This window comes from Calliopsis andreniformis, unplaced genomic scaffold (assembly GCF_051401765.1).
Source record: "Calliopsis andreniformis isolate RMS-2024a unplaced genomic scaffold, iyCalAndr_principal scaffold0041, whole genome shotgun sequence".
Lineage (NCBI taxonomy): Eukaryota > Metazoa > Arthropoda > Insecta > Hymenoptera > Andrenidae > Calliopsis > Calliopsis andreniformis.
Genome location: NW_027480450.1, coordinates 516,375 through 588,463, shown reverse-complemented (window position 1 = coordinate 588,463; position 72,089 = coordinate 516,375).

Genomic DNA, 72,089 nt, shown 5'->3' with positions numbered 1-72,089 from the left:
GAGGATTGAAGACTGTGTATTGAGGATTGAAGTTTGGGCATTGAGGATTGAGGATTGAGGGTTGAGGATTGAGGATTGAGGATGGAAGATTGAGTATTGAGGATTGAAGATTGAGGATTGAGGATTGAGGATTGAGGATGAGGGCTGAGGGTTGTGTGTTGAGGTTTGAGTATTGAATCCTGAGAATTCAGGATTTTCTATTGAGTTTGAGAATTGAGGATTGATGGTTGAGTATTGAGGATTGAGGATTGAGGATTGAGTATTGAGGATTGAGGATTGAGTATTGAATGTTGAATATTGATGATTGAAGACTGAGGATCGAGGATTGAGGGTTGTGGATTGAGGACGAGGACTGAGGGTTGAGTATTGATGTTTGAGGTCTGAGGACTGAGGATTGAGGATTGAGAATTGAGGATTGAGGATTGAGGATTGAAGATTGACGATTGGGTGTTGAGGATTGAAGAATGAGGATTGAGGATTGAGGATTGAGGATTGAGGATTGAAGATTGAGTATTGAGGATTGAAGATTGAGGATTGAGGTCTGAGGATTGAGGATTGAGTATTGAGAATTGAGGATTGAGGATTGAGGATTGAAGATTGAGGATTGGGTATTGAGGATTGAAGAATGAGGATTGAGGGTTGAGGATTGAGTATTGAGGATTGAAGATTGTGGATTGGGGATTGAGTATTGAGGATTGAGGATTGAGTATTGAGAATTGAGGATTGAGGTTTGAGGACTGAGGACTGAGGATTGAGGATTGAGAATTGAGGATTGAGGATTGAGGATTGAGGATTGAGGATGAGGGCTGAGGGTTGTGTGTTTAGGTTTGAGTAATGTATCCTGAGAATTCAGGATCTTCTATTGAGTTTGAGAATTGAGGATTGATGCTTGAGTATTGAACATTGAGGATTGAGGATTGAGGGTTGAGGATTGAGGATTGAGGACTGAAGATTGAATATTGATGATTGAAGATTGAGGATTGAGGATTGATTGTTGTGGATTGAGAACGAGGACTGAGGGTAGAGTATTGATGTTCGAGGTATGAGGATTGAGGATTGAGTATTGAGAATTGAGGATTCAGGATTGAGGATTGAAGATTGAGGATTGGGTATTGAGGATTGAAGAATGAGGATTGTGGATTGAGCATTGAGGATTGAGGATTGAAGACTGTGTATTGAGGATTGAAGTTTGGGCATTGAGGATTGAGGATTGAGGATTGAGGATTGAGGATTGAGGATGGAAGATTGAGTATTGAGGATTGAAGATTGAGGATTCAGGATTGAGGATTGAGGATTGAGGATTGAGGATGAGGGCTGAGGGTTGAGGATTGAGGTTTGAGGACTGAGGACTGAGGATTGAGGATTGAGAACTGAAGATTGAGGATTGAGGATTGAAGATTGAGGATTGGGTATGGAGGATTAAAGAATGAGGATTGAGGAATGAGGATTGAGGATTGAGGATTGAAGATTGAGTATTGAGGATTGAAGCCTGACGATTGAGGATTGGGGATTGAGGATTGAGGATTGAAGCCTGACGATTGAGGATTGGGGATTGAAGAATGAGGATTGTGGATTGAGCATTGAGGATTGAGGATTGAAGACTGTGTATTGAGGATTGAAGTTTGGGCATTCAGGATTGAGGATTGAGGATTGAGGATTGAGGATTGAGGATGGAAGATTGAGTATTGAGGATTGAAGATTGAGGATTCAGGATTGAGGATTGAGGATTGAGGTTTGAAGATTGAAGATTGGGGATTGAGGATTGACGATTTAGGATTGAGTATTGAGGATTGAGAATTAAAGATTGAGGATTGATTACTGAGGATTGAGGATTGAGGATTGAGGATTGAGCATTGAGGATTGAAGATTGAGGACTGGGGATTGAGGGTTCAAGGTTGAGGATTAAGCATTGAGGATTTGGGATTGAGTATCCAGGATTGGAGATTGATTATTGAGGATTGAAGATTAAGGATTGAGGATTGAGGATAGAGAATTGAGAATTGAGAATTGAGGATGAGGGCTGAGGGTTGAGGATTGAGGTTTGAGGATCGAGGATTGAGGATTGAGGATTGAGGACTGAGGATTGACGATTGAGTATTGAAGATTGAGGATTGATTACTGAGGATTGAGGATTGAGGATTGAGGATTGAGGATTGAGGATTGAGGATTGAAGATTGAGTAATGAGGATTGGTATTGAGGATCGAGGATTGAGGATTGAGGATTGAGGATTGAGGATGAGGGCTGAATATTGAGCGTTGAGGTTTGAGTATTGAATCCTGAGAATTCAGGATGTTCTATTGTGTATTGAGAATTGAGGATTGATGGTTGAGTATTGAGGATTGAGGATTGAGGACTGCGGATTGAGTTTTGAGGATTGAGGATTGAGGATTGAGGATTGAATATTGAATATTGAGGATTGAAGATTGAAGATTGAGGATTGAGGATTGATGATTGAGGATTGAGGATTGAAGATTGAGTATTGAGGATTGAAGATTGAGGATTGGGGATTGAGTATTGAGGATTGAGGATTGAAGATTGAGGATTGAGGATTGAGGATGAGGGCTGAGGGTTGAGGATTGATGTTTGAGGACTGAGGAGTGAGGATTGAGGATCGAGAATTGAGGATTGAGTATTGAGGACTGAAGATTGAGGATTGGGTATGGAGGATTGAAGAATCAGGATTGAGGAATGAGGATTGAGGATTGAGGATTGAAGATTGAGTATTGAGGATTGAAGCCAGACGATTGAGGATTGAGGATTGATGATTGAGGATTGAGGATGGAGGATTGAAGATTGAGTATTGAGGGTTGAAGGTTGATGATTGAGGATTGAGGATTGAGGATTGAGGATTGAAGATTGAGGATTGGGGACTGAGTGTTGAGGGTTGAATGATGAGGATTGATGTTTGTGGATAGACATTTGAAGATTGCTGATTGAGTATTGGGTATTGAAAACTGTGAATTGATGATATTCTATTGAGGATTGAGAATTGACAACTGATTGTTGAGGACTGAGGTCTGAAGATTGAGGATTCAGGATTGAGGATTCAGGTTTGAGGTTTGAGGACTGAGGATTGAGGATTGAGTATTGAAGATTGAGGACTGGGTATGGAGGATTGAAGAATGAGGACTGAGGAATGAGGATTGACGATTGACGATTGAAGATTGAGTATTGAGGATTGAAGCCTGACGATTGAGGATTGAGGATTGAGGATTGAGTATTGAGGTTGAAGTATTGAAGATTGAGTATTGAGGATTGAAGCCTGACGATTGAGGATTGAGGATTGAGAATTGAGGGTTGAGGATTGAGGATTGAAGATTGAGTATTGGGTATGGAGGATTGAAGAATGTGGATTGAGGAATGAGGATTGAGAATTGAGGATTGAGGATTGAGGATTGAAGATTGAGGATTGGGTATTGAGGATTGAAGAATGAGGATTGAGGGTTGAGGATTGAGTATTGAGGATTGAAGATTGAGGATTGGGGATTGAGTATTGAGGATTGAGGATTGAGTATTGAGAATTGAGGATTGAGGTTTGAGGACTGAGGACTGAGGATTGAGGATTGAGGATAGAGGGTTGAGGATTGAGGATTGAGGATTGAAGATTGAGGATTGGGGACTGAGTGTTGAGGGTTGAATGATGAGAATTGATGTTTGTGGATAGAGATTTGAAGATTGCAGATTGAGTATTGGGTATTGAAAACTGTGGATTGATGATATTCTACTGAGGATTGAGGATTTGACAACTGATTGTTGAGGACTGAGGATTGAGGATTGAGAATTGAGGATTGAGGATTGAGGATTGTAGATTGAGGATTGGGTATGGAGGATTGAAGAATGTGGATTGAGGAATGAGGATTCAGGATTGAGGATTGAAGATTGAGTATTGAGGATTGAAGCATGACGATTGAGGATTGAGGATTGAGGATTGAGGATTGAGGATGAAGTATTGAAAATTGAGTATTGAGGATTGAAACCTGACGATTGAGGATTGAGGATTGAGGATTGAGGGTGAGGGATTGAAGATTGAGGACTGAGGATTGAGGATTGAGGATTGAGGATTGAAGATCGAGGATTGGGGACTGAGTGTTGAGTGTTGAATGATGAGAATTGATGTTTGTGGATAGAGATTTGAAGATTGCAGATTGAGTATGGGGTATTGAAAACTGTGAGTTGGTGATATTCTATTGAGGATTGAGAATTGACAGCTGATTGTTGAGGACTGAGGTCTGAAGATTGAGGATTCAGGATTGAGTATTCAGGTATGAGGTTTGAGGTCTGAGTATTGAGGATTGAGGATTGAGGATTGTGGATTGAAGATTGAGTATTGAGGATTGAAGATTGAGGATTGAGGTCTGAGGATTGAGGATTGAGTATTGAGAATTGAGGATTGAGGATTGAGGATTGAAGATTGAGGATTGGGTATTGAGGATTGAAGAATGAGGATTGAGGGTTGAGGATTGAGTATTGAGGATTCAAGATTGTGGATTGGGGATTGAGTATTGAGGATTGAGGATTGAGTATTGAGAATTGAGGATTGAGGTTTGAGGACTGAGGACTGAGGATTGAGGATTTAGAATTGAGGATTGAGGATTGAGGATTGAGGATTGAGGATGAGGGCTGAGGGTTGTGTGTTTAGGTTTGAGTATTGTATCCTGAGAATTCAGGATCTTCTATTGAGTTTGGGAATTGAGGATTGATGCTTGAGTATTGAGGATTGAGGATTGAGGACTGAGTATTGAGGATTGAGGATTGAGGATTGAATATTGAATATTGATGATTGAATATTGAGGATCGAGGATTGAGGGTTGTGGATTGAGGACGAGGACTGAGGGTTGAGTATTGATGTTTGAGGTCTGAGGATTGAGGATTGAGGATTGAGAATTGAGGATTGAGGATTGAGGATTGAAGATTGACGATTGGGTGTTGAGGATTGAAGAATGAGGATTGAGGATTGAGGATTGAGGATTGAGGATTGAAGATTGAGTATTGAGTATTGAAGATTGAGGATTGAGGTCTGAGGATTGAGGATTGAGGATTGAGGATTGAGGATTGAGGATTGAAGATTGAGGATTGAGGATTGAGTGTTCAGAATTGAGGATTGAGGATTGACGATTGAAGATTGAGGACTGGGTGTTGAGTATTGAAGAATGAGGATTGAGGATTGAGGATTGACGATTGAGGATTGAAGATTGAGTATTGAGGATTGATGATTGAGGATTGAGGTCTGAGGATTGAGGATTGAGGATTGAGAATTGACGATTGAGGATTGAGGATTGAAGATCGAGGATTGGTTATTGAGGATTGAAGAATGAGGATTGAGTGTTGAGGATTGAGGATTGAGGATTGCAGATTGAGTATTGAGGATTGAAGGTTGAGGGTTGAGGATTGACGATTGAGGATTGAGCATTGAGGATTGAGGATTGAGGATTGAGGATTGAAGACTGAGTATTGAGGATTGATGATTGAGGATTGAGGATTGAGGATTGAGGATTGAGGATTGAGGATTGAAGATTGAGTATTGAGGATTGAAGATTGAGGATTGAGGATTGAGTATTGTGGATTGAGGATTGAAGATTGAGGATTGAGGATTGAGGATGAGGGCTGAGGGCTGAGGATTGAGGTTTGAGGACTGAGGACTGAGGATTGAGGATTGAGAACTGAAGATTGAGGATTGAGGATTGAAGATTGAGGATTGGGTATGGAGGATTAAAGAATGAGGATTGAGGAATGAGGATTGAGGATTGAGGATTGAAGATTGAGTATTGAGGATTGAAGCCTGACGATTGAGGATTGAGGATTGAGGATTGAGGATTGAGGATGGAGTATTGAGGATTGAAGGTTGAGGATTGTGTATTGCGGATTGAACATTGAGGATTGAGGATTGAGGGTTGAGGATTGAGGAGTGAGGACTGAAGATTGAATATTGATGATTGAAGATTGAGGATTGAGGATTGATTGTTGTGGATTGAGAACGAGGACTGAGGGTAGAGTATTGATGTTCGAGGTATGAGGATTGAGGATTGAGTATTGAGAATTGAGGATTCAGGATTGAGGATTGAAGATTGAGGATTGGGTATTGAGGATTGAAGAATGAGGATTGTGGATTGAGCATTGAGGATTGAGGATTGAAGACTGTGTATTGAGGATTGAAGTTTGGGCATTGAGGATTGAGGATTGAGGATTGAGGATTGAGGATTGAGGATGGAAGATTGAGTATTGAGGATTGAAGATTGAGGATTCAGGATTGAGGATTGAGGATTGAGGTTTGAAGATTGAGGATTGGGGATTGAGGATTGACGATTAAGGATTGAGTATTGAGGATTGAGAATTGAAGATTGAGGATTGATTACTGAGGATTGAGGATTGAGGATTGAGGATTGAGCATTGAGGATTGAAGATTGAGGACTGGGGATTGAGGGTTGAGGGTTGAGGATTAAGCATTGAGGATTTGGGATTGAGTATCCAGGATTGGAGATTGATTATTGAGGATTGAAGATTAAGGATTGAGGATTGAGGATAGAGAATTGAGAATTGAGAATTGAGGATGAGGACTGAGGGTTGAGGATTGAGGTTTGAGGATCGAGGATTGAGGATTGAGGATTGAGGACTGAGGATTGACGATTGAGAATTGAAGATTGAGGATTGATTACTGAGAATTGAGGATTGAGGATTGAGGATTGAGGATTGAGGATGAGGGCTGAATGTTGAGTGTTGAGGTTTGAGTATTGAATCCTGAGAATTCAGGATATTCTATTGTGTATTGAGAATTGAGGATTGATGGTTGAGTATTGAGGATTGAGGATTGAGGACTGCGGATTGAGTTTTGAGGATTGAGGATTGAGGATTGAGGATTGAATATTGAATATTGAGGATTGAAGATTGAAGATTGAGGATTGAGGATTGATGATTGAGGATTGAGGATTGAAGATTGAGTATTGAGGATTGAAGATTGAGGATTGGGGATTGAGTATTGAGGATTGAGGATTGAAGATTGAGGATTGAGGATTGAGGATGAGGGCTGAGCGTTGAGGATTGATGTTTGAGGACTGATGAGTGAGGATTGAGGATCGAGAATTGAGGATTGAGTATTGAGGATTGAAGATTGAGGATTGGGTATGGAGGATTGAAGAATGAGGATTGAGGAATGAGGATTGAGGATTGAGGATTGAAGATTGAGTATTGAGGATTGAAGCCAGACGATTGAGGATTGAGGATTGATGATTGAGGATTGAGGATGGAGGATTGAAGATTGAGTATTGAGGGTTGAAGGTTGAGGATTGAGGATTGAGGATTGAGGATTGAGGATTGAAGATTGAGGATTGGGGACTGAGTGTTGAGGGTTGAATGATGAGGATTGATGTTTGTGGATAGACATTTGAAGATTGCTGATTGAGTATTGGGTATTGAAAACTGTGAATTGATGATATTCTATTGAGGATTGAGAATTGACAACTGATTGTTGAGGACTGAGTTCTGAAGATTGAGGATTCAGGCTTGAGGATTCAGGTTTGAGGTTTGAGGACTGAGGATTGAGGATTGAGTATTGAAGATTGAGGACTGGGTATGGAGGATTGAAGAATGAGGACTGAGGAATGAGGATTGACGATTGACGATTGAAGATTGAGTATTGAGGATTGAAGCCTGACGATTGAGGATTGAGGATTGAGGATTGAGTATTGAGGTTGAAGTATTGAAGATTGAGTATTGAGGATTGAAGCCTGACGATTGAGGATTGAGGATTGAGAATTGAGGGTTGAGGATTGAGGATTGAAGATTGAGTATTGGGTATGGAGGATTGAAGAATGTGGATTGAGGAATGAGGATTGAGAATTGAGGATTGAGGATTGAGGATTGAAGATTGAGGATTGGGTATTGAGGATTGAAGAATGAGGATTGAGGGTTGAGGATTGAGTATTGAGGATTGAAGATTGAGGATTGGGGATTGAGTATTGAGGATTGAGGATTGAGTATTGAGAATTGAGGATTGAGGTTTGAGGACTGAGGATTGAGGATTGAAGATTGAGGATTGGGGACTGAGTGTTGAGGGTTGAATGATGAGAATTGATGTTTGTGGATAGAGATTTGAAGATTGCAGATTGAGTATTGGGTATTGAAAACTGTGAGTTGGTGATATTCTATTGAGGATTGAGAATTGACAGCTGATTGTTGAGGACTGACGTCTGAAGATTGAGGATTCAGGATTGAGTATTCAGGTATGAGGTTTGAGGTCTGACGGTTGAGGATTGAGGATTGAGGATTGAGGATTGAGGATTGAGGATTGAGGGTTGAAGGTTGAGGATAGGGTATTGCGGATTGAACATTGAGGATTGAGGATTGAGGGTTGAGGATTGAGGATTGAGGACTGAAGATTGAATATTGATGATTGAAGATTGAGGATTGAGGAATGACTCTTGTGGGTTGAGGACGAGGACTGAGGGTTGAGTATTGATTTTTGAGGTCTGAGGGTTGATTATTGAAGATTGAGTATTGATGATTGAAGATTGAGAATTGAGGATTGAGTATTGAGGACTGAGGATGAGGGCTGAGGGTTGAGGATTGAGGTTTGAGGACAGAGGACTGAGGATTGAGGTTTGAGGTTTAAGGATTGAGGATTGAGGACTGAGGATTGAGGATTGGGTATTGAGGATTGAAGAATGAGGATTGAGGATTGAGGATTGATGGTTGAGGACTGTAGATTGAGGGTTGAGGATTGAGGATTGAGGATCTAGGAATGAGGATTGAAGGTTGAAGATTGAGTATTGAGGATTGAAGATTGAGGATTGAAGATTGAGGATTGAGGAATGAGGATTGAGGATTGAGGGTTGAAGATTGAGTATTGAGGATTGAAGCCAGACGATTGAGGATTGAGGATTGAGGATTGAGGATTGAGGATGGAGGATTGAATATTGAGTATTGAGGATTGAATATTGAGGATTGAGGATTGAGTGTTGAGGATTGAGGATTGAGGATTGAGGATTGAGGATGAGGGCTGAGGTCTGTGTGTTGAGGTTTGAGTATTGAATCCTGAGAATTCAGGATTTTCTATTGAGTTTGAGAATTGAGGATTGATGGTTGAGTATTGAGGATTGAGGATTGAGGATTGGGTATTGAGTATTGAGGATTGATGATTGAGGATTGAATATTGAATATTGATGATTGAAGATTGAGGATCGAGGATTGAGTGTTGTGGATCGACGACGAGTACCGAGGGTTGAGTATTGATGTTTGATGTCTGAGGATTGAGGATTGAGGATTGAGAATTGAGGATTGAGGATTGAGGATTGAAGATTGACGATTGGGTGTTGAGGATTAAAGAATGATGATTGAGAATTGAGGATTGAGGATTCAGGATTGAAGATTGAGTATTGAGGATTGAAGATTGAGGATTGATGTCTGAGGATTGAGGATTGAGTATTGAGAATTGAGGATTGATGATTGAGGATTGAAGATTGAGGATTGGGTATTGAGGATTGATGAATGAGGTTTGAGGGTTGAGGATTGAGTTTTGAGGATTGAAGATTGAGGATTGGGGATTGAGTATTGAGGATTGAGGATTGAGTATTGAGAATTGAGGATTGAGGTTTGAGGACTGAGGACTGAGGATTGAGGATTGAGAATTGAGGATTGAGGATTGAGGATTGAGGATTGAGGATGAGGGCTGAGGGTTGTGTGTTGAGGTTTGAGTATTGAATCCTGAGAATTCAGGATTTTCTATTGAGTTTGAGAATTGAGGATTGATGGTTGAGTATTGAGGATTGAGGATTGAGGATTGAGTATTGAGGATTGAGGATTGAGGATTGAATGTTGAATATTGATGATTGAAGACTGAGGATCGACGATTGAGGGTTGTGGATTGAGGACGAGGACTGAGGGTTGAGTATTGATGTTTGAGGTCTGAGGATTGAGGATTGAGGATTGAGAATTGAGGATTGAGGATTGAGGATTGAAGATTGACGATTGGGTGTTGAGGATTGAAGAATGAGGATTGAGGATTGAGGATTGAGGATTGAGGATTGAAGATTGAGTATTGAGGATTGATGATTGAGGATTGAGGTCTGAGGATTGAGGATTGAGGATTGAGAATTGAGGATTGAGGATTGAGGATTGAAGATTGATGATTGGTTATTGAGGATTGAAGAATGAGTATTGAGTGTTGAGGATTGAGGATTGAGGATTGCAGATTGTGTATTGAGGATTGAAGGTTGAGGGTTGAGGATTGAGGATTGAGGATTGAGCATTGAGGATTGAGGATTGAGGATTGAGGATTGAAGACTGAGTATTGATTATTGATGATTGAGGATTGAGGATTGAGGATTGAGGATTGAGGATTGAGGATTGAAGATTGAGTATTGAGGATTGAAGATAGAGGATTGAGGATTGAGTATTGAGGATTGAGGATTGAGGATTGAGGATTGAGGATTGAGGATGAGGGCTGAGGGCTGAGGATTGAGGTTTGAGGACTGAGGACTGAGGATTGAGGATTGAGAACTGAAGATTGAGGATTGAGGATTGAAGATTGAGGATTGGGTATGGAGGATTAAAGAATGAGGATTGAGGAATGAGGATTGAGGATTGAGGATTGAAGATTGAGTATTGAGGATTGAAGCCTGACGATTGAGGATTGAGGATTGAGGATTGAGGATTGAGGATGGAGTATTGAGGATTGAAGGTTGAGGATTGTGTATTGCGGATTGAACATTGAGGATTGAGGATTGAGGGTTGAGGATTGAGGAGTGAGGACTGAAGATTGAATATTGATGATTGAAGATTGAGGATTGAGGATTGATTGTTGTGGATTGAGAACGAGGACTGAGGGTAGAGTATTGATGTTCGAGGTATGAGGATTGAGGATTGAGTATTGAGAATTGAGGATTCAGGATTGAGGATTGAAGATTGAGGATTGGGTATTGAGGATTGAAGAATGAGGATTGTGGATTGAGCATTGAGGATTGAGGATTGAAGACTGTGTATTGAGGATTGAAGTTTGGGCATTGAGGATTGAGGATTGAGGATTGAGGATTGAGGATTGAGGATGGAAGATTGAGTATTGAGGATTGAAGATTGAGGATTCAGGATTGAGGATTGAGGATTGAGGTTTGAAGATTGAGGATTGGGGATTGAGGATTGACGATTAAGGATTGAGTATTGAGGATTGAGAATTGAAGATTGAGGATTGATTACTGAGGATTGAGGATTGAGGATTGAGGATTGAGCATTGAGGATTGAAGATTGAGGACTGGGGATTGAGGGTTGAAGGTTGAGGATTAAGCATTGAGGATTTGGGATTGAGTATCCAGGATTGGAGATTGATTATTGAGGATTGAAGATTAAGGATTGAGGATTGAGGATAGAGAATTGAGAATTGAGAATTGAGGATGAGGACTGAGGGTTGAGGATTGAGGTTTGAGGATCGAGGATTGAGGATTGAGGATTGAGGACTGAGGATTGACGATTGAGAATTGAAGATTGAGGATTGATTACTGAGAATTGAGGATTGAGGATTGAGGATTGAGGATTGAGGATGAGGGCTGAATGTTGAGTGTTGAGGTTTGAGTATTGAATCCTGAGAATTCAGGATATTCTATTGTGTATTGAGAATTGAGGATTGATGGTTGAGTATTGAGGATTGAGGATTGAGGACTGCGGATTGAGTTTTGAGGATTGAGGATTGAGGATTGAGGATTGAGGATTGAATATTGAATATTGAGGATTGAAGATTGAAGATTGAGGATTGAGGATTGATGATTGAGGATTGAGGATTGAAGATTGAGTATTGAGGATTGAAGATTGAGGATTGGGGATTGAGTATTGAGGATTGAGGATTGAAGATTGAGGATTGAGGATTGAGGATGAGGGCTGAGCGTTGAGGATTGATGTTTGAGGACTGATGAGTGAGGATTGAGGATCGAGAATTGAGGATTGAGTATTGAGGATTGAAGATTGAGGATTGGGTATGGAGGATTGAAGAATGAGGATTGAGGAATGAGGATTGAGGATTGAGGATTGAAGATTGAGTATTGAGGATTGAAGCCAGACGATTGAGGATTGAGGATTGATGATTGAGGATTGAGGATGGAGGATTGAGTATTGAGAATTGAGGATTGAGGTTTGAGGATTGAGGATTGAGTATTGAAGATTGAGGACTGGGTATGGAGGATTGAAGAATGAGGACTGAGGAATGAGGATTGACGATTGACGATTGAAGATTGAGTATTGAGGATTGAAGCCTGACGATTGAGGATTGAGGATTGAGGATTGAGTATTGAGGTTGAAGTATTGAAGATTGAGTATTGAGGATTGAAGCCTGACGATTGAGGATTGAGGATTGAGAATTGAGGGTTGAGGATTGAGGATTGAAGATTGAGTATTGGGTATGGAGGATTGAAGAATGTGGATTGAGGAATGAGGATTGAGAATTGAGGATTGAGGATTGAGGATTGAAGATTGAGGATTGGGTATTGAGGATTGAAGAATGAGGATTGAGGGTTGAGGATTGAGTATTGAGGATTGAAGATTGAGGATTGGGGATTGAGTATTGAGGATTGAGGATTGAGTATTGAGAATTGAGGATTGAGGTTTGAGGACTGAGGATTGAGGATTGAAGATTGAGGATTGGGGACTGAGTGTTGAGGGTTGAATGATGAGAATTGATGTTTGTGGATAGAGATTTGAAGATTGCAGATTGAGTATTGGGTATTGAAAACTGTGAGTTGGTGATATTCTATTGAGGATTGAGAATTGACAGCTGATTGTTGAGGACTGACGTCTGAAGATTGAGGATTCAGGATTGAGTATTCAGGTATGAGGTTTGAGGTCTGACGATTGAGGATTGAGGATTGAGGATTGAGGATTGAGGATTGAGGATTGAGGGTTGAAGGTTGAGGATAGGGTATTGCGGATTGAACATTGAGGATTGAGGATTGAGGGTTGAGGATTGAGGATTGAGGACTGAAGATTGAATATTGATGATTGAAGATTGAGGATTGAGGAATGACTCTTGTGGGTTGAGGACGAGGACTGAGGGTTGAGTATTGATTTTTGAGGTCTGAGGGTTGATTATTGAAGATTGAGTATTGATGATTGAAGATTGAGAATTGAGGATTGAGTATTGAGGACTGAGGATGAGGGCTGAGGGTTGAGGATTGAGGTTTGAGGACAGAGGACTGAGGATTGAGGTTTGAGGTTTAAGGATTGAGGATTGAGGACTGAGGATTGAGGATTGGGTATTGAGGATTGAAGAATGAGGATTGAGGATTGAGGATTGATGGTTGAGGACTGAAGATTGAGGGTTGAGGATTGAGGATTGAGGATCTAGGAATGAGGATTGAAGGTTGAAGATTGAGTATTGAGGATTGAAGATTGAGGATTGAAGATTGAGGATTGAGGAATGAGGATTGAGGATTGAGGGTTGAAGATTGAGTATTGAGGATTGAAGCCAGACGATTGAGGATTGAGGATTGAGGATTGAGGATTGAGGATGGAGGATTGAATATTGAGTATTGAGGATTGAATATTGAGGATTGAGGATTGAGTGTTGAGGATTGAGGATTGAGGATTGAGGATTGAGGATGAGGGCTGAGGTCTGTGTGTTGAGGTTTGAGTATTGAATCCTGAGAATTCAGGATTTTCTATTGAGTTTGAGAATTGAGGATTGATGGTTGAGTATTGAGGATTGAGGATTGAGGATTGGGTATTGAGTATTGAGGATTGATGATTGAGGATTGAATATTGAATATTGATGATTGAAGATTGAGGATCGAGGATTGAGTGTTGTGGATCGACGACGAGTACCGAGGGTTGAGTATTGATGTTTGATGTCTGAGGATTGAGGATTGAGGATTGAGAATTGAGGATTGAGGATTGAGGATTGAAGATTGACGATTGGGTGTTGAGGATTAAAGAATGATGATTGAGAATTGAGGATTGAGGATTCAGGATTGAAGATTGAGTATTGAGGATTGAAGATTGAGGATTGATGTCTGAGGATTGAGGATTGAGTATTGAGAATTGAGGATTGATGATTGAGGATTGAAGATTGAGGATTGGGTATTGAGGATTGATGAATGAGGTTTGAGGGTTGAGGATTGAGTTTTGAGGATTGAAGATTGAGGATTGGGGATTGAGTATTGAGGATTGAGGATTGAGTATTGAGAATTGAGGATTGAGGTTTGAGGACTGAGGACTGAGGATTGAGGATTGAGAATTGAGGATTGAGGATTGAGGATTGACGATTGAGGATGAGGGCTGAGGGTTGTGTGTTGAGGTTTGAGTATTGAATCCTGAGAATTCAGGATTTTCTATTGAGTTTGAGAATTGAGGATTGATGGTTGAGTATTGAGGATTGAGGATTGAGGATTGAGTATTGAGGATTGAGGATTGAGGATTGAATGTTGAATATTGATGATAGAAGACTGAGGATCGACGATTGAGGGTTGTGGATTGAGGACGAGGACTGAGGGTTGAGTATTGATGTTTGAGGTCTGAGGATTGAGGATTGAGGATTGAGAATTGAGGATTGAGGATTGAGGATTGAAGATTGACGATTGGGTGTTGAGGATTGAAGAATGAGGATTGAGGATTGAGGATTGAGGATTGAGGATTGAAGATTGAGTATTGAGGATTGATGATTGAGGATTGAGGTCTGAGGATTGAGGATTGAGGATTGAGAATTGAGGATTGAGGATTGAGGATTGAAGATTGATGATTGGTTATTGAGGATTGAAGAATGAGTATTGAGTGTTGAGGATTGAGGATTGAGGATTGCAGATTGTGTATTGAGGATTGAAGGTTGAGGGTTGAGGATTGAGGATTGAGGATTGAGCATTGAGGATTGAGGATTGAGGATTGAGGATTGAAGACTGAGTATTGATTATTGATGATTGAGGATTGAGGATTGAGGATTGAGGATTGAGGATTGAGGATTGAAGATTGAGTATTGAGGATTGAAGATAGAGGATTGAGGATTGAGTATTGAGGATTGAGGATTGAGGATTGAGGATTGAGGATTGAGGATGAGGGCTGAGGGTTGAGGATTGAGGTTTGAGGACTGAGGACTGAGGATTGAGGATTGAGAACTGAAGATTGAGGATTGAGGATTGAAGATTGAGGATTGGGTATGGAGGATTAAAGAATGAGGATTGAGGAATGAGGATTGAGGATTGAGGATTGAAGATTGAGCATTGAGGATTGAAGCCTGACGATTGAGGATTGGGGATTGAGGATTGAGGATTGAGAATGGAGTATTGAGGATTGAAGGTTGAGGATTGGGTATTGAGGATTGAAGAATGAGGATTGTGGATTGAGCATTGAGGATTGAGGATTGAAGACTGTGTATTGAGGATTGAAGATTGACGATTGGGTGTTGAGGATTGAAGAATGAGGATTGAGGATTGAGGATTGAAGATTGAGGATTGAAGATTGAGTATTGAGGATTGATGATTGAGGATTGAGGATTGAAGATTGAGGATTGGGTATTGAGGATTGAAGAATGAGGATTGTGGATTGAGTATTGAGGATTGAGGATTGAGTATTGAATGTTGAATATTGATGATTGAAGACTGAGGATCGAGGATTGAGGGTTGTGGATTGAGGACGAGGACTGAGGGTTGAGTATTGATGTTTGAGGTCTGAGGATTGAGGATTGAGAATTGAGGATTGAGGATTGAGGATTGAAGATTGACGATTGGGTGTTGAGGATTGAAGAATGAGGATTGAGGATTGAGGATTGAGGGTTGAGGATTGAAGATTGAGTATTGAGGATTGAAGATTGAGGATTGAGGTCTGAGGATTGAGGATTGAGTATTGAGAATTGAGGATTGAGGATTGAGGATTGAAGATTGAGGATTGGGTATTGAGGATTGAAGAATGAGGATTGAGGGTTGATGATTGAGTATTGAGGATTGAAGATTGTGGATTGGGGATTGAGTATTGAGGATTGAGGATTGAGTATTGAGAATTGAGGATTGAGGTTTGAGGACTGAGGACTGAGGATTGAGGATTGAGAATTGAGGATTGAGGATTGCGGATTGAGGATTGAGGATGAGGGCTGAGTGTTGTGTGTTGAGGTTTGAGTATTGTATCCTGAGAATTCAGGATCTTCTATTGAGTTTGAGAATCGAGGATTGATGGTTGAGTATTGAGGATTGAGGATTGAGGACTGAGTATTGAGGATTGAGAATTGACGATTGAATATTGAATATTGATGATTGAATATTGAGGATCGAGGATTGAGGGTTGTGGATTGAGGACGAGGACTGAGGGTTGAGTATTGATGTTTGAGGTCTGAGGATTGAGGATTGAGGATTGAGAATTGAGGATTGAGGATTGAGGATTGAAGATTGACGATTGGGTGTTGAGGATTGAAGAATGAGGATTGAGGATTGAGGATAGAGGATTGAGGATTGAAGATTGAGTATTGAGTATTGAAGATTGAGGATTGAGGTCTGAGGATTGAGGATTTAGGATTGAGGATTGAGGATTGAGGATTGAAGATTGAGGATTGAGGATTGAGTGTTCAGAATTGAGGATTGAGGATTGAGGATTTAGGATTGAAGATTGAGGACTGGGTGTTGAGTATTGAATAATGAGGATTGAGGATTGAGGATTGAGGATTGAAGATTGAAGATTGAGTATTGAGGATTGATGATTGAGGATTGAGGTCTGAGGATTGAGGATTGAGGATTGAGAATTGAGGATTGAGGATTGAGGATTGAAGATTGAGGATTGGTTATTGAGGATTGAAGAATGAGGATTGAGTGTTGAGGATTGAGGATTGAGGATTGCAGATTGAGTATTGAGGATTTAAGGTTGAGGGTTGAGGATTGAGGATTGAGGATTGAGCATTGAGGATTGAGGATTGAGGATTGAGGATTGAAGACTGAGTATTGAGGATTGATGATTGAGGATTGAGGATTGAGGATTGAGGATTGAGGATTGAGGATTGAGGATTGAAGATTGAGTATTGAGGATTGAAGATTGAGGATTGAGGATTGAGTATTGTGGATTGAGGATTGAAGATTGAGGATTGAGGATTGAGGATGAGGGCTGAGGGCTGAGGGCTGAGGATTGAGGTTTGAGGACTGAGGACTGAGGATTGAGGATTGAGAACTGAAGATTGAGGATTGAGGATTGAAGATTGAGGATTGGGTATGGAGGATTAAAGAATGAGGATTGAGGAATGAGGATTGAGGATTGAGGATTGAAGATTGAGTATTGAGGATTGAAGCCTGACGATTGAGGATTGAGGATTGAGGATTGAGGATTGAGGATGGAGTATTGAGGATTGCAGGTTGAGGATTGTGTATTGCGGATTGAACATTGAGGATTGAGGATTGAGGGTTGAGGATTGAGGATTGAGGACTGAAGATTGAATATTGATGATTGAAGATTGAGGATTGAGGATTGATTGTTGTGGATTGAGAACGAGGACTGAGGGTAGAGTATTGATGTTTGAGGTATGAGGATTGAGGATTGAGTATTGAGTATTGAGAATTGAGGATTCAGGATTGAGGATTGAAGATTGAGGATTGGGTATTGAGGATTGAAGAATGAGGATTGTGGATTGAGCATTGAGGATTGAGGATTGAAGACTGTGTATTGAGGATTGAAGTTTGGGCATTGAGGATTGAGGATTGAGGATTGAGGATTGAGGATTGAGGATGGAAGATTGAGTATTGAGGATTGAAGATCGAGGATTGTGGATTGAGCATTGAGGATTGAGGATTGAAGACTGTGTATTGAGGATTGAAGTTTGGGCATTGAGGATTGAGGATTGAGGACTGAGGATTGACGATTGAGTATTGAAGATTGAGGATTGATTACTGAGGATTGAGGATTGAGGATTGAGGATTGAGGATTGAGGATTGAGGATTGAAGATTGAGTAATGAGGATTGGTATTGAGGATCGAGGATTGAGGATTGAGGATTGAGGATTGAGGATGAGGGCTGAATGTTGAGTGTTGAGGTTTGAGTATTGAATCCTGAGAATTCAGGATATTCTATTGTGTATTGAGAATTGAGGATTGATGGTTGAGTATTGAGGATTGAGGATTGAGGACTGCGGATTGAGTTTTGAGGATTGAGGATTGAGGATTGAGGATTGAATATTGAATATTGAGGATTGAAGATTGAAGATTGAGGATTGAGGATTGATGATTGAGGATTGAGGATTGAAGATTGAGTATTGAGGATTGAAGATTGAGGATTGGGGATTGAGTATTGAGGATTGAGGATTGAAGATTGAGGATTGAGGATTGAGGATGAGGGCTGAGGTTTGAGGATTGAAGATTGAGGATTGAGGAATGAGGATTGAGGATTGAGGGTTGAAGATTGAGTATTGAGGATTGAAGCCAGACGATTGAGGATTGAGGATTGAGGATTGAGGATTGAGGATGGAGGATTGAATATTGAGTATTGAGGATTGAATATTGAGGATTGAGGATTGAGTGTTGAGGATTGAGGATTGAGGATTGAGGATTGAGGATGAGGGCTGAGGTCTGTGTGTTGAGGTTTGAGTATTGAATCCTGAGAATTCAGGATTTTCTATTGAGTTTGAGAATTGAGGATTGATGGTTGAGTATTGAGGATTGAGGATTGAGGATTGGGTATTGAGTATTGAGGATTGATGATTGAGGATTGAATATTGAATATTGATGATTGAAGATTGAGGATCGAGGATTGAGTGTTGTGGATCGACGACGAGTACCGAGGGTTGAGTATTGATGTTTGATGTCTGAGGATTGAGGATTGAGGATTGAGAATTGAGGATTGAGGATTGAGGATTGAAGATTGACGATTGGGTGTTGAGGATTAAAGAATGATGATTGAGAATTGAGGATTGAGGATTCAGGATTGAAGATTGAGTATTGAGGATTGAAGATTGAGGATTGATGTCTGAGGATTGAGGATTGAGTATTGAGAATTGAGGATTGATGATTGAGGATTGAAGATTGAGGATTGGGTATTGAGGATTGATGAATGAGGTTTGAGGGTTGAGGATTGAGTTTTGAGGATTGAAGATTGAGGATTGGGGATTGAGTATTGAGGATTGAGGATTGAGTATTGAGAATTGAGGATTGAGGTTTGAGGACTGAGGACTGAGGATTGAGGATTGAGAATTGAGGATTGAGGATTGAGGATTGAGGATTGAGGATGAGGGCTGAGGGTTGTGTGTTGAGGTTTGAGTATTGAATCCTGAGAATTCAGGATTTTCTATTGAGTTTGAGAATTGAGGATTGATGGTTGAGTATTGAGGATTGAGGATTGAGGATTGAGTATTGAGGATTGAGGATTGAGGATTGAATGTTGAATATTGATGATTGAAGACTGAGGATCGACGATTGAGGGTTGTGGATTGAGGACGAGGACTGAGGGTTGAGTATTGATGTTTGAGGTCTGAGGATTGAGGATTGAGGATTGAGAATTGAGGATTGAGGATTGAGGATTGAAGATTGACGATTGGGTGTTGAGGATTGAAGAATGAGGATTGAGGATTGAGGATTGAGGATTGAGGATTGAAGATTGAGTATTGAGGATTGATGATTGAGGATTGAGGTCTGAGGATTGAGGATTGAGGATTGAGAATTGAGGATTGAGGATTGAGGATTGAAGATTGATGATTGGTTATTGAGGATTGAAGAATGAGTATTGAGTGTTGAGGATTGAGGATTGAGGATTGCAGATTGTGTATTGAGGATTGAAGGTTGAGGGTTGAGGATTGAGGATTGAGGATTGAGCATTGAGGATTGAGGATTGAGGATTGAGGATTGAAGACTGAGTATTGATTATTGATGATTGAGGATTGAGGATTGAGGATTGAGGATTGAGGATTGAGGATTGAAGATTGAGTATTGAGGATTGAAGATAGAGGATTGAGGATTGAGTATTGAGGATTGAGGATTGACGATTGAGGATTGAGGATTGAGGATGAGGGCTGAGGGTTGAGGATTGAGGTTTGAGGACTGAGGACTGAGGATTGAGGATTGAAAACTGAAGATTGAGGATTGAGGATTGAAGATTGAGGATTGGGTATGGAGGATTAAAGAATGAGGATTGAGGAATGAGGATTGAGGATTGAGGATTGAAGATTGAGTATTGAGGATTGAAGCCTGACGATTGAGGATTGGGGATTGAGGATTGAGGATTGAGAATGGAGTATTGAGGATTGAAGGTTGAGGATTGGGTATTGAGGATTGAAGAATGAGGATTGTGGATTGAGCATTGAGGATTGAGGATTGAAGACTGTGTATTGAGGATTGAAGATTGACGATTGGGTGTTGAGGATTGAAGAATGAGGATTGAGGATTGAGGATTGAAGATTGAGGATTGAAGATTGAGTATTGAGGATTGATGATTGAGGATTGAGGATTGAAGATTGAGGATTGGGTATTGAGGATTGAAGAATGAGGATTGTGGATTGAGTATTGAGGATTGAGGATTGAGTATTGAATGTTGAATATTGATGATTGAAGACTGAGGATCGAGGATTGAGGGTTGTGGATTGAGGACGAGGACTGAGGGTTGAGTATTGATGTTTGAGGTCTGAGGATTGAGGATTGAGAATTGAGGATTGAGGATTGAGGATTGAAGATTGACGATTGGGTGTTGAGGATTGAAGAATGAGGATTGAGGATTGAGGATTGAGGGTTGAGGATTGAAGATTGAGTATTGAGGATTGAAGATTGAGGATTGAGGTCTGAGGATTGAGGATTGAGTATTGAGAATTGAGGATTGAGGATTGAGGATTGAAGATTGAGGATTGGGTATTGAGGATTGAAGAATGAGGATTGAGGGTTGATGATTGAGTATTGAGGATTGAAGATTGTGGATTGGGGATTGAGTATTGAGGATTGAGGATTGAGTATTGAGAATTGAGGATTGAGGTTTGAGGACTGAGGACTGAGGATTGAGGATTGAGAATTGAGGATTGAGGATTGCGGATTGAGGATTGAGGATGAGGGCTGAGTGTTGTGTGTTGAGGTTTGAGTATTGTATCCTGAGAATTCAGGATCTTCTATTGAGTTTGAGAATCGAGGATTGATGGTTGAGTATTGAGGATTGAGGATTGAGGACTGAGTATTGAGGATTGAGAATTGACGATTGAATATTGAATATTGATGATTGAATATTGAGGATCGAGGATTGAGGGTTGTGGATTGAGGACGAGGACTGAGGGTTGAGTATTGATGTTTGAGGTCTGAGGATTGAGGATTGAGGATTGAGAATTGAGGATTGAGGATTGAGGATTGAAGATTGACGATTGGGTGTTGAGGATTGAAGAATGAGGATTGAGGATTGAGGATAGAGGATTGAGGATTGAAGATTGAGTATTGAGTATTGAAGATTGAGGATTGAGGTCTGAGGATTGAGGATTTAGGATTGAGGATTGAGGATTGAGGATTGAAGATTGAGGATTGAGGATTGAGTGTTCAGAATTGAGGATTGAGGATTGAGGATTTAGGATTGAAGATTGAGGACTGGGTGTTGAGTATTGAATAATGAGGATTGAGGATTGAGGATTGAGGATTGAAGATTGAAGATTGAGTATTGAGGATTGATGATTGAGGATTGAGGTCTGAGGATTGAGGATTGAGGATTGAGAATTGAGGATTGAGGATTGAGGATTGAAGATTGAGGATTGGTTATTGAGGATTGAAGAATGAGGATTGAGTGTTGAGGATTGAGGATTGAGGATTGCAGATTGAGTATTGAGGATTTAAGGTTGAGGGTTGAGGATTGAGGATTGAGGATTGAGCATTGAGGATTGAGGATTGAGGATTGAGGATTGAAGACTGAGTATTGAGGATTGATGATTGAGGATTGAGGATTGAGGATTGAGGATTGAGGATTGAGGATTGAGGATTGAAGATTGAGTATTGAGGATTGAAGATTGAGGATTGAGGATTGAGTATTGTGGATTGAGGATTGAAGATTGAGGATTGAGGATTGAGGATGAGGGCTGAGGGCTGAGGGCTGAGGATTGAGGTTTGAGGACTGAGGACTGAGGATTGAGGATTGAGAACTGAAGATTGAGGATTGAGGATTGAAGATTGAGGATTGGGTATGGAGGATTAAAGAATGAGGATTGAGGAATGAGGATTGAGGATTGAGGATTGAAGATTGAGTATTGAGGATTGAAGCCTGACGATTGAGGATTGAGGATTGAGGATTGAGGATTGAGGATGGAGTATTGAGGATTGCAGGTTGAGGATTGTGTATTGCGGATTGAACATTGAGGATTGAGGATTGAGGGTTGAGGATTGAGGATTGAGGACTGAAGATTGAATATTGATGATTGAAGATTGAGGATTGAGGATTGATTGTTGTGGATTGAGAACGAGGACTGAGGGTAGAGTATTGATGTTTGAGGTATGAGGATTGAGGATTGAGTATTGAGTATTGAGAATTGAGGATTCAGGATTGAGGATTGAAGATTGAGGATTGGGTATTGAGGATTGAAGAATGAGGATTGTGGATTGAGCATTGAGGATTGAGGATTGAAGACTGTGTATTGAGGATTGAAGTTTGGGCATTGAGGATTGAGGATTGAGGATTGAGGATTGAGGATTGAGGATGGAAGATTGAGTATTGAGGATTGAAGATCGAGGATTGTGGATTGAGCATTGAGGATTGAGGATTGAAGACTGTGTATTGAGGATTGAAGTTTGGGCATTGAGGATTGAGGATTGAGGACTGAGGATTGACGATTGAGTATTGAAGATTGAGGATTGATTACTGAGGATTGAGGATTGAGGATTGAGGATTGAGGATTGAGGATTGAGGATTGAAGATTGAGTAATGAGGATTGGTATTGAGGATCGAGGATTGAGGATTGAGGATTGAGGATTGAGGATGAGGGCTGAATGTTGAGTGTTGAGGTTTGAGTATTGAATCCTGAGAATTCAGGATATTCTATTGTGTATTGAGAATTGAGGATTGATGGTTGAGTATTGAGGATTGAGGATTGAGGACTGCGGATTGAGTTTTGAGGATTGAGGATTGAGGATTGAGGATTGAATATTGAATATTGAGGATTGAAGATTGAAGATTGAGGATTGAGGATTGATGATTGAGGATTGAGGATTGAAGATTGAGTATTGAGGATTGAAGATTGAGGATTGGGGATTGAGTATTGAGGATTGAGGATTGAAGATTGAGGATTGAGGATTGAGGATGAGGGCTGAGGTTTGAGGATTGATGTTTGAGGACTGAGGAGTGAGGATTGAGGATCGAGAATTGAGGATTGAGTATTGAGGATTGAAGATTGAGGATTGGGTATGGAGGATTGAATAATCAGGATTGAGGAATGAGGATTGAGGATTGAGGATTGAAGATTGAGTATTGAGGATTGAAGCCAGACGATTGAGGGTTGAGGATTGATGATTGAGGATTGAGGATGGAGGATTGAAGATTGAGTATTGAGGGTTGAAGGTTGATGATTGAGGATTGAGGATTGAGGATTGAGGATTGAAGATTGAGGATTGGGGACTGAGTGTTGAGGGTTGAATGATGAGGATTGATGTTTGTGGATAGACATTTGAAGATTGCTGATTGAGTATTGGGTATTGAAAACTGTGAATTGATGATATTCTCTTGAGGATTGAGAATTGACAACTGATTGTTGAGGACTGAGGTCTGAAGATTGAGGATTCAGGATTGAGGATTCAGGTTTGAGGTTTGAGGACTGAGGATTGAGGATTGAGTATTGAAGATTGAGGACTGGGTATGGAGGATTGAAGAATGAGGACTGAGGAATGAGGATTGACGATTGACGATTGAAGATTGAGTATTGAGGATTGAAGCCTGACGATTGAGGATTGAGGGTTGAGGATTGAGTATTGAGGTTGAAGTATTGAAGATTGAGTATTGAGGATTGAAGCCTGACGATTGAGGATTGAGGATTGAGAATTGAGGGTTGAGGAATGAGGATTGAAGATTGAGTATTGGGTATGGAGGATTGAAGAATGTGGATTGAGGAATGAGGATTGAGAATTGAGGATTGAGGATTGAGGATTGAAGATTGAGGATTGGGTATTGAGGATTGAAGAATGAGGATTGAGGGTTGAGGATTGAGTATTGAGGATTGAAGATTGAGGATTGGGGATTGAGTATTGAGGATTGATGAATGAGGTTTGAGGGTTGAGGATTGAGTTTTGAGGATTGAAGATTGAGGATTGGGGATTGAGTATTGAGGATTGAGGATTGAGTATTGAGAATTGAGGATTGAGGTTTGAGGACTGAGGACTGAGGATTGCAGATTGTGTATTGAGGATTGAAGGTTGAGGGTTGAGGATTGAGGATTGAAGATTGAGGATTGGGGATTGAGTATTGAGGATTGATGAATGAGGTTTGAGGGTTGAGGATTGAGTTTTGAGGATTGAAGATTGAGGATTGGGGATTGAGTATTGAGGATTGAGGATTGAGTATTGAGAATTGAGGATTGAGGTTTGAGGACTGAGGACTGAGGATTGCAGATTGTGTATTGAGGATTGAAGGTTGAGGGTTGAGGATTGAGGATTGAGGATTGAGCATTGAGGATTGAGGATTGAGGATTGAGGATTGAAGACTGAGTATTGAGGATTGAGGATTGAGGATTGAGGATTGAGGATTGAGGATGAGGGCTGAGGGTTGAGGATTGAGGTTTGAGGACTGAGGACTGAGGATTGAGGATTGAGAACTGAAGATTGAGGATTGAGGATTGAAGATTGAGGATTGGGTATGGAGGATTAAAGAATGAGGATTGAGGAATGAGGATTGAGGACTGAGGATTGAAGATTGAGTATTGAGGATTGAAGCCTGACGATTGAGGATTGGGGATTGAGGATTGAGGATTGAGAATGGAGTATTGAGGATTGAAGGTTGAGGATTGGGTATTGAGGATTGAAGAATGAGGATTGTGGATTGAGCATTGAGGATTGAGGATTGAAGACTGTGTATTGAGGATTGAAGATTGACGATTGAATATTGAATATTGATGATTGAATATTGAGGATCGAGGATTGAGGGTTGTGGATTGAGGACGAGGACTGAGGGTTGAGTATTGATGTTTGAGGTCTGAGGATTGAGGATTGAGGATTGAGAATTGAGGATTGAGGATTGAGGATTGAAGATTGACGATTGGGTGTTGAGGATTGAAGAATGAGGATTGAGGATTGAGGATAGAGGATTGAGGATTGAAGATTGAGTATTGAGTATTGAAGATTGAGGATTGAGGTCTGAGGATTGAGGATTTAGGATTGAGGATTGAGGATTGAGGATTGAAGATTGAGGATTGAGGATTGAGTGTTCAGAATTGAGGATTGAGGATTGAGGATTGAGGATTGAAGATTGAGGACTGGGTGTTGAGTATTGAATAATGAGGATTGAGGATTGAGGATTGAGGATTGAGGATTGCAGATTGAGTATTGAGGATTTAAGGTTGAGGGTTGAGGATTGAGGATTGAGGATTGAGCATTGAGGATTGAGGATTGAGGATTGAGGATTGAAGACTGAGTATTGAGGATTGATGATTGAGGATTGAGGATTGAGGATTGAGGATTGAGGATTGAGGATTGAGGATTGAAGATTGAGTATTGAGGATTGAAGATTGAGGATTGAGGATTGAGTATTGTGGATTGAGGATTGAAGATTGAGGATTGAGGATTGAGGATGAGGGCTGAGGGCTGAGGGCTGAGGATTGAGGTTTGAGGACTGAGGACTGAGGATTGAGGATTGAGAATTGAAGATTGAGGATTGAGGATTGAAGATTGAGGATTGGGTATGGAGGATTAAAGAATGAGGATTGAGGAATGAGGATTGAGGATTGAGGATTGAAGATTGAGTATTGAGGATTGAAGCCTGACGATTGAGGATTGAGGATTCAGGATTGAGGATTGAGGATGGAGTATTGAGGATTGTAGGTTGAGGATTGTGTATTGCGGATTGAACATTGAGGATTGAGGATTGAGGGTTGAGGATTGAGGATTGAGGACTGAAGATTGAATATTGATGATTGAAGATTGAGGATTGAGGATTGATTGTTGTGGATTGAGAACGAGGACTGAGGGTAGAGTATTGATGTTTGAGGTATGAGGATTGAGGATTGAGTATTGAGTATTGAGAATTGAGGATTCAGGATTGAGGATTGAAGACTGAGGATTGGGTATTGAGGATTGAAGAATGAGGATTGTGGGTTGAGCATTGAGGATTGAGGATTGAAGACTGTGTATTGAGGATTGAAGTTTGGGCATTGAGGATTGAGGATTGAGGATTGAGGATTGAGGATTGAGGATGGAAGATTGAGTATTGAGGATTGAAGATTGAGGATTCAGGATTGAGGATTGAGGATTGAGGTTTGAAGATTGAGGATTGGGGATTGAGGATTGACGATTAAGGATTGAGTATTGAGGATTGAGAATTGAAGATTGAGGATTGATTACTGAGGATTGAGGATTGAGGATTGAGGATTGAGCATTGAGGATTGAATATTGAGGACTGGGGATTGAGGGTTGAAGGTTGAGGATTAAGCATTGAGGATTTGGGAATGAGTATCCAGGATTGGAGATTGATTATTGAGGATTGAAGATTAAGGATTGAGGATTGAGGATAGAGAATTGAGAATTGAGAATTGAGGATGAGGACTGAGGGTTGAGGATTGAGGTTTGAGGATCGAGGATTGAGGATTGAGGATTGAGGACTGAGGATTGACGATTGAGTATTGAAGATTGAGGATTGATTACTGAGGATTGAGGATTGAGGATTGAGGATTGAGGATTGAGGATGAGGGCTGAATGTTGAGTGTTGAGGTTTGAGTATTGAATCCTGAGAATTCAGGATATTCTATTGTGTATTGAGAATTGAGGATTGATGGTTGAGTATTGAGGATTGAGGATTGAGGACTGCGGATTGAGTTTTGAGGATTGAGGATTGAGGATTGAGGATTGAATATTGAATATTGAGGATTGAAGATTGAAGATTGAGGATTGAGGATTGATGATTGAGGATTGAGGATTGAAGATTGAGTATTGAGGATTGAAGATTGAGGATTGGGGATTGAGTATTGAGGATTGAGGATTGAAGATTGAGGATTGAGGATTGAGGATGAGGGCTGAGGGTTGAGGATTGATGTTTGAGGACTGAGGAGTGAGGATTGAGGATCGAGAATTGAGGATTGAGTATTGAGGATTGAAGATTGAGGATTGGGTATGGAGGATTGAAGAATCAGGATTGAGGAATGAGGATTGAGGATTGAGGATTGAAGATTGAGTATTGAGGATTGAAGCCAGACGATTGAGGGTTGAGGATTGATGATTGAGGATTGAGGATGGAGGATTGAAGATTGAGTATTGAGGGTTGAAGGTTGATGATTGAGGATTGAGGATTGAGGATTGAGGATTGAAGATTGAGGATTGGGGACTGAGTGTTGAGGGTTGAATGATGAGGATTGATGTTTGTGGATAGACATTTGAAGATTGCTGATTGAGTATTGGGTATTGAAAACTGTGAATTGATGATATTCTATTGAGGATTGAGAATTGACAACTGATTGTTGAGGACTGAGGTCTGAAGATTGAGGATTCAGGATTGAGGATTCAGGTTTGAGGTTTGAGGACTGAGGATTGAGGATTGAGTATTGAAGATTGAGGACTGGGTATGGAGGATTGAAGAATGAGGACTGAGGAATGAGGATTGACGATTGACGATTGAAGATTGAGTATTGAGGATTGAAGCCTGACGATTGAGGATTGAGGATTGAGGATTGAGTATTGAGGTTGAAGTATTGAAGATTGAGTATTGAGGATTGAAGCCTGACGATTGAGGATTGAGGATTGAGAATTGAGGGTTGAGGAATGAGGATTGAAGATTGAGTATTGGGTATGGAGGATTGAAGAATGTGGATTGAGGAATGAGGATTGAGAATTGAGGATTGAGGATTGAGGATTGAAGATTGAGGATTGGGTATTGAGGATTGAAGAATGAGGATTGAGGGTTGAGGATTGAGTATTGAGGATTGAAGATTGAGGATTGGGGATTGAGTATTGAGGATTGAGGATTGAGTATTGAGAATTGAGGATTGAGGTTTGAGGACTGAGGACTGAGGATTGAGGATTGAGGATAGAGGGTTGAGGATTGAGGATTGAGGATTGAAGATTGAGGATTGGGGACTGAGTGTTGAGGGTTGAATGATGAGAATTGATGTTTGTGGATAGAGATTTGAAGATTGCAGATTGAGTATTGGGTATTGAAAACTGTGGATTGATGATATTCTACTGAGGATTGAGGATTTGACAACTGATTGTTGAGGACTGAGGATTGAGGATTGAGAATTGAGGATTGAGGATTGAGGATTGAAGATTGAGGATTGGGTATGGAGGATTGAAGAATGTGGATTGAGGAATGAGGATTCAGGATTGAGGATTGAAGATTGAGTATTGAGGATTGAAGCATGACGATTGAGGATTGAGGATTGAGGATTTAGGTTTGAGGACAGAGGACTGAGGATTGAGGTTTGAGGTTTGAGGGTTGAGGGTTGAGGACTGAGGATTGAGGATTGGGTATTGAGGATTGAAGAATGAGGATTGAGGATTGAGGATTGAGAGTTGAGGATTGAAGATTGAAGATTGAGGATTGGGTGTGGAGGGTTGAAGAATGAGGATTGAGGAATGAGGATTGAGGATTGAGGGTTGAAGATTGAGTATTGAGGATTGAAGCCAGACGATTGAGGATTGAGGATTGAGGATTGAGGATTGAGGATGGAGGATTGAATATTGAGTATTGAGGATTGAAGATTGAGGATTGAGGATTGAGTGTTGAGGATTGAGGATTGAGGATTGAGGATTGAGGATGAGGGCTGAGGTCTGTGTGTTGAGGTTTGAGTATTGAATCCTGAGAATTCAGGATTTTCTATTGAGTTTGAGAATTGAGGATTGATGGTTGAGTATTGAGGATTGAGGATTGAGGATTGAGTATTGAGTATTGAGGATTGAGGATTGAGGATTGAATATTGAATATTGATGATTGAAGATTGAGGATCGAGGATTGAGTGTTGTGGATCGACGACGAGGACCGAGGGTTGAGTATTGATGTTTGATGTCTGAGGATTGAGGATTGAGGATTGAGAATTGAGGATTGAGGATTGAGGATTGAAGATTGACGATTGGGTGTTGAGGATTAAAGAATGAGGATTGAGGATTGAGGATTGAGGATTCAGGATTGAAGATTGAGTATTGAGGATTGAAGATTGAGGATTGATGTCTGAGGATTGAGGATTGAGTATTGAGAATTGAGGATTGATGATTGAGGATTGAAGATTGAGGATTGGGTATTGAGGATTGATGAATGAGGTTTGAGGGTTGAGGATTGAGTTTTGAGGATTGAAGATTGAGGATTGGGGATTGGGGATTGAGTATTGAGGATTGAGGATTGAGTATTGAGAATTGAGGATTGAGGTTTGAGGACTGAGGACTGAGGATTGAGGATTGAGAATTGAGGATTGAGGATTGAGGATTGAGGATTGAGGATGAGGGCTGAGGGTTGTGTGTTGAGGTTTGAGTATTGAATCCTGAGAATTCAGGATTTTCTATTGAGTTTGAGAATTGAGGATTGATGGTTGAGTATTGAGGATTGAGGATTGAGGATTGTGTATTGAGGATTGAGGATTGAGGATTGAATGTTGAATATTGATGATTGAAGACTGAGGATCGAGGATTGAGGGTTGTGGATTGAGGACGAGGACTGAGGGTTGAGTATTGATGTTTGAGGTCTGAGGATTGAGGATTGAGGATTGAGAATTGAGGATTGAGGATTGAGGATTGAAGATTGACGATTGGGTGTTGAGGATTGAAGAATGAGGATTGAGGATTGAGGATTGAGGATTGAGGATTGAAGATTGAGTATTGAGGATTGATGATTGAGGATTGAGGTCTGAGGATTGAGGATTGAGGATTGAGAATTGAGGATTGAGGATTGAGGATTGAAGATTGAGGATTGGTTATTGAGGATTGAAGAATGAGTATTGAGTGTTGAGGATTGAGGATTGAGGATTGCAGATTGTGTATTGAGGATTGAAGGTTGAGGGTTGAGGATTGAGGATTGAGGATTGAGCATTGAGGATTGATGATTGAGGATTGAGGATTGAAGACTGAGTATTGAGGATTGATGATTGAGGATTGAGGATTGAGGATTGAGGATTGAGGATTGAAGATTGAGTATTGAGGATTGAAGATAGAGGATTGAGGATTGAGTATTGAGGATTGAGGATTGAGGATTGAGGATTGAGGATTGAGGATGAGGGCTGAGGGTTGAGGATTGAGGTTTGAGGACTGAGGACTGAGGATTGAGGATTGAGAACTGAAGATTGAGGATTGAGGATTGAAGATAGAGGATTGGGTATGGAGGATTAAAGAATGAGGATTGAGGAATGAGGATTGAGGATTCAGGATTGAAGATTGAGTATTGAGGATTGAAGCCTGACGATTGAGGATTGGGGATTGAGGATTGAGGATTGAGAATGGAGTATTGAGGATTGAAGGTTGAGGATTGGGTATTGAGGATTGAAGAATGAGGATTGTGGACTGAGCATTGAGGATTGAGGATTGAAGACTGTGTATTGAGGATTGAAGTTTGGGCATTGAGGATTGAGGATTGAGGATTGAGGATTGAGGATTGAGGATGGAAGATTGAGTATTGAGGATTGAAGATTGAGGATTGAGGATGGAGGATTGAGGATGAGGGCTGAGGGTTGTGTGTTGAGGTTTGAGTATTGAATCCTGAGAATTCAGGATTTTCTATTGAGTTTGAGAATTGAGGATTGATGGTTGAGTATTGAGGATTGAGGATTGAGGATTGAGTATTGAGGATTGAGGATTGAGTATTGAATGTTGAATATTGATGATTGAAGACTGAGGATCGAGGATTGAGGGTTGTGGATTGAGGACTAGGACTGAGGGTTGAGTATTGATGTTTGAGTTCTGAGGATTGAGGATTGAGGATTGAGAATTGAGGATTGAGGATTGAGGATTGAAGATTGACGATTGGGTGTTGAGGATTGAAGAATGAGGATTGAGGATTGAGGATTGAGGATTGAGGATTGAAGATTGAGTATTGAGGATTGAAGATTGAGGATTGAGGTCTGAGGATTGAGGATTGAGTATTGAGAATTGAGGATTGAGGATTGAGGATTGAAGATTGAGGATTGGGTATTGAGGATTGAAGAATGAGGATTGAGGGTTGAGGATTGAGTATTGAGGATTGAAGATTGTGGATTGGGGATTGAGTATTGAGGATTGAGGATAGAGTATTGAGAATTGAGGATTGAGGTTTGAGGACTGAGGACTGTGGATTGAGGATTGAGAATTGAGGATTGAGGATTGCGGATTTAGGATTGAGGATGAGGGCTGAGGGTTGTGTGTTGAGGTTTGAGTATTGTATCCTAAGAATTCAGGATCTTCTATTGAGTTTGAGAATTGAGGATTGATGGTTGAGTATTGAGGATTGAGGATTGAGGACTGAGTATTGAGGATTGACGATTGAATATTGAATATTGATGATTGAATATTGAGGATCGAGGATTGAGGGTTGTGGATTGAGGACGAGGACTGAGGGTTGAGTATTGATGTTTGAGGTCTGAGGATTGAGGATTGAGGATTGAGAATTGAGGATTGAGGATTGAGGATTGAAGATTGACGATTGGGTGTTGAGGATTGAAGAATGAGGATTGAGGATTGAGGATTGAGGATTGAGGATTGAAGATTGAGTATTGAGTATTGAAGATTGAGGATTGAGGTCTGAGGATTGATGATTGAGGATTGAGGATTGAGGATTGAGGATTGAAGATTGAGGATTGAGGATTGAGTGTTCAGAATTGAGGATTGAGGATTAAGGATTGAGGATTGAAGATTGAGGACTGGGTGTTGAGTATTGAAGAATGAGGATTGAGGATTGAGGATTGAGGATTGAAGATTGAAGATTGAGTATTGAGGATTGATGATTGAGGATTGAGGTCTGAGGATTGAGGATTGAGGATTGAGAATTGAGGATTGAGGATTGAGGATTGAAGATTGAGGATTGGTTATTGAGGATTGAAGAATGAGGATTGAGTGTTGAGGATTGAGGATTGAGGATTGCAGATTGAGTATTGAGGATTTAAGGTTGAGGGTTGAGGATTGAGGATTGAGGATTGAGCATTGAGGATTGAGGATTGAGGATTGAGGATTGAAGACTGAGTATTGAGGATTGATGATTGAGGATTGAGGATTGAGGATTGAGGATTGAGGATTGAGGATTGAAGATTGAGTATTGAGGATTGAAGATTGAGGATTGAGGATTGAGTATTGTGGATTGAGGATTGAAGATTGAGGATTGAGGATTGAGGATGAGGGCTGAGGGCTGAGGGCTGAGGATTGAGGTTTGAGGACTGAGGACTGAGGATTGAGGTTTGAGAACTGAAGATTGAGGATTGAGGATTGAAGATTGAGGATTGGGTATGGAGGATTAAAGAATGAGGATTGAGGAATGAGGATTGAGGATTGAGGATTGACGATTGAGTATTGAAGATTGAGGATTGATTACTGAGGATTGAGGATTGAGGATTGAGGATTGAGGATTGAGGATTGAGGATTGAAGATTGAGTAATGAGGATTGGTATTGAGGATCGAGGATTGAGGATTGAGGATTGAGGATTGAGGATTGAGAATTGAGGATTGAGGATTGAGGATTGAAGATTGAGGATTGGTTATTGAGGATTGAAGAATGAGGATTGAGTGTTGAGGATTGAGGATTGAGGATTGCAGATTGAGTATTGAGGATTTAAGGTTGAGGGTTGAGGATTGAGGATTGAGGATTGAGCATTGAGGATTGAGGATTGAGTTTTGAGGATTGAAGATTGAGGATTGGGGATTGAGTATTGAGGATTGAGGATTGAGTATTGAGAATTGAGGATTGAGGTTTGAGGACTGAGGACTGAGGATTGAGGATTGAGAATTGAGGATTGAGGATTGAGGATTGAGGATTGAGGATGAGGGCTGAGGGTTGTGTGTTGAGGTTTGAGTATTGAATCCTGAGAATTCAGGATTTTCTATTGAGTTTGAGAATTGAGGATTGATGGTTGAGTATTGAGGATTGAGGATTGAGGATTGAGTATTGAGGATTGAGGATTGAGGATTGAATGTTGAATATTGATGATTGAAGACTGAGGATCGACGATTGAGGGTTGTGGATTGAGGACGAGGACTGAGGGTTGAGTATTGATGTTTGAGGTCTGAGGATTGAGGATTGAGGATTGAGAATTGAGGATTGAGGATTGAGGATTGAAGATTGACGATTGGGTGTTGAGGATTGAAGAATGAGGATTGAGGATTGAGGATTGAGGATTGAGGATTGAAGATTGAGTATTGAGGATTGATGATTGAGGATTGAGGTCTGAGGATTGAGGATTGAGGATTGAGAATTGAGGATTGAGGATTGAGGATTGAAGATTGATGATTGGTTATTGAGGATTGAAGAATGAGTATTGAGTGTTGAGGATTGAGGATTGAGGATTGCAGATTGTGTATTGAGGATTGAAGGTTGAGGGTTGAGGATTGAGGATTGAGGATTGAGCATTGAGGATTGAGGATTGAGGATTGAGGATTGAAGACTGGGTATTGATTATTGATGATTGAGGATTGAGGATTGAGGATTGAGGATTGAGGATTGAGGATTGAAGATTGAGTATTGAGGATTGAAGATAGAGGATTGAGGATTGAGTATTGAGGATTGAGGATTGAGGATTGAGGATTGAAGAATGAGGATTGTGGATTGAGCATTGAGGATTGAGGATTGAAGACTGTGTATTGAGGATTGAAGTTTGGGCATTCAGGATTGAGGATTGAGGATTGAGGATTGAGGATTGAGGATGGAAGATTGAGTATTGAGGGTTGAAGATTGAGGATTCAGGATTGAGGATTGAGGATTGAGGTTTGAAGATTGAAGATTGGGGATTGAGGATTGACGATTTAGGATTGAGTATTGAGGATTGAGAATTAAAGATTGAGGATTGATTACTGAGGATTGAGGATTGAGGATTGAGGATTGAGCATTGAGGATTGAAGATTGAGGACTGGGGATTGAGGGTTCAAGGTTGAGGATTAAGCATTGAGGATTTGGGATTGAGTATCCAGGATTGGAGATTGATTATTGAGGATTGAAGATTAAGGATTGAGGATTGAGGATAGAGAATTGAGAATTGAGAATTGAGGATGAGGGCTGAGGGTTGAGGATTGAGGTTTGAGGATCGAGGATTGAGGATTGAGGATTGAGGACTGAGGATTGACGATTGAGTATTGAAGATTGAGGATTGATTACTGAGGATTGAGGATTGAGGATTGAGGATTGAGGATTGAGGATTGAGGATTGAAGATTGAGTAATGAGGATTGGTATTGAGGATCGAGGATTGAGGATTGAGGATTGAGGATTGAGGATGAGGGCTGAATATTGAGCGTTGAGGTTTGAGTATTGAATCCTGAGAATTCAGGATATTCTATTGTGTATTGAGAATTGAGGATTGATGGTTGAGTATTGAGGATTGAGGATTGAGGACTGCGGATTGAGTTTTGAGGATTGAGGATTGAGGATTGAGGATTGAGGATTGAATATTGAATATTGAGGATTGAAGATTGAAGATTGAGGATTGAGGATTGATGATTGAGGATTGAGGATTGAAGATTGAGTATTGAGGATTGAAGATTGAGGATTGGGGATTGAGTATTGAGGATTGAGGATTGAAGATTGAGGATTGAGGATTGAGGATGAGGGCTGAGGGTTGAGGATTGATGTTTGAGGACTGAGGATTGAGGATTGAGGATAGAGGGTTGAGGATTGAGGATTGAGGATTGAAGATTGAGGATTGGGGACTGAGTGTTGAGGGTTGACTGATGAGAATTGATGTTTGTGGATAGAGATTTGAAGATTGCAGATTGAGTATTGGGTATTGAAAACTGTGGATTGATGATATTCTACTGAGGATTGAGGATTTGACAACTGATTGTTGAGGACTGAGGATTGAGGATTGAGAATTGAGGATTGAGGATTGAGGATTGTAGATTGAGGATTGGGTATGGAGGATTGAAGAATGTGGATTGAGGAATGAGGATTCAGGATTGAGGATTGAAGATTGAGTATTGAGGATTGAAGCATGACGATTGAGGATTGAGGATTGAGGATTGAGGATTGAGGATGAAGTATTGAAAATTGAGTATTGAGGATTGAAACCTGACGATTGAGGATTGAGGATTGAGGATTGAGGGTGAGGGATTGAAGATTGAGGACTGAGGATTGAGGATTGAGGATTGAGGATTGAAGATCGAGGATTGGGGACTGAGTGTTGAGTGTTGAATGATGAGAATTGATGTTTGTGGATAGAGATTTGAAGATTGCAGATTGAGTATGGGGTATTGAAAACTGTGAGTTGGTGATATTCTATTGAGGATTGAGAATTGACAGCTGATTGTTGAGGACTGAGGTCTGAAGATTGAGGATTCAGGATTGAGTATTCAGGTATGAGGTTTGAGGTCTGAGTATTGAGGATTGAGGATTGAGGATTGTGGATTGAAGATTGAGTATTGAGGATTGAAGATTGAGGATTGAGGTCTGAGGATTGAGGATTGAGTATTGAGAATTGAGGATTGAGGATTGAGGATTGAAGATTGAGGATTGGGTATTGAGGATTGACGAATGAGGATTGAGGGTTGAGGATTGAGTATTGAGGATTCAAGATTGTGGATTGGGGATTGAGTATTGAGGATTGAGGATTGAGTATTGAGAATTGAGGATTGAGGTTTGAGGACTGAGGACTGAGGATTGAGGATTTAGAATTGAGGATTGAGGATTGAGGATTGAGGATTGAGGATGAGGGCTGAGGGTTGTGTGTTTAGGTTTGAGTATTGTATCCTGAGAATTCAGGATCTTCTATTGAGTTTGGGAATTGAGGATTGATGCTTGAGTATTGAGGATTGAGGATTGAGGACTGAGTATTGAGGATTGAGGATTGAGGATTGAATATTGAATATTGATGATTGAATATTGAGGATCGAGGATTGAGGGTTGTGGATTGAGGACGAGGACTGAGGGTTGAGTATTGATGTTTGAGGTCTGAGGATTGAGGATTGAGGATTGAGAATTCAGGATTGAGGATTGAGGATTGAAGATTGACGATTGGGTGTTGAGGATTGAAGAATGAGGATTGAGGATTGAGGATTGAGGATTGAGGATTGAAGATTGAGTATTGAGTATTGAAGATTGAGGATTGAGGTCTGAGGATTGAGGATTGAGGATTGAGGATTGAGGATTGAGGATTGAAGATTGAGGATTGAGGATTGAGTGTTCAGAATTGAGGATTGAGGATTGACGATTGAAGATTGAGGACTGGGTGTTGAGTATTGAAGAATGAGGATTGAGGATTGAGGATTGACGATTGAGGATTGAAGATTGAGTATTGAGGATTGATGATTGAGGATTGAGGTCTGAGGATTGAGGATTGAGGATTGAGAATTGACGATTGAGGATTGAGGATTGAAGATCGAGGATTGGTTATTGAGGATTGAAGAATGAGGATTGAGTGTTGAGGATTGAGGATTGAGGATTGCAGATTGAGTATTGAGGATTGAAGGTTGAGGGTTGAGGATTGACGATTGAGGATTGAGCATTGAGGATTGAGGATTGAGGATTGAGGATTGAAGACTGAGTATTGAGGATTGATGATTGAGGATTGAGGATTGAGGATTGAGGATTGAGGATTGAGGATTGAAGATTGAGTATTGAGGATTGAAGATTGAGGATTGAGGATTGAGTATTGTGGATTGAGGATTGAAGATTGAGGATTGAGGATTGAGGATGAGGGCTGAGGGCTGAGGATTGAGGTTTGAGGACTGAGGACTGAGGATTGAGGATTGAGAACTGAAGATTGAGGATTGAGGATTGAAGATTGAGGATTGGGTATGGAGGATTAAAGAATGAGGATTGAGGAATGAGGATTGAGGATTGAGGATTGAAGATTGAGTATTGAGGATTGAAGCCTGACGATTGAGGATTGAGGATTGAGGATTGAGGATTGAGGATGGAGTATTGAGGATTGAAGGTTGAGGATTGTGTATTGCGGATTGAACATTGAGGATTGAGGATTGAGGGTTGAGGATTGAGGAGTGAGGACTGAAGATTGAATATTGATGATTGAAGATTGAGGATTGAGGATTGATTGTTGTGGATTGAGAACGAGGACTGAGGGTAGAGTATTGATGTTCGAGGTATGAGGATTGAGGATTGAGTATTGAGAATTGAGGATTCAGGATTGAGGATTGAAGATTGAGGATTGGGTATTGAGGATTGAAGAATGAGGATTGTGGATTGAGCATTGAGGATTGAGGATTGAAGACTGTGTATTGAGGATTGAAGTTTGGGCATTGAGGATTGAGGATTGAGGATTGAGGATTGAGGATTGAGGATGGAAGATTGAGTATTGAGGATTGAAGATTGAGGATTCAGGATTGAGGATTGAGGATTGAGGTTTGAAGATTGAGGATTGGGGATTGAGGATTGACGATTAAGGATTGAGTATTGAGGATTGAGAATTGAAGATTGAGGATTGATTACTGAGGATTGAGGATTGAGGATTGAGGATTGAGCATTGAGGATTGAAGATTGAGGACTGGGGATTGAGGGTTGAAGGTTGAGGATTAAGCATTGAGGATTTGGGATTGAGTATCCAGGATTGGAGATTGATTATTGAGGATTGAAGATTAAGGATTGAGGATTGAGGATAGAGAATTGAGAATTGAGAATTGAGGATAAGGACTGAGGGTTGAGGATTGAGGTTTGAGGATCGAGGATTGAGGATTGAGGATTGAGGACTGAGGATTGACGATTGAGAATTGAAGATTGAGGATTGATTACTGAGAATTGAGGATTGAGGATTGAGGATTGAGGATTGAGGATGAGGGCTGAATGTTGAGTGTTGAGGTTTGAGTATTGAATCCTGAGAATTCAGGATATTCTATTGTGTATTGAGAATTGAGGATTGATGGTTGAGTATTGAGGATTGAGGATTGAGGACTGCGGATTGAGTTTTGAGGATTGAGGATTGAGGATTGAGGATTGAATATTGAATATTGAGGATTGAAGATTGAAGATTGAGGATTGAGGATTGATGATTGAGGATTGAGGATTGAAGATTGAGTATTGAGGATTGAAGATTGAGGATTGGGGATTGAGTATTGAGGATTGAGGATTGAAGATTGAGGATTGAGGATTGAGGATGAGGGCTGAGCGTTGAGGATTGATGTTTGAGGACTGATGAGTGAGGATTGAGGATCGAGAATTGAGGATTGAGTATTGAGGATTGAAGATTGAGGATTGGGTATGGAGGATTGAAGAATGAGGATTGAGGAATGAGGATTGAGGATTGAGGATTGAAGATTGAGTATTGAGGATTGAAGCCAGACGATTGAGGATTGAGGATTGATGATTGAGGATTGAGGATGGAGGATTGAAGATTGAGTATTGAGGGTTGAAGGTTGAGGATTGAGGATTGAGGATTGAGGATTGAGGATTGAAGATTGAGGATTGGGGACTGAGTGTTGAGGGTTGAATGTTGAGGATTGATGTTTGTGGATAGACATTTGAAGATTGCTGATTGAGTATTGGGTATTGAAAACTGTGAATTGATGATATTCTATTGAGGATTGAGAATTGACAACTGATTGTTGAGGACTGAGGTCTGAAGATTGAGGATTCAGGCTTGAGGATTCAGGTTTGAGGTTTGAGGACTGAGGATTGAGGATTGAGTATTGAAGATTGAGGACTGGGTATGGAGGATTGAAGAATGAGGACTGAGGAATGAGGATTGACGATTGACGATTGAAGATTGAGTATTGAGGATTGAAGCCTGACGATTGAGGATTGAGGATTGAGGATTGAGTATTGAGGTTGAAGTATTGAAGATTGAGTATTGAGGATTGAAGCCTGACGATTGAGGATTGAGGATTGAGAATTGAGGGTTGAGGATTGAGGATTGAAGATTGAGTATTGGGTATGGAGGATTGAAGAATGTGGATTGAGGAATGAGGATTGAGAATTGAGGATTGAGGATTGAGGATTGAAGATTGAGGATTGGGTATTGAGGATTGAAGAATGAGGATTGAGGGTTGAGGATTGAGTATTGAGGATTGAAGATTGAGGATTGGGGATTGAGTATTGAGGATTGAGGATTGAGTATTGAGAATTGAGGATTGAGGTTTGAGGACTGAGGATTGAGGATTGAAGATTGAGGATTGGGGACTGAGTGTTGAGGGTTGAATGATGAGAATTGATGTTTGTGGATAGAGATTTGAAGATTGCAGATTGAGTATTGGGTATTGAAAACTGTGAGTTGGTGATATTCTATTGAGGATTGAGAATTGACAGCTGATTGTTGAGGACTGACGTCTGAAGATTGAGGATTCAGGATTGAGTATTCAGGTATGAGGTTTGAGGTCTGACGATTGAGGATTGAGGATTGAGGATTGAGGATTGAGGATTGAGGATTGAGGGTTGAAGGTTGAGGATAGGGTATTGCGGATTGAACATTGAGGATTGAGGATTGAGGGTTGAGGATTGAGGATTGAGGACTGAAGATTGAATATTGATGATTGAAGATTGAGGATTGAGGAATGACTCTTGTGGGTTGAGGACGAGGACTGAGGGTTGAGTATTGATTTTTGAGGTCTGAGGGTTGATTATTGAAGATTGAGTATTGATGATTGAAGATTGAGAATTGAGGATTGAGTATTGAGGACTGAGGATGAGGGCTGAGGGTTGAGGATTGAGGTTTGAGGACAGAGGACTGAGGATTGAGGTTTGAGGTTTAAGGATTGAGGATTGAGGACTGAGGATTGAGGATTGGGTATTGAGGATTGAAGAATGAGGATTGAGGATTGAGGATTGATGGTTGAGGACTGAAGATTGAGGGTTGAGGATTGAGGATTGAGGATCTAGGAATGAGGATTGAAGGTTGAAGATTGAGTATTGAGGATTGAAGATTGAGGATTGAAGATTGAGGATTGAGGAATGAGGATTGAGGATTGAGGGTTGAAGATTGAGTATTGAGGATTGAAGCCAGACGATTGAGGATTGAGGATTGAGGATTGAGGATTGAGGATGGAGGATTGAATATTGAGTATTGAGGATTGAGTATTGAGGATTGAGGATTGAGTGTTGAGGATTGAGGATTGAGGATTGAGGATTGAGGATGAGGGCTGAGGTCTGTGTGTTGAGGTTTGAGTATTGAATCCTGAGAATTCAGGTTTTTCTATTGAGTTTGAGAATTGAGGATTGATGGTTGAGTATTGAGGATTGAGGATTGAGGATTGGGTATTGAGTATTGAGGATTGATGATTGAGGATTGAATATTGAATATTGATGATTGAAGATTGAGGATCGAGGATTGAGTGTTGTGGATCGACGACGAGTACCGAGGGTTGAGTATTGATGTTTGATGTCTGAGGATTGAGGATTGAGGATTGAGAATTGAGGATTGAGGATTGAGGATTGAAGATTGACGATTGGGTGTTGAGGATTAAAGAATGATGATTGAGAATTGAGGATTGAGGATTCAGGATTGAAGATTGAGTATTGAGGATTGAAGATTGAGGATTGATGTCTGAGGATTGAGGATTGAGTATTGAGAATTGAGGATTGATGATTGAGGATTGAAGATTGAGGATTGGGTATTGAGGATTGATGAATGAGGTTTGAGGGTTGAGGATTGAGTTTTGAGGATTGAAGATTGAGGATTGGGGATTGAGTATTGAGGATTGAGGATTGAGTATTGAGAATTGAGGATTGAGGTTTGAGGACTGAGGACTGAGGATTGAGGATTGAGAATTGAGGATTGAGGATTGAGGATTGAGGATTGAGGATGAGGGCTGAGGGTTGTGTGTTGAGGTTTGAGTATTGAATCCTGAGAATTCAGGATTTTCTATTGAGTTTGAGAATTGAGGATTGATGGTTGAGTATTGAGGATTGAGGATTGAGGATTGAGTATTGAGGATTGAGGATTGAGGATTGAATGTTGAATATTGATGATTGAAGACTGAGGATCGACGATTGAGGGTTGTGGATTGAGGACGAGGACTGAGGGTTGAGTATTGATGTTTGAGGTCTGAGGATTGAGGATTGAGGATTGAGAATTGAGGATTGAGGATTGAGGATTGAAGATTGACGATTGGGTGTTGAGGATTGAAGAATGAGGATTGAGGATTGAGGATTGAGGATTGAGGATTGAAGATTGAGTATTGAGGATTGATGATTGAGGATTGAGGTCTGAGGATTGAGGATTGAGGATTGAGAATTGAGGATTGAGGATTGAGGATTGAAGATTGATGATTGGTTATTGAGGATTGAAGAATGAGTATTGAGTGTTGAGGATTGAGGATTGAGGATTGCAGATTGTGTATTGAGGATTGAAGGTTGAGGGTTGAGGATTGAGGATTGAGGATTGAGCATTGAGGATTGAGGATTGAGGATTGAGGATTGAAGACTGAGTATTGATTATTGATGATTGAGGATTGAGGATTGAGGATTGAGGATTGAGGATTGAGGATTGAAGATTGAGTATTGAGGATTGAAGATAGAGGATTGAGGATTGAGTATTGAGGATTGAGGATTGAGGATTGAGGATTGAGGATTGAGGATGAGGGCTGAGGGTTGAGGATTGAGGTTTGAGGACTGAGGACTGAGGATTGAGGATTGAGAACTGAAGATTGAGGATTGAGGATTGAAGATTGAGGATTGGGTATGGAGGATTAAAGAATGAGGATTGAGGAATGAGGATTGAGGATTGAGGATTGAAGATTGAGTATTGAGGATTGAAGCCTGACGATTGAGGATTGGGGATTGAGGATTGAGGATTGAGAATGGAGTATTGAGGATTGAAGGTTGAGGATTGGGTATTGAGGATTGAAGAATGAGGATTGTGGATTGAGCATTGAGGATTGAGGATTGAAGACTGTGTATTGAGGATTGAAGATTGACGATTGGGTGTTGAGGATTGAAGAATGAGGATTGAGGATTGAGGATTGAAGATTGAGGATTGAAGATTGAGTATTGAGGATTGATGATTGAGGATTGAGGATTGAAGATTGAGGATTGGGTATTGAGGATTGAAGAATGAGGATTGTGGATTGAGTATTGAGGATTGAGGATTGAGTATTGAATGTTGAATATTGATGATTGAAGACTGAGGATCGAGGATTGAGGGTTGTGGATTGAGGACGAGGACTGAGGGTTGAGTATTGATGTTTGAGGTCTGAGGATTGAGGATTGAGAATTGAGGATTGAGGATTGAGGATTGAAGATTGACGATTGGGTGTTGAGGATTGAAGAATGAGGATTGAGGATTGAGGATTGAGGGTTGAGGATTGAAGATTGAGTATTGAGGATTGAAGATTGAGGATTGAGGTCTGAGGATTGAGGATTGAGTATTGAGAATTGAGGATTGAGGATTGAGGATTGAAGATTGAGGATTGGGTATTGAGGATTGAAGAATGAGGATTGAGGGTTGATGATTGAGTATTGAGGATTGAAGATTGTGGATTGGGGATTGAGTATTGAGGATTGAGGATTGAGTATTGAGAATTGAGGATTGAGGTTTGAGGACTGAGGACTGAGGATTGAGGATTGAGAATTGAGGATTGAGGATTGCGGATTGAGGATTGAGGATGAGGGCTGAGTGTTGTGTGTTGAGGTTTGAGTATTGTATCCTGAGAATTCAGGATCTTCTATTGAGTTTGAGAATCGAGGATTGATGGTTGAGTATTGAGGATTGAGGATTGAGGACTGAGTATTGAGGATTGAGAATTGACGATTGAATATTGAATATTGATGATTGAATATTGAGGATCGAGGATTGAGGGTTGTGGATTGAGGACGAGGACTGAGGGTTGAGTATTGATGTTTGAGGTCTGAGGATTGAGGATTGAGGATTGAGAATTGAGGATTGAGGATTGAGGATTGAAGATTGACGATTGGGTGTTGAGGATTGAAGAATGAGGATTGAGGATTGAGGATAGAGGATTGAGGATTGAAGATTGAGTATTGAGTATTGAAGATTGAGGATTGAGGTCTGAGGATTGAGGATTTAGGATTGAGGATTGAGGATTGAGGATTGAAGATTGAGGATTGAGGATTGAGTGTTCAGAATTGAGGATTGAGGATTGAGGATTTAGGATTGAAGATTGAGGACTGGGTGTTGAGTATTGAATAATGAGGATTGAGGATTGAGGATTGAGGATTGAGGATTGAAGATTGAAGATTGAGTATTGAGGATTGATGATTGAGGATTGAGGTCTGAGGATTGAGGATTGAGGATTGAGAATTGAGGATTGAGGATTGAGGATTGAAGATTGAGGATTGGTTATTGAGGATTGAAGAATGAGGATTGAGTGTTGAGGATTGAGGATTGAGGATTGCAGATTGAGTATTGAGGATTTAAGGTTGAGGGTTGAGGATTGAGGATTGAGGATTGAGCATTGAGGATTGAGGATTGAGGATTGAGGATTGAAGACTGAGTATTGAGGATTGAAGATTGAGGATTGAGGATTGAGGATTGAGGATTGAGGATTGAGGATTGAGGATTGAAGATTGAGTATTGAGGATTGAAGATTGAGGATTGAGGATTGAGTATTGTGGATTGAGGATTGAAGATTGAGGATTGAGGATTGAGGATGAGGGCTGAGGGCTGAGGGCTGAGGATTGAGGTTTGAGGACTGAGGACTGAGGATTGAGGATTGAGAACTGAAGATTGAGGATTGAGGATTGAAGATTGAGGATTGGGTATGGAGGATTAAAGAATGAGGATTGAGGAATGAGGATTGAGGATTGAGGATTGAAGATTGAGTATTGAGGATTGAAGCCTGACGATTGAGGATTGAGGATTGAGGATTGAGGATTGAGGATGGAGTATTGAGGATTGCAGGTTGAGGATTGTGTATTGCGGATTGAACATTGAGGATTGAGGATTGAGGGTTGAGGATTGAGGATTGAGGACTGAAGATTGAATATTGATGATTGAAGATTGAGGATTGAGGATTGATTGTTGTGGATTGAGAACGAGGACTGAGGGTAGAGTATTGATGTTTGAGGTATGAGGATTGAGGATTGAGTATTGAGTATTGAGAATTGAGGATTCAGGATTGAGGATTGAAGATTGAGGATTGGGTATTGAGGATTGAAGAATGAGGATTGTGGATTGAGCATTGAGGATTGAGGATTGAAGACTGTGTATTGAGGATTGAAGTTTGGGCATTGAGGATTGAGGATTGAGGATTGAGGATTGAGGATTGAGGATGGAAGATTGAGTATTGAGGATTGAAGATCGAGGATTGTGGATTGAGCATTGAGGATTGAGGATTGAAGACTGTGTATTGAGGATTGAAGTTTGGGCATTGAGGATTGAGGATTGAGGACTGAGGATTGACGATTGAGTATTGAAGATTGAGGATTGATTACTGAGGATTGAGGATTGAGGATTGAGGATTGAGGATTGAGGATTGAGGATTGAAGATTGAGTAATGAGGATTGGTATTGAGGATCGAGGATTGAGGATTGAGGATTGAGGATTGAGGATGAGGGCTGAATGTTGAGTGTTGAGGTTTGAGTATTGAATCCTGAGAATTCAGGATATTCTATTGTGTATTGAGAATTGAGGATTGATGGTTGAGTATTGAGGATTGAGGATTGAGGACTGCGGATTGAGTTTTGAGGATTGAGGATTGAGGATTGAGGATTGAATATTGAATATTGAGGATTGAAGATTGAAGATTGAGGATTGAGGATTGATGATTGAGGATTGAGGATTGAAGATTGAGTATTGAGGATTGAAGATTGAGGATTGGGGATTGAGTATTGAGGATTGAGGATTGAAGATTGAGGATTGAGGATTGAGGATGAGGGCTGAGGTTTGAGGATTGAAGATTGAGGATTGAGGAATGAGGATTGAGGATTGAGGGTTGAAGATTGAGTATTGAGGATTGAAGCCAGACGATTGAGGATTGAGGATTGAGGATTGAGGATTGAGGATGGAGGATTGAATATTGAGTATTGAGGATTGAATATTGAGGATTGAGGATTGAGTGTTGAGGATTGAGGATTGAGGATTGAGGATTGAGGATGAGGGCTGAGGTCTGTGTGTTGAGGTTTGAGTATTGAATCCTGAGAATTCAGGATTTTCTATTGAGTTTGAGAATTGAGGATTGATGGTTGAGTATTGAGGATTGAGGATTGAGGATTGGGTATTGAGTATTGAGGATTGATGATTGAGGATTGAATATTGAATATTGATGATTGAAGATTGAGGATCGAGGATTGAGTGTTGTGGATCGACGACGAGTACCGAGGGTTGAGTATTGATGTTTGATGTCTGAGGATTGAGGATTGAGGATTGAGAATTGAGGATTGAGGATTGAGGATTGAAGATTGACGATTGGGTGTTGAGGATTAAAGAATGATGATTGAGAATTGAGGATTGAGGATTCAGGATTGAAGATTGAGTATTGAGGATTGAAGATTGAGGATTGATGTCTGAGGATTGAGGATTGAGTATTGAGAATTGAGGATTGATGATTGAGGATTGAAGATTGAGGATTGGGTATTGAGGATTGATGAATGAGGTTTGAGGGTTGAGGATTGAGTTTTGAGGATTGAAGATTGAGGATTGGGGATTGAGTATTGAGGATTGAGGATTGAGTATTGAGAATTGAGGATTGAGGTTTGAGGACTGAGGACTGAGGATTGAGGATTGAGAATTGAGGATTGAGGATTGAGGATTGAGGATTGAGGATGAGGGCTGAGGGTTGTGTGTTGAGGTTTGAGTATTGAATCCTGAGAATTCAGGATTTTCTATTGAGTTTGAGAATTGAGGATTGATGGTTGAGTATTGAGGATTGAGGATTGAGGATTGAGTATTGAGGATTGAGGATTGAGGATTGAATGTTGAATATTGATGATTGAAGACTGAGGATCGACGATTGAGGGTTGTGGATTGAGGACGAGGACTGAGGGTTGAGTATTGATGTTTGAGGTCTGAGGATTGAGGATTGAGGATTGAGAATTGAGGATTGAGGATTGAGGATTGAAGATTGACGATTGGGTGTTGAGGATTGAAGAATGAGGATTGAGGATTGAGGATTGAGGATTGAGGATTGAAGATTGAGTATTGAGGATTGATGATTGAGGATTGAGGTCTGAGGATTGAGGATTGAGGATTGAGAATTGAGGATTGAGGATTGAGGATTGAAGATTGATGATTGGTTATTGAGGATTGAAGAATGAGTATTGAGTGTTGAGGATTGAGGATTGAGGATTGCAGATTGTGTATTGAGGATTGAAGGTTGAGGGTTGAGGATTGAGGATTGAGGATTGAGCATTGAGGATTGAGGATTGAGGATTGAGGATTGAAGACTGAGTATTGATTATTGATGATTGAGGATTGAGGATTGAGGATTGAGGATTGAGGATTGAGGATTGAAGATTGAGTATTGAGGATTGAAGATAGAGGATTGAGGATTGAGTATTGAGGATTGAGGATTGAGGATTGAGGATTGAGGATTGAGGATGAGGGCTGAGGGTTGAGGATTGAGGTTTGAGGACTGAGGACTGAGGATTGAGGATTGAGAACTGAAGATTGAGGATTGAGGATTGAAGATTGAGGATTGGGTATGGAGGATTAAAGAATGAGGATTGAGGAATGAGGATTGAGGATTGAGGATTGAAGATTGAGTATTGAGGATTGAAGCCTGACGATTGAGGATTGGGGATTGAGGATTGAGGATTGAGAATGGAGTATTGAGGATTGAAGGTTGAGGATTGGGTATTGAGGATTGAAGAATGAGGATTGTGGATTGAGCATTGAGGATTGAGGATTGAAGACTGTGTATTGAGGATTGAAGATTGACGATTGGGTGTTGAGGATTGAAGAATGAGGATTGAGGATTGAGGATTGAAGATTGAGGATTGAAGATTGAGTATTGAGGATTGATGATTGAGGATTGAGGATTGAAGATTGAGGATTGGGTATTGAGGATTGAAGAATGAGGATTGTGGATTGAGTATTGAGGATTGAGGATTGAGTATTGAATGTTGAATATTGATGATTGAAGACTGAGGATCGAGGATTGAGGGTTGTGGATTGAGGACGAGGACTGAGGGTTGAGTATTGATGTTTGAGGTCTGAGGATTGAGGATTGAGAATTGAGGATTGAGGATTGAGGATTGAAGATTGACGATTGGGTGTTGAGGATTGAAGAATGAGGATTGAGGATTGAGGATTGAGGGTTGAGGATTGAAGATTGAGTATTGAGGATTGAAGATTGAGGATTGAGGTCTGAGGATTGAGGATTGAGTATTGAGAATTGAGGATTGAGGATTGAGGATTGAAGATTGAGGATTGGGTATTGAGGATTGAAGAATGAGGATTGAGGGTTGATGATTGAGTATTGAGGATTGAAGATTGTGGATTGGGGATTGAGTATTGAGGATTGAGGATTGAGTATTGAGAATTGAGGATTGAGGTTTGAGGACTGAGGACTGAGGATTGAGGATTGAGAATTGAGGATTGAGGATTGCGGATTGAGGATTGAGGATGAGGGCTGAGTGTTGTGTGTTGAGGTTTGAGTATTGTATCCTGAGAATTCAGGATCTTCTATTGAGTTTGAGAATCGAGGATTGATGGTTGAGTATTGAGGATTGAGGATTGAGGACTGAGTATTGAGGATTGAGAATTGACGATTGAATATTGAATATTGATGATTGAATATTGAGGATCGAGGATTGAGGGTTGTGGATTGAGGACGAGGACTGAGGGTTGAGTATTGATGTTTGAGGTCTGAGGATTGAGGATTGAGGATTGAGAATTGAGGATTGAGGATTGAGGATTGAAGATTGACGATTGGGTGTTGAGGATTGAAGAATGAGGATTGAGGATTGAGGATAGAGGATTGAGGATTGAAGATTGAGTATTGAGTATTGAAGATTGAGGATTGAGGTCTGAGGATTGAGGATTTAGGATTGAGGATTGAGGATTGAGGATTGAAGATTGAGGATTGAGGATTGAGTGTTCAGAATTGAGGATTGAGGATTGAGGATTTAGGATTGAAGATTGAGGACTGGGTGTTGAGTATTGAATAATGAGGATTGAGGATTGAGGATTGAGGATTGAAGATTGAAGATTGAGTATTGAGGATTGATGATTGAGGATTGAGGTCTGAGGATTGAGGATTGAGGATTGAGAATTGAGGATTGAGGATTGAGGATTGAAGATTGAGGATTGGTTATTGAGGATTGAAGAATGAGGATTGAGTGTTGAGGATTGAGGATTGAGGATTGCAGATTGAGTATTGAGGATTTAAGGTTGAGGGTTGAGGATTGAGGATTGAGGATTGAGCATTGAGGATTGAGGATTGAGGATTGAGGATTGAAGACTGAGTATTGAGGATTGATGATTGAGGATTGAGGATTGAGGATTGAGGATTGAGGATTGAGGATTGAGGATTGAAGATTGAGTATTGAGGATTGAAGATTGAGGATTGAGGATTGAGTATTGTGGATTGAGGATTGAAGATTGAGGATTGAGGATTGAGGATGAGGGCTGAGGGCTGAGGGCTGAGGATTGAGGTTTGAGGACTGAGGACTGAGGATTGAGGATTGAGAACTGAAGATTGAGGATTGAGGATTGAAGATTGAGGATTGGGTATGGAGGATTAAAGAATGAGGATTGAGGAATGAGGATTGAGGATTGAGGATTGAAGATTGAGTATTGAGGATTGAAGCCTGACGATTGAGGATTGAGGATTGAGGATTGAGGATTGAGGATGGAGTATTGAGGATTGCAGGTTGAGGATTGTGTATTGCGGATTGAACATTGAGGATTGAGGATTGAGGGTTGAGGATTGAGGATTGAGGACTGAAGATTGAATATTGATGATTGAAGATTGAGGATTGAGGATTGATTGTTGTGGATTGAGAACGAGGACTGAGGGTAGAGTATTGATGTTTGAGGTATGAGGATTGAGGATTGAGTATTGAGTATTGAGAATTGAGGATTCAGGATTGAGGATTGAAGATTGAGGATTGGGTATTGAGGATTGAAGAATGAGGATTGTGGATTGAGCATTGAGGATTGAGGATTGAAGACTGTGTATTGAGGATTGAAGTTTGGGCATTGAGGATTGAGGATTGAGGATTGAGGATTGAGGATTGAGGATGGAAGATTGAGTATTGAGGATTGAAGATCGAGGATTGTGGATTGAGCATTGAGGATTGAGGATTGAAGACTGTGTATTGAGGATTGAAGTTTGGGCATTGAGGATTGAGGATTGAGGACTGAGGATTGACGATTGAGTATTGAAGATTGAGGATTGATTACTGAGGATTGAGGATTGAGGATTGAGGATTGAGGATTGAGGATTGAGGATTGAAGATTGAGTAATGAGGATTGGTATTGAGGATCGAGGATTGAGGATTGAGGATTGAGGATTGAGGATGAGGGCTGAATGTTGAGTGTTGAGGTTTGAGTATTGAATCCTGAGAATTCAGGATATTCTATTGTGTATTGAGAATTGAGGATTGATGGTTGAGTATTGAGGATTGAGGATTGAGGACTGCGGATTGAGTTTTGAGGATTGAGGATTGAGGATTGAGGATTGAATATTGAATATTGAGGATTGAAGATTGAAGATTGAGGATTGAGGATTGATGATTGAGGATTGAGGATTGAAGATTGAGTATTGAGGATTGAAGATTGAGGATTGGGGATTGAGTATTGAGGATTGAGGATTGAAGATTGAGGATTGAGGATTGAGGATGAGGGCTGAGGTTTGAGGATTGATGTTTGAGGACTGAGGAGTGAGGATTGAGGATCGAGAATTGAGGATTGAGTATTGAGGATTGAAGATTGAGGATTGGGTATGGAGGATTGAATAATCAGGATTGAGGAATGAGGATTGAGGATTGAGGATTGAAGATTGAGTATTGAGGATTGAAGCCAGACGATTGAGGGTTGAGGATTGATGATTGAGGATTGAGGATGGAGGATTGAAGATTGAGTATTGAGGGTTGAAGGTTGATGATTGAGGATTGAGGATTGAGGATTGAGGATTGAAGATTGAGGATTGGGGACTGAGTGTTGAGGGTTGAATGATGAGGATTGATGTTTGTGGATAGACATTTGAAGATTGCTGATTGAGTATTGGGTATTGAAAACTGTGAATTGATGATATTCTCTTGAGGATTGAGAATTGACAACTGATTGTTGAGGACTGAGGTCTGAAGATTGAGGATTCAGGATTGAGGATTCAGGTTTGAGGTTTGAGGACTGAGGATTGAGGATTGAGTATTGAAGATTGAGGACTGGGTATGGAGGATTGAAGAATGAGGACTGAGGAATGAGGATTGACGATTGACGATTGAAGATTGAGTATTGAGGATTGAAGCCTGACGATTGAGGATTGAGGGTTGAGGATTGAGTATTGAGGTTGAAGTATTGAAGATTGAGTATTGAGGATTGAAGCCTGACGATTGAGGATTGAGGATTGAGAATTGAGGGTTGAGGAATGAGGATTGAAGATTGAGTATTGGGTATGGAGGATTGAAGAATGTGGATTGAGGAATGAGGATTGAGAATTGAGGATTGAGGATTGAGGATTGAAGATTGAGGATTGGGTATTGAGGATTGAAGAATGAGGATTGAGGGTTGAGGATTGAGTATTGAGGATTGAAGATTGAGGATTGGGGATTGAGTATTGAGGATTGATGAATGAGGTTTGAGGGTTGAGGATTGAGTTTTGAGGATTGAAGATTGAGGATTGGGGATTGAGTATTGAGGATTGAGGATTGAGTATTGAGAATTGAGGATTGAGGTTTGAGGACTGAGGACTGAGGATTGCAGATTGTGTATTGAGGATTGAAGGTTGAGGGTTGAGGATTGAGGATTGAAGATTGAGGATTGGGGATTGAGTATTGAGGATTGATGAATGAGGTTTGAGGGTTGAGGATTGAGTTTTGAGGATTGAAGATTGAGGATTGGGGATTGAGTATTGAGGATTGAGGATTGAGTATTGAGAATTGAGGATTGAGGTTTGAGGACTGAGGACTGAGGATTGCAGATTGTGTATTGAGGATTGAAGGTTGAGGGTTGAGGATTGAGGATTGAGGATTGAGCATTGAGGATTGAGGATTGAGGATTGAGGATTGAAGACTGAGTATTGAGGATTGAGGATTGAGGATTGAGGATTGAGGATTGAGGATGAGGGCTGAGGGTTGAGGATTGAGGTTTGAGGACTGAGGACTGAGGATTGAGGATTGAGAACTGAAGATTGAGGATTGAGGATTGAAGATTGAGGATTGGGTATGGAGGATTAAAGAATGAGGATTGAGGAATGAGGATTGAGGACTGAGGATTGAAGATTGAGTATTGAGGATTGAAGCCTGACGATTGAGGATTGGGGATTGAGGATTGAGGATTGAGAATGGAGTATTGAGGATTGAAGGTTGAGGATTGGGTATTGAGGATTGAAGAATGAGGATTGTGGATTGAGCATTGAGGATTGAGGATTGAAGACTGTGTATTGAGGATTGAAGATTGACGATTGAATATTGAATATTGATGATTGAATATTGAGGATCGAGGATTGAGGGTTGTGGATTGAGGACGAGGACTGAGGGTTGAGTATTGATGTTTGAGGTCTGAGGATTGAGGATTGAGGATTGAGAATTGAGGATTGAGGATTGAGGATTGAAGATTGACGATTGGGTGTTGAGGATTGAAGAATGAGGATTGAGGATTGAGGATAGAGGATTGAGGATTGAAGATTGAGTATTGAGTATTGAAGATTGAGGATTGAGGTCTGAGGATTGAGGATTTAGGATTGAGGATTGAGGATTGAGGATTGAAGATTGAGGATTGAGGATTGAGTGTTCAGAATTGAGGATTGAGGATTGAGGATTGAGGATTGAAGATTGAGGACTGGGTGTTGAGTATTGAATAATGAGGATTGAGGATTGAGGATTGAGGATTGAGGATTGCAGATTGAGTATTGAGGATTTAAGGTTGAGGGTTGAGGATTGAGGATTGAGGATTGAGCATTGAGGATTGAGGATTGAGGATTGAGGATTGAAGACTGAGTATTGAGGATTGATGATTGAGGATTGAGGATTGAGGATTGAGGATTGAGGATTGAGGATTGAGGATTGAGGATTGAAGATTGAGTATTGAGGATTGAAGATTGAGGATTGAGGATTGAGTATTGTGGATTGAGGATTGAAGATTGAGGATTGAGGATTGAGGATGAGGGCTGAGGGCTGAGGGCTGAGGATTGAGGTTTGAGGACTGAGGACTGAGGATTGAGGATTGAGAACTGAAGATTGAGGATTGAGGATTGAAGATTGAGGATTGGGTATGGAGGATTAAAGAATGAGGATTGAGGAATGAGGATTGAGGGTTGAGGATTGAGGATTGAGGACTGAAGATTGAATATTGATGATTGAAGATTGAGGATTGAGGATTGATTGTTGTGGATTGAGAACGAGGACTGAGGGTAGAGTATTGATGTTTGAGGTATGAGGATTGAGGATTGAGTATTGAGTATTGAGAATTGAGGATTCAGGATTGAGGATTGAAGACTGAGGATTGGGTATTGAGGATTGAAGAATGAGGATTGTGGGTTGAGCATTGAGGATTGAGGATTGAAGACTGTGTATTGAGGATTGAAGTTTGGGCATTGAGGATTGAGGATTGAGGATTGAGGATTGAGGATTGAGGATGGAAGATTGAGTATTGAGGATTGAAGATTGAGGATTCAGGATTGAGGATTGAGGATTGAGGTTTGAAGATTGAGGATTGGGGATTGAGGATTGACGATTAAGGATTGAGTATTGAGGATTGAGAATTGAAGATTGAGGATTGATTACTGAGGATTGAGGATTGAGGATTGAGGATTGAGCATTGAGGATTGAATATTGAGGACTGGGGATTGAGGGTTGAAGGTTGAGGATTAAGCATTGAGGATTTGGGATTGAGTATCCAGGATTGGAGATTGATTATTGAGGATTGAAGATTAAGGATTGAGGATTGAGGATAGAGAATTGAGAATTGAGAATTGAGGATGAGGACTGAGGGTTGAGGATTGAGGTTTGAGGATCGAGGATTGAGGATTGAGGATTGAGGACTGAGGATTGACGATTGAGTATTGAAGATTGAGGATTGATTACTGAGGATTGAGGATTGAGGATTGAGGATTGAGGATTGAGGATGAGGGCTGAATGTTGAGTGTTGAGGTTTGAGTATTGAATCCTGAGAATTCAGGATATTCTATTGTGTATTGAGAATTGAGGATTGATGGTTGAGTATTGAGGATTGAGGATTGAGGACTGCGGATTGAGTTTTGAGGATTGAGGATTGAGGATTGAGGATTGAATATTGAATATTGAGGATTGAAGATTGAAGATTGAGGATTGAGGATTGATGATTGAGGATTGAGGATTGAAGATTGAGTATTGAGGATTGAAGATTGAGGATTGGGGATTGAGTATTGAGGATTGAGGATTGAAGATTGAGGATTGAGGATTGAGGATGAGGGCTGAGGGTTGAGGATTGATGTTTGAGGACTGAGGAGTGAGGATTGAGGATCGAGAATTGAGGATTGAGTATTGAGGATTGAAGATTGAGGATTGGGTATGGAGGATTGAAGAATCAGGATTGAGGAATGAGGATTGAGGATTGAGGATTGAAGATTGAGTATTGAGGATTGAAGCCAGACGATTGAGGGTTGAGGATTGATGATTGAGGATTGAGGATGGAGGATTGAAGATTGAGTATTGAGGGTTGAAGGTTGATGATTGAGGATTGAGGATTGAGGATTGAGGATTGAAGATTGAGGATTGGGGACTGAGTGTTGAGGGTTGAATGATGAGGATTGATGTTTGTGGATAGACATTTGAAGATTGCTGATTGAGTATTGGGTATTGAAAACTGTGAATTGATGATATTCTATTGAGGATTGAGAATTGACAACTGATTGTTGAGGACTGAGGTCTGAAGATTGAGGATTCAGGATTGAGGATTCAGGTTTGAGGTTTGAGGACTGAGGATTGAGGATTGAGTATTGAAGATTGAGGACTGGGTATGGAGGATTGAAGAATGAGGACTGAGGAATGAGGATTGACGATTGACGATTGAAGATTGAGTATTGAGGATTGAAGCCTGACGATTGAGGATTGAGGATTGAGGATTGAGTATTGAGGTTGAAGTATTGAAGATTGAGTATTGAGGATTGAAGCCTGACGATTGAGGATTGAGGATTGAGAATTGAGGGTTGAGGAATGAGGATTGAAGATTGAGTATTGGGTATGGAGGATTGAAGAATGTGGATTGAGGAATGAGGATTGAGAATTGAGGATTGAGGATTGAGGATTGAAGATTGAGGATTGGGTATTGAGGATTGAAGAATGAGGATTGAGGGTTGAGGATTGAGTATTGAGGATTGAAGATTGAGGATTGGGGATTGAGTATTGAGGATTGAGGATTGAGTATTGAGAATTGAGGATTGAGGTTTGAGGACTGAGGACTGAGGATTGAGGGTTGAGGATAGAGGGTTGAGGATTGAGGATTGAGGATTGAAGATTGAGGATTGGGGACTGAGTGTTGAGGGTTGAATGATGAGAATTGATGTTTGTGGATAGAGATTTGAAGATTGCAGATTGAGTATTGGGTATTGAAAACTGTGGATTGATGATATTCTACTGAGGATTGAGGATTTGACAACTGATTGTTGAGGACTGAGGATTGAGGATTGAGAATTGAGGATTGAGGATTGAGGATTGAAGATTGAGGATTGGGTATGGAGGATTGAAGAATGTGGATTGAGGAATGAGGATTCAGGATTGAGGATTGAAGATTGAGTATTGAGGATTGAAGCATGACGATTGAGGATTGAGGATTGAGGATTTAGGTTTGAGGACAGAGGACTGAGGATTGAGGTTTGAGGTTTGAGGGTTGAGGGTTGAGGACTGAGGATTGAGGATTGGGTATTGAGGATTGAAGAATGAGGATTGAGGATTGAGGATTGAGAGTTGAGGATTGAAGATTGAAGATTGAGGATTGGGTGTGGAGGGTTGAAGAATGAGGATTGAGGAATGAGGATTGAGGATTGAGGGTTGAAGATTGAGTATTGAGGATTGAAGCCAGACGATTGAGGATTGAGGATTGAGGATTGAGGATTGAGGATGGAGGATTGAATATTGAGTATTGAGGATTGAAGATTGAGGATTGAGGATTGAGTGTTGAGGATTGAGGATTGAGGATTGAGGATTGAGGATGAGGGCTGAGGTCTGTGTGTTGAGGTTTGAGTATTGAATCCTGAGAATTCAGGATTTTCTATTGAGTTTGAGAATTGAGGATTGATGGTTGAGTATTGAGGATTGAGGATTGAGGATTGAGTATTGAGTATTGAGGATTGAGGATTGAGGATTGAATATTGAATATTGATGATTGAAGATTGAGGATCGAGGATTGAGTGTTGTGGATCGACGACGAGGACCGAGGGTTGAGTATTGATGTTTGATGTCTGAGGATTGAGGATTGAGGATTGAGAATTGAGGATTGAGGATTGAGGATTGAAGATTGACGATTGGGTGTTGAGGATTAAAGAATGAGGATTGAGGATTGAGGATTGAGGATTCAGGATTGAAGATTGAGTATTGAGGATTGAAGATTGAGGATTGATGTCTGAGGATTGAGGATTGAGTATTGAGAATTGAGGATTGATGATTGAGGATTGAAGATTGAGGATTGGGTATTGAGGATTGATGAATGAGGTTTGAGGGTTGAGGATTGAGTTTTGAGGATTGAAGATTGAGGATTGGGGATTGGGGATTGAGTATTGAGGATTGAGGATTGAGTATTGAGAATTGAGGATTGAGGTTTGAGGACTGAGGACTGAGGATTGAGGATTGAGAATTGAGGATTGAGGATTGAGGATTGAGGATTGAGGATGAGGGCTGAGGGTTGTGTGTTGAGGTTTGAGTATTGAATCCTGAGAATTCAGGATTTTCTATTGAGTTTGAGAATTGAGGATTGATGGTTGAGTATTGAGGATTGAGGATTGAGGATTGTGTATTGAGGATTGAGGATTGAGGATTGAATGTTGAATATTGATGATTGAAGACTGAGGATCGAGGATTGAGGGTTGTGGATTGAGGACGAGGACTGAGGGTTGAGTATTGATGTTTGAGGTCTGAGGATTGAGGATTGAGGATTGAGAATTGAGGATTGAGGATTGAGGATTGAAGATTGACGATTGGGTGTTGAGGATTGAAGAATGAGGATTGAGGATTGAGGATTGAGGATTGAGGATTGAAGATTGAGTATTGAGGATTGATGATTGAGGATTGAGGTCTGAGGATTGAGGATTGAGGATTGAGAATTGAGGATTGAGGATTGAGGATTGAAGATTGAGGATTGGTTATTGAGGATTGAAGAATGAGTATTGAGTGTTGAGGATTGAGGATTGAGGATTGCAGATTGTGTATTGAGGATTGAAGGTTGAGGGTTGAGGATTGAGGATTGAGGATTGAGCATTGAGGATTGATGATTGAGGATTGAGGATTGAAGACTGAGTATTGAGGATTGATGATTGAGGATTGAGGATTGAGGATTGAGGATTGAGGATTGAAGATTGAGTATTGAGGATTGAAGATAGAGGATTGAGGATTGAGTATTGAGGATTGAGGATTGAGGATTGAGGATTGAGGATTGAGGATGAGGGCTGAGGGTTGAGGATTGAGGTTTGAGGACTGAGGACTGAGGATTGAGGATTGAGAACTGAAGATTGAGGATTGAGGATTGAAGATAGAGGATTGGGTATGGAGGATTAAAGAATGAGGATTGAGGAATGAGGATTGAGGATTCAGGATTGAAGATTGAGTATTGAGGATTGAAGCCTGACGATTGAGGATTGGGGATTGAGGATTGAGGATTGAGAATGGAGTATTGAGGATTGAAGGTTGAGGATTGGGTATTGAGGATTGAAGAATGAGGATTGTGGACTGAGCATTGAGGATTGAGGATTGAAGACTGTGTATTGAGGATTGAAGTTTGGGCATTGAGGATTGAGGATTGAGGATTGAGGATTGAGGATTGAGGATGGAAGATTGAGTATTGAGGATTGAAGATTGAGGATTGAGGATGGAGGATTGAGGATGAGGGCTGAGGGTTGTGTGTTGAGGTTTGAGTATTGAATCCTGAGAATTCAGGATTTTCTATTGAGTTTGAGAATTGAGGATTGATGGTTGAGTATTGAGGATTGAGGATTGAGGATTGAGTATTGAGGATTGAGGATTGAGTATTGAATGTTGAATCTTGATGATTGAAGACTGAGGATCGAGGATTGAGGGTTGTGGATTGAGGACTAGGACTGAGGGTTGAGTATTGATGTTTGAGTTCTGAGGATTGAGGATTGAGGATTGAGAATTGAGGATTGAGGATTGAGGATTGAAGATTGACGATTGGGTGTTGAGGATTGAAGAATGAGGATTGAGGATTGAGGATTGAGGATTGAGGATTGAAGATTGAGTATTGAGGATTGAAGATTGAGGATTGAGGTCTGAGGATTGAGGATTGAGTATTGAGAATTGAGGATTGAGGATTGAGGATTGAAGATTGAGGATTGGGTATTGAGGATTGAAGAATGAGGATTGAGGGTTGAGGATTGAGTATTGAGGATTGAAGATTGTGGATTGGGGATTGAGTATTGAGGATTGAGGATAGAGTATTGAGAATTGAGGATTGAGGTTTGAGGACTGAGGACTGTGGATTGAGGATTGAGAATTGAGGATTGAGGATTGCGGATTTAGGATTGAGGATGAGGGCTGAGGGTTGTGTGTTGAGGTTTGAGTATTGTATCCTAAGAATTCAGGATCTTCTATTGAGTTTGAGAATTGAGGATTGATGGTTGAGTATTGAGGATTGAGGATTGAGGACTGAGTATTGAGGATTGACGATTGAATATTGAATATTGATGATTGAATATTGAGGATCGAGGATTGAGGGTTGTGGATTGAGGACGAGGACTGAGGGTTGAGTATTGATGTTTGAGGTCTGAGGATTGAGGATTGAGGATTGAGAATTGAGGATTGAGGATTGAGGATTGAAGATTGACGATTGGGTGTTGAGGATTGAAGAATGAGGATTGAGGATTGAGGATTGAGGATTGAGGATTGAAGATTGAGTATTGAGTATTGAAGATTGAGGATTGAGGTCTGAGGATTGATGATTGAGGATTGAGGATTGAGGATTGAGGATTGAAGATTGAGGATTGAGGATTGAGTGTTCAGAATTGAGGATTGAGGATTAAGGATTGAGGATTGAAGATTGAAGACTGGGTGTTGAGTATTGAAGAATGAGGATTGAGGATTGAGGATTGAGGATTGAAGATTGAAGATTGAGTATTGAGGATTGATGATTGAGGATTGAGGTCTGAGGATTGAGGATTGAGGATTGAGAATTGAGGATTGAGGATTGAGGATTGAAGATTGAGGATTGGTTATTGAGGATTGAAGAATGAGGATTGAGTGTTGAGGATTGAGGATTGAGGATTGCAGATTGAGTATTGAGGATTTAAGGTTGAGGGTTGAGGATTGAGGATTGAGGATTGAGCATTGAGGATTGAGGATTGAGGATTGAGGATTGAAGACTGAGTATTGAGGATTGATGATTGAGGATTGAGGATTGAGGATTGAGGATTGAGGATTGAGGATTGAAGATTGAGTATTGAGGATTGAAGATTGAGGATTGAGGATTGAGTATTGTGGATTGAGGATTGAAGATTGAGGATTGAGGATTGAGGATGAGGGCTGAGGGCTGAGGGCTGAGGATTGAGGTTTGAGGACTGAGGACTGAGGATTGAGGATTGAGAACTGAAGATTGAGGATTGAGGATTGAAGATTGAGGATTGGGTATGGAGGATTAAAGAATGAGGATTGAGGAATGAGGATTGAGGATTGAGGATTGACGATTGAGTATTGAAGATTGAGGATTGATTACTGAGGATTGAGGATTGAGGATTGAGGATTGAGGATTGAGGATTGAGGATTGAAGATTGAGTAATGAGGATTGGTATTGAGGATCGAGGATTGAGGATTGAGGATTGAGGATTGAGGATGAGGGCTGAATGTTGAGTGTTGAGGTTTGAGTATTGAATCCTGAGAATTCAGGATATTCTATTGTGTATTCAGAATTGAGGATTGATGGTTGAGTATTGAGGATTGAGGATTGAGGACTGCGGATTGAGTTTTGAGGATTGAGGATTGAGGATTGAGGATTGAATATTGAATATTGAGGATTGAAGATTGAAGATTGAGGATTGAGGATTGATGATTGAGGATTGAGGATTGAAGATTGAGTATTGAGGATTGAAGATTGAGGATTGGGGATTGAGTATTGAGGATTGAGGATTGAAGATTGAGGATTGGGTATGGAGGATTGAAGAATCAGATTTGAGGAATGAGGATTGAGGATTGAGGATTGAAGATTGAGTATTAGGGATTGAAGCCAGACGATTGAGGGTTGAGGATTGATGATTGAGGATTCAGGATGGAGGATTGAAGATTGAGTATTGAGGGTTGAAGGTTGATGATTGAGGATTGAGGTTTGAGGATTGAGGATTGAAGATTGAGGATTGGGGACTGAGTGTTGAGGGTTGAATGATGAGGATTGATGTTTGTGGATAGACATTTGAAGATTGCTGATTGAGTATTGGGTATTGAAAACTGTGAATTGATGATATTCTATTGAGGATTGAGAATTGACAACTGATTGTTGAGGACTGAGGTCTGAAGATTGAGGATTCAGGATTGAGGATTCAGGTTTGAGGTTTGAGGACTGAGGATTGAGGATTGAGTATTGAAGATTGAGGGCTGGGTATGGAGGATTGAAGAATGAGGACTGAGGAATGAGGATTGACGATTGACGATTGAAGATTGAGTATTGAGGATTGAAGCCTGACGATTGAGGATTGAGGATTGAGGATTGAGTATTGAGGTTGAAGTATTGAAGATTGAGTATTGAGGATTGAAGCCTGACGATTGAGGATTGAGGATTGAGAATTGAGGGTTGAGGAATGAGGATTGAAGATTGAGTATTGGGTATGGAGGATTGAAGAATGTGGATTGAAGATTGAGGATTGAGGATTGATGATTGAGGATTGAGGATTGAAGATTGAGTATTGAGGATTGAAGATTGAGGATTGGGGATTGAGTATTGAGGATTGAGGATTGAAGATTGAGGATTGGGTATGGAGGATTGAAGAATCAGGTTTGAGGAATGAGGATTGAGGATTGAGGATTGAAGATTGAGTATTAGGGATTGAAGCCAGACGATTGAGGGTTGAGGATTGATGATTGAGGATTGAGGATGGAGGATTGAAGATTGAGTATTGAGGGTTGAAGGTTGATGATTGAGGATTGAGGATTGAGGATTGAGGATTGAAGATTGAGGATTGGGGACTGAGTGTTGAGGGTTGAATGATGAGGATTGATGTTTGTGGATAGACATTTGAAGATTGCTGATTGAGTATTGGGTATTGAAAACTGTGAATTGATGATATTCTATTGAGGATTGAGAATTGACAACTGATTGTTGAGGACTGAGGTCTGAAGATTGAGGATTCAGGATTGAGGATTCAGGTTTGAGGTTTGAGGACTGAGGATTGAGGATTGAGTATTGAAGATTGAGGACTGGGTATGGAGGATTGAAGAATGAGGACTGAGGAATGAGGATTGACGATTGACGATTGAAGATTGTGTATTGAGGATTGAAGCCTGACGATTGAGGATTGAGGATTGAGGATTGAGTATTGAGGTTGAAGTATTGAAGATTGAGTATTGAGGATTGAAGCCTGACGATTGAGGATTGAGGATTGAGAATTGAGGGTTGAGGAATGAGGATTGAAGATTGAGTATTGGGTATGGAGGATTGAAGAATGTGGATTGAGGAATGAGGATTGAGAATTGAGGATTGAAGATTGAGGATTGGGTATTGAGGATTGAAGAATGAGGATTGAGGGTTGAGGATTGAGTATTGAGGATTGAAGATTGAGGATTGGGGATTGAGTATTGAGGATTGAGGATTGAGTATTGAGAATTGAGGATTGAGGTTTGAGGACTGAGGACTGAGGATTGAGCATTGAGGATAGAGGGTTGAGGCTTGAGGATTGAGAATTGAAGATTGAGGATTGGGGACTGAGTGTTGAGGGTTGAATGATGAGAATTGATGTTTGTGGATAGAGATTTGAAGATTGCAGATTGAGTATTGGGTATTGAAAACTGTGGATTGATGATATTCTACTGAGGATTGAGGATTTGACAACTGATTGTTGAGGACTGAGGATTGAGGATTGAGAATTGAGGATTGAGGATTGAGGATTGAAGATTGAGGATTGGGTATGGAGGATTGAAGAATGTGGATTGAGGAATGAGGATTCAGGATTGAGGATTGAAGATTGAGTATTGAGGATTGAAGCATGACGATTGAGGATTGAGGATTGAGGATTGAGGATTGAGGATGAAGTATTGAAAATTGAGTATTGAGGATTGAAACCTGACGATTGAGGATTGAGGATTGAGGATTGAGGGTGAGGGATTGAAGATTGAGGACTGAGGATTGAGGATTGAGGATTGAGGATTGAAGATCGAGGATTGGGGACTGAGTGTTGAGTGTTGAATGATGAGAATTGATGTTTGTGGATAGAGATTTGAAGATTGCAGATTGAGTATTGGGTATTGAAAACTGTGAGTTGGTGATATTCTATTGAGGATTGAGAATTGACAGCTGATTGTTGAGGACTGAGGTCTGAAGATTGAGGATTCAGGATTGAGTATTCAGGTATGAGGTTTGAGGTCTGACGATTGAGGATTGAGGATTGAGGATTGAGGATTGAGGATTGAGGATTGAGGGTTGAAGGTTGAGGATAGGGTATTGCGGATTGAACATTGAACATTGAGGATTGAGGGTTGAGGATTGAGGATTGAGGACTGAAGATTGAATATTGATGATTGAAGATTGAGGATTGAGGAATGACTGTTGTGGGTTGAGGACGAGGACTGAGGGTTGAGTATTGCTTTTTGAGGTCTGAGGGTTGATTATTGAAGATTGAGTATTGATGATTGAAGATTGAGAATTGAGGATTGAGTATTGAGGACTGAGGATGAGGGCTGAGGGTTGAGGATTGAGGTTTGAGGACAGAGGACTGAGGATTGAGGTTTGAGGTTTAAGGATTGAGGATTGAGGACTGAGGATTGAGGATTGGGTATTGAGGATTGAAGAATGAGGATTGAGGATTGAGGATTGATGGTTGAGGACTGAAGATTGAGGGTTGAGGATTGAGGATTGAGGTTTGAGGAACGAGGATTGAGGATTGAGGATTGAGGACTGAGGCTTGACGATTGAGTGTTGAAGATTGCGGATTCATAACTGAGGATTGAGGATTGAGGATTGAGGATTGAGGATTAAAGACTGAGTATTGAGGATTGAAGATTGAGGATTGAGGATTGAGGATTTAGGTTTGAGGACAGAGGACTGAGGATTGAGGTTTGAGGACTGAGGATTGAGGATTGGGTATTGAGGATTGAAGAATGAGGATTGAGGATTGAGGATTGAGGGTTGAGGATTGAAGATTGAAGATTGAGGATTGGGTGTGGAGGATTGAGAATGAGGATTGAGGAATGAGGATTGAGGATTGATGGTTGAAGATTGAGTATTGAGGATTGAAGCCAGACGATTGAGGATTGAGGATTGAGGATTGAGGATTGAGGATGGAGGATTGAAGATTGAGTATTGAGGGTTGAAGATTGAGGATTGAGGATTGAGGATTGAGGATTGAGGATTGAAGATTGAGGATTGGGGACTGAGTGTTGAGGGTTGAATGATGAGAATTGATGTTTGTGGATAGAGATTTGAAGATTGCTGATTGAGCATTGGGTATTGAAAACTGTGAATTGATGATATTCTATTGAGGATTGAGAATTGACAACTGATTGTTGAGGACTGAGGTCTGAAGATTGAGGATTCAGGATTGAGGATTCAGGTTTGAGGTTTGTGGACTGAGGATTGAGGATTGAGGATTGAAGATTGAGGACTGGGTATGGAGGATTGAAGAATGAGGATTGAGGAATGAGGATTGACGATTGAGGATTGAAGATTGAGTATTGAGGATTGAAGCCTGACGATTGAGTATTGAGGATTGAGGATTGAGTATTGAGGTTGAAGTATTGAAGATTGAGTTTTGAGGATTGAAGCCTGACGATTGAGGATTGAGGATTGAGGATTGAGGAATGATTGTTGTGGATTGAGGACGAGGACTGAGGGTTGAGTATTGATGTTTGATGTCTGAGGATTGAGGGTTGAGGATTGAGAATTGAGGATTGAGGATCGAGGATTGAGGATAGAGGATTGAGGATTGAGGATTGAAGGTTGAGGATTGGGTATTGCGGATTGAACATTGAGGATTGAGGATTGAGTGTTAAGGATTGAGGATTGAGGACTGAAGATTGAATATTGATGATTGAAGATTGAGGATTGAGGAATGATTGTTGTGGATTGAGGACGAGGACTGAGGGTTGAGTATTGATGTTTGATGTCTGAGGATTGAGGGTTGAGGATTGAGAATTGAGGATTGAGGATTGAGGATTGAAGATTGAGGATTGGGTGTTGAGGATTGATGAATGAGGATTGAGAATTGAGGATTGAGGATTGAGGATTGAAGACTGAGTATTGAGGATTGAAGATTGAGGATTGAGGATTGAGTATTTAGGATTGAGGATTGAGGATTAAAGATTGAGTATTGAGGAATGAAGATTGAGGATTGAGGATTGAGGATTGAGGATTGAGGATTGAAGATTGAGGATTGGGGATTGAGGATTGAGTATTGAGGATTGAGAATTGAGGGTTGATTATTGAAGATTGAGAATTGATGATTGAAGATTGAGAATTGAGGATAGAGTATTGAGGACTGAGGATGAGGGCTGAGGGTTGATGGTTGAGGTTTGAGGACAGAGGACTGAGGGTTGAGGTTTGAGGTTTGAGGATTGAGGATTGAGGACTGAGGATTGAGGATTGGGTAATGAGGATTGAAGAATGAGGATTGAGGATTGAGGATTGAGGGTTGAGGATTGAAGATTGAGGGTTGGGGATTGAGGATTGAGGATCTAGGATTGAGGGTTGGGGATTGAGGATTGGCTATTGAGGATTGAGTAATGAGGATTGAGGATTGAGGGTTGATTATTGAAGATTGAGTATTGATGATTGAAGATTGAGAATTGAGGATTGAGTATTGAGGACTGAGGATGAGGGCTGAGGGTTGAGGATTGAGGTTTGAGGACAGAGGACTGAGGATTGAGGTTTGTGGTTTAAGGATTGAGGATTGAGGACTGAGGATTGAGGGTTGGGTATTGAGGATTGAAGAATGAGGATTGAAGATAGAGGATTGAAGATTGAGGATTGAGGATTGAGGATTGAGGATTGAGAATTGAGAATTGAGGATGAGGACTGAGGGTTGAGGATTGAGGTTTGAGGAACGAGGATAGAGGGTTGAGGATTGAGGACTGAGGCTTGACGATTGAGCGTTGAAGATTGCGGATTCATTACTGAGGATTGAGGATTGAGGATTGAGGATTGAGTATTGAAGACTGAGTATTGAGGATTGAAGATTGAGGATTGAGGATTGAGGATTTAGGTTTGAGGAGAGAGGACTGAGGATTGAGGTTTGAGGTTTGAGGATTGACGGTTGAGGACTGAGGATTGAGGATTGGGTATTGAGGATTGAAGAATGAGGATTGAGGATTGAGGATTGAGAGTTGAGGATTGAAGATTGAAGATTGAGGATTGGGTGTGGAGGATTGAAGAATGAGGATTGAGGAATGAGGATTGAGGATTGAGGGTTGAAGATTGAGTATTGAGGATTGAAGCCAGACGATTGAAGATTGAGGATTGAGGATTGAGGATTGAGGATGGAGGATTGAATATTGAGTATTGAGGATTGAAGATTGAGGATTGAGGATTGAGTGTTGAGGATTGAGGATTGAGGATTGAGGATTGAGGATGAGGGCTGATGTCTGTGTGTTGAGGTTTGAGTATTGAATACTGAGAATTCAGGATTTTCTATTGAGTTTGAGAATTGAGGATTGATGGTTGAGTATTGAGGATTGAGGATTGAGGATTGAGTATTGAGTATTGAGGATTGAGGATTGAGGATTGAATATTGAATATTGATGATTGAAGATTGAGGATCGAGGATTGAGTGTTGTGGATCGACGACGAGGACCGAGGGCTGAGTATTGATGTTTGATGTCTGAGAATTGAGGATTGAGGATTGAGAATTGAGGATTGAGGATTGAGGATTGAAGATTGACGATTGGGTTTTGAGGATTAAAGAATGAGGATTGAGTATTGAGGATTGAGGATTGAGGGTTGATTATTGAAGATTGAGTATTGATGATTGAAGATTGAGAATTGAGGATTGAGTATTGAGGACTGAGGATGAGGGCTGAGGGTTGAGGATTGAGGTTTGAGGACAGAGGACTGAGGATTGAGGTTTGTGGTTTAAGGATTGAGGATTGAGGACTGAGGATTGAGGATTGGGTATTGAGGATTGAAGAATGAGGATTGAGGATTGAGGATTGAGGGTTGAGGACTGAAGATTGAGGGTTGAGGATTGAGGATTGAGGAACTAGGAATGAGGATTGAAGGTTGAAGATTGAGTATTGAGGATTGAAGATTGAGGATTGAAGATTGAGGATTGAGGATTGAGGATTGAGGATTGAGATTGAGAATTGAGGATGAGGACTGAGGGTTGAGGATTGAGGTTTGAGGAACGAGGATTGAGGATTGAGGATTGAGGACTGAGGCTTGACGATTGAGTGTTGAAGATTGCGGATTCATTACTGAGGATTGAGGATTGAGGATTGAGGATTGAGGATTGAAGACTGAGTATTGAGGATTGAAGCCTGACGATTGAGGATTGAGGATTGAGGATTGAGGATTGAGGATGGAGTATTGAGGATTGAAGGTTGAGGATTGTGTATTGCGGATTGAACATTGAGGATTGAGGATTGAGGGTTGAGGATTGAGGATTGAGGACTGAAGATTGAATATTGATGATTGAAGATTGAGGATTGAGGATTGGTAGTTGTGGATTGAGAACGAGGACTGAGGGTAGAGTATTGATGTTCGAGGTATGAGGATTGAGGATTGAGTATTGAGAATTGAGGATTCAGGATTGAGGATTGAAGATTGAGGATTGGGTATTGAGGATTGAAGAATGAGGATTGTGGATTGAGCATTGAGGATTGAGGATTGAAGACTGTGTATTGAGGATTGAAGTTTGGGCATTGAGGATTGAGGATTGAGGATTGAGGATTGAGGATTGAGGATGAAGATTGAGTATTGAGGATTGAAGATTGAGGATTCAGGATTGAGGATTGAGGATTGAGGTTTGAAGATTGAGGATTGGGGATTGAGGATTGACGATTAAGGATTGAGTATTGAGGATTGAGAATTGAAGATTGAGGATTGATTACTGAGGATTGAGGATTGAGGATTGAGGATTGAGCATTGAGGATTGAAGATTGAGGACTGGGGATTGAGGGTTGAAGGTTGAGGATTAAGCATTGAGGATTTGGGATTGAGTATCCAGGATTGGAGATTGATTAGTGAGGATTGAAGATTAAGGATTGAGGATTGAGGATAGAGAATTGAGAATTGAGAATTGAGGATGAGGACTGAGGGTTGAGGATTGAGGTTTGAGGATCGAGGATTGAGGATTGAAGATTGAGGATTGAGGATTGAGGATGAGGGCTGAGGGTTGAGGATTGATGTTTGAGGACTGAGGAGTGAGGATTGAGGATCGAGAATTGAGGATTGAGTATTGAGGATTGAAGATTGAGGATTGGGTATGGAGGATTGAAGAATGAGGATTGAGGAATGAGGATTGAGGATTGAGGATTGAAGATTGAGTATTGAGGATTGAAGCCAGACGATTGAGGATTGAGGATTGATGATTGAGGATTGAGGATGGAGGATTGAAGATTGAGTATTGAGGGTTGAAGGTTGAGGATTGAGGATTGAGGGTTGAGGATTGAGGATTGAAGATTGAGGATTGGGGACTGAGTGTTGAGGGTTGAATGATGAGGATTGATGTTTGTGGATAGACATTTGAAGATTGCTGATTGAGTATTGGGTATTGAAAACTGTGAATTGATGATATTCTATTGAGGATTGAGAATTGACAACTGATTGTTGAGGACTGAGGTCTGAAGATTGAGGATTCAGGATTGAGGATTCAGGTTTGAGGTTTGAGGACTGAGGATTGAGGATTGAGTATTGAAGATTGAGGACTGGGTATGGAGGATTGAAGAATGAGGACTGCGGAATGAGGATTGACGATTGACGATTGAAGATTGAGTATTGAGGATTGAAGAATGAGGACTGCGGAATGAGGATTGACGATTGACGATTGAAGATTGAGTATTGAGGATTGAAGCCTGACGATTGAGGATTGAGGATTGAGGATTGAGTATTGAGGTTGAAGTATTGAAGATTGAGTATTGAGGATTGAAGCCTGACGATTGAGGATTGAGGATTGAGAATTGAGGGTTGAGGATTGAGGATTGAAGATTGAGTATTGGGTATGGAGGATTGAAGAATGTGGATTGAGGAATGAGGATTGAGAATTGAGGATTGAGTATTGAGGATTGAAGATTGAGGATTGGGTATTGAGGATTGAAGAATGAGGATTGAGGGTTGAGGATTGAGTATTGAGGATTGAAGATTGAGGATTGGGGATTGAGTATTGAGGATTGAGGATTGAGTATTGAGAATTCAGGATTGAGGTTTGAGGACTGAGGATTGAGGATTGAAGATTGAGGATTGGGGACTGAGTGTTGAGGGTTGAATGATGAGAATTGATGTTTGTGGATAGAGATTTGAAGATTGCAGATTGAGTATTGGGTATTGAAAACTGTGGATTGATGATATTCTACTGAGGATTGAGGATTTGACAACTGATTGTTGAGGACTGAGGATTGAGGATTGAGAATTGAGGATTGAGGATTGAGGATTGAAGATTGAGGATTGGGTATGGAGGATTGAAGAATGTGGATTGAGGAATGAGGATTCAGGATTGAGGATTGAAGATTGAGTATTGAGGATTGAAGCATGACGATTGAGGATTGAGGATTGAGGATTGAGGATTGAGGATTGAGGATTGAGGATGAAGTATTGAAAATTGAGTATTGAGGATTGAAACCTGACGATTGAGGATTGAGGATTGAGGATTGAGGGATAGGGATTGAAGATTGAGGACTGAGGATTGAGGATTGAGGATTGAAGATCGAGGATTGGGGACTGAGTGTTGAGTGTTGAATGATGAGAATTGATGTTTGTGGATAGAGATTTGAAGATTGCAGATTGAGTATTGGGTATTGAAAACTGTGAGTTGGTGATATTCTATTGAGGATTGAGAATTGACAGCTGATTGTTGAGGACTGAGGTCTGAAGATTGAGGATTCAGGATTGAGTATTCAGGTATGAGGTTTGAGGTCTGACGATTGAGGATTGAGGATTGAGGATTGAGGATTGAGGATTGAGGATTGAGGGTTGAAGGTTGAGGATAGGGTATTGCGGATTGAACATTGAGGATTGAGGATTGAGGGTTGAGGATTGAGGCTTGAGGACTGAAGATTGAATATTGATGATTGAAGATTGAGGATTGAGGAATGACTGTTGTGGGTTGAGGACGAGGACTGAGGGTTGAGTATTGATTTTTGAGGTCTGAGGGTTGATTATTGAAGATTGAGTATTGATGATTGAAGATTGAGAATTGAGGATTGAGTATTGAGGACTGAGGATGAGGGCTGAGGGTTGAGGATTGAGGTTTGAGAACAGAGGACTGAGGATTGAGGTTTGAGGTTTAAGGATTGAGGATTGAGGACTGAGGATTGAGGATTGGGTATTGAGGATTGAAGAATGAGGATTGAGGATTGAGGATTGATGGTTGAGGACTGAAGATTGAGGGTTGAGGATTGAGGATTGAGGATCTAGGAATGAGGATTGAAGGTTGAAGATTGAGTATTGAGGATTGAAGATTGAGGATTGAAGATTGAGGATTGAGGATTGAGGATTGAGGATTGAGAATTGAGAATTGAGGATGAGGACTGAGGGTTGAGGATTGAGGTTTGAGGAACGAGGATAGAGGATTGAGGATTGAGGACTGAGGCTTGACGATTGAGCGTTGAAGATTGCGGATTCATTACTGAGGATTGAGGATTGAGGATTGAGGATTGAGTATTGAAGACTGAGTATTGAGGATTGAAGATTGAGGATTGAGGATTGAGGATTTAGGTTTGAGGACAGAGGACTGAGGATTGAGGTTTGAGGTTTGAGGATTGACGGTTGAGGACTGAGGATTGAGGATTGGGTATTGAGGATTGAAGAATGAGGATTGAGTATTGAGGATTGAGAGTTGAGGATTGAAGATTGAAGATTGACGATTGGGTGTTGAGGATTAAAGAATGAGGATTGAGGATTGAGGATTGAGGATTCAGGATTGAAGATTGAGTATTGAGGATTGAAGATTGAGGATTGATGTCTGAGGATTGAGGATTGAGTATTGAGAATTGAGGATTGATGATTGAGGATTGAAGATTGAGGATTGGGTATTGAGGATTGATGAATGAGGTTTGAGGGTTGAGGATTGAGTTTTGAGGATTGAAAATTGAGGATTGGGGATTGAGTATTGAGGATTGAGGATTGAGTATTGAGAATTGAGGATTGAGGTTTGAGGACTGAGGACTGAGGATTGAGGATTGAGAATTGAGGATTGAGGATTGAGGATTGAGGATTGAGGATTGAGGATGAGGGCTGAGGGTTGTGTGTTGAGGTTTGAGTATTGAATCCTGAGAATTCAGGATTTTCTATTGAGTTTGAGAATTGAGGATTGATGGTTGAGTATTGAGGATTGAGGATTGAGGATTGAGTATTGAGGATTGAGGATTGAGGATTGAATGTTGAATATTGATGATTGAAGACAGAGGATCGAGGATTGAGGGTTGTGGATTGAGGACGAGGACTGAGGGTTGAGTATTGATGTTTGAGGTCTGAGGATTGAGGATTGAGGATTGAGAATTGAGGATTGAGGATTGAGGATTGAAGATTGACGATTGGGTGTTGAGGATTGAAGAATGAGGATTGAGGATTGAGGATTGAGGATTGAGGATTGAAGATTGAGTATTGAGGATTGATGATTGAGGATTGAGGTCTGAGGATTGAGGATTGAGGATTGAGAATTGAGGATTGAGGATTGAGGATTGAAGATTGAGGATTGGTTATTGAGGATTGAAGAATGACTATTGAGTGTTGAGGATTGAGGATTGAGGATTGCAGATTGTGTATTGAGGATTGAAGGTTGAGGGCTGAGGATTGAGGATTGAGGATTGAGTATTGAGGATTGAGGATTGAGGATTGAGGATTGAAGACTGAGTATTGAGGATTGATGATTGAGGATTGAGGATTGAGGATTGAGGATTGAGGATTGAGGATTGAAGATTGAGTATTGAGGATTGAAGATAGAGGATTGAGGATTGAGTATTGAGGATTGAGGATTGAGGATTGAGGATTGAGGATTGAGGATGAGGGCTGAGGGTTGAGGATTGAGGTTTGAGGACTGAGGACTGAGGATTGAGGATTGAGAACTGAAGATTGAGGATTGAGGATTGAAGATTGAGGATTGGGTATGGAGGACTAAAGAATGAGGATTGAGGAATGAGGATTGAGGATTGAGGATTGAAGATGGAGTATTGAGGATTGAAGCCTGACGATTGAGGATTGGGGATTGAGGAATGAGGATTGAGAATGGAGTATTGAGGATTGAAGGTTGAGGATTGGGTATTGAGGATTGAAGAATGAGGATTGTGGATTGAGCATTGAGGATTGAGGATTGAAGACTGTGTATTGAGGATTGAAGTTTGGGCATTGAGGATTGAGGATTGAGGATTGAGGATTGAGGGTTGAGGATTGAGAATTGAGGATTGAGGATTGAGGATTGAAGATTGAGGATTGGGTGTTGGCGATTGATGAATGAGGATTGAGAATTGAGGATTGAGGATTGAGGATTGAAGACTGCGTATTGAGGATTGAAGATTGAGGATTGAGGATTGAGGATTTAGGATTGAGGATTGAGGATTGAGGATTGAGGATTAAAGATTGAGTATTGAGGAATGAAGATTGAGGATTGAGGATTGAGGATTGGGGATTGAGGATTGAGTATTGAGGATTGAGAATTGAGGGTTGATTATTGAAGATTGAGAATTGATGATTGAAGATTGAGAATTGAGGATTGAGTATTGAGGACTGAGGATGAGGGCTGAGGGTTGATGGTTGAGGTTTGAGGACAGAGGACTGAGGGTTGAGGTTTGAGGTTTGAGGATTGAGGATTGAGGACTGAGGATTGAGGATTGGGTAATGAGGATTGAAGAATGAGGATTGAGGATTGAGGATTGAGGGTTGAGGATTGAAGATTGAGGGTTGGGGATTGAGGATTTAGGATCTAGGATTGAGGGTTGGGGATTGAGGATTGGCTATTGAGGATTGAGTATTGAGGATTGAGGATTGAGGGTTGATTATTGAAGATTGAGTATTGATGATTGAAGATTGAGAATTGAGGATTGAGTATTGAGGACTGAGGATGAGGGCTGAGGGTTGAGGATTGAGGTTTGAGGACAGAGGACTGAGGATTGAGGTTTGTGGTTTAAGGATTGAGGATTGAGGACTGAGGATTGAGGATTGGGTATTGAGGATTGAAGAATGAGGATTGAGGATTGAGGATTGAGTGTTGAGGACTGAAGATTGAGGGTTGAGGATTGAGGATTGAGGATCTAGGAATGAGGATTGAAGGTTGAAGATTGAGTATTGAGGATTGAAGGTTGAGGATTGAAGATTGAGGATTGAGGATTGAGGACTGAGGATTGAGAATTGAGAATTGAGGATGAGGACTGAGGGTTGAG